Source organism: Triticum aestivum, chromosome 4A (genome assembly GCF_018294505.1).
Source record: "Triticum aestivum cultivar Chinese Spring chromosome 4A, IWGSC CS RefSeq v2.1, whole genome shotgun sequence".
In the NCBI taxonomy this organism is placed as follows: domain Eukaryota; kingdom Viridiplantae; phylum Streptophyta; class Magnoliopsida; order Poales; family Poaceae; genus Triticum; species Triticum aestivum.
The window spans coordinates 661,787,337-661,859,425 of NC_057803.1; the positions used below are offsets into that span (position 1 = coordinate 661,787,337).

At 44.5% G+C, this 72,089-nt stretch overlaps 1 protein-coding gene and 1 long non-coding RNA gene across 10 annotated transcripts; one reads left to right on the top strand and one right to left on the bottom strand.

The window, feature by feature from the left end:
- The first annotated feature begins 33,413 nt into the window (after positions 1-33,413).
- LOC123082963 (homeobox-leucine zipper protein HOX28) lies at positions 33,414-34,780 on the top strand. Its single transcript, XM_044505139.1, has 2 exons — positions 33,414-33,913; positions 34,025-34,780. Exons 1-2 carry the CDS (start codon positions 33,572-33,574, stop codon positions 34,481-34,483), a joined length of 801 nt encoding a protein of 266 aa, XP_044361074.1. The 5' UTR covers positions 33,414-33,571; the 3' UTR covers positions 34,484-34,780.
- Positions 34,781-55,577: 20,797 nt separating this feature from the next.
- LOC123087938 (uncharacterized) lies at positions 55,578-59,630 on the bottom strand. 9 transcript variants are annotated; one of them, XR_006441609.1, is made up of 5 exons: positions 59,226-59,630; positions 58,960-59,132; positions 58,454-58,856; positions 56,580-56,797; positions 55,578-56,018 (listed from the first exon to the last, which is right to left on the bottom strand). It is a non-coding gene; the product is annotated as an uncharacterized lncRNA (long non-coding RNA). The 9 variants fall into 9 exon arrangements; XR_006441603.1 differs by having other exon boundaries at positions 58,454-59,132; XR_006441605.1 differs by having other exon boundaries at positions 58,960-59,630.
- Positions 59,631-72,089: the final 12,459 nt, after the last annotated feature.

The following is a 72,089-nucleotide window of genomic DNA, read 5'->3' on the forward strand; positions in this document are numbered from 1 at the left end:
TTGTTTGGTAACTGGGATGATTCTTTTGACAAGCTATATGCTTGGAAAGCTGAGGTTGAGAAGAGGTCTCCTGGAAGCATAGTTGCGATTGACCACATGGAGTATGATCAGAAAAAATATTTCATACGGATGTTTGTTGGGCTGAAGCCTTTGTGCGATGGATTCTTGGCTGGCTGCAGACCTTACTTGGCGATAGATAGTACTCATTTGACAGGCAAGTACAGAGGTCAATTAGCTACTGCTTGTGCCGTTGATGGGCACAATTGGTTGTATCCTGTAGTCTATGGAGTTATTGACTCAGAAACTACTGAAAGTTGGGTGTGGTTTTTGGAGAAGCTTCGTGACGCTATTGGCTCTCCCCCTGGTCTAGCTATATGTTCAGATGCGGGAAAAGGGATTGACACTGCAATCGAACAGGTCTTTGGGTATGCAGAACATAGAGAATGCATGCGACATTTGGTTGTGAACTTCAAGAAAAAGTTTCATGGTAAAGTTTTTGATGATCATTTGTGGCCGGCTGCTTATTCATGGACTCCTCGAGGGTTTGACTATCACATGGCAGCCATAGAGGAGAAAAAGGCTGCTGCAATAGCATATTTAAACAAGTACCACAGCAGGATATGGTCAAGGAGCAAATATTCAACCTCCTCAAAAGTGGATTATGTGACAAATAATTTGGCCGAGTGTTTCAACAACTGGATCCGCAAGCACAAAGGTCTCATGTTGTTTCAGCTCATGGACAAGATCAGGAGAAAGATTACTGTCAAGTTTGAGAAGAGGAGAAGGGTAGCTAGAAAATTTCAAGGTCGACGTATACTTCCAAGTGTCATGAAGGAGTTAAATGACATAAGCAGGGGGCTGGACATTGAATATGAGAGAATAGATGACATGATTGCAGAGGTGAGTGAGAGTGTTGCACTAGGTGGCAAGCGCCACGTCACTGATCTAGCAAATAGGACATGCACATGCAGGGCATTTCAAGTCTCTGGGAAGCCTTGCAAACATGCAATTAGCTTTATTACTGGAATTAGGGGGGTCACAATAGAAGACTTCGTTGATGATTGTTACAGCGTTGCCAAGTTCGTTGCAGCTTATGCTCCTATTCTTCCTGGTCTAACTGACATGTCTCAATGGCCTAGTGTGAACAAATAATTCTTCTTGAATCCCCCAATCCTTAGGAGGGCCCCTGGGAGGCCAAAGGTGCAGAGGAACAAAAGTGGTGCTGAGAATAGCAAGGGAAAGGGAAAGAAAGGCCATCACCAGTGTCCAATTTGCAAAGCTTATGGACATAGATAGCAAAGCTGCAAAGATGCTGCTCCTGAAGCACTAGAAGCCTATGCAGAAGTAGCAAAGCAAAAAAGGTACTTGCTATATCAATATGAGATTTCTGTTCCACCTTACTCTTGTCTTACTTAAGCTAATATATGAAACTCATGCAGGGACAAAAGAAAGAAAAAACCCATTACAAAAGCTATTTGTACAACATCAGATCAAGCAACTGATGGTACACTACCTCTGCTTCCATGTCCAAGAGAAAATGAAACTGCACTAGCTCTACTTTCATGTCAAAGTGATGCAATTGAAGACGATGTTGCCCAGTCGACATCATCGAAGACTACTAAATCTAGAAGGTATGAAAACTGCACCAAATTTACTTATATTTTGGAGATCTCTATATTCTGTGAGTGTACCATAGTATGTAATCAAAAAAATTGATGCAGATCAAAGGTCATATCTGCTGCGCCTGACGGCCCCGCAATGGGCACTCGAAGCAAGAAGAGAGCTGCACCTAACAGCCAAGCAATGGCCAGTCGAAGCAAAAAAAAGTTGAAACTGTGAAATTCTCTAAAATCTCGCATATTATTTATGTATTGCACCTCCTCATTTGCATGCTATTTTATTTAGAGACTTGCTTGTGTGAACAACATATTTTGGTTGTGGTATTTTGGTTCTGGATGATGTTAACTTGGTACTGATTGTGTAAGATTTAATATGGTGCTTGCTGAATCTCTTCTAAATGGTGTGGATTTTCTTGAGTATTACTCTGTTGCTCGAAATTTTGTATGCTGGAATTGTTAGATAGTCACTATATATTTGCTGGAATGTTGAAAATAGAGGGGGACTGCTGTCAAATTTTTTTCTGGACATGTTTCACAGTTTGCTTATTTGCCATCGAGGGCAGAATAGTCATTTTGGCCACTTACCGGTGTGAGATAACACTAGACTAACTGCTAGTGGTATATAAGCAATAGAATTTGTTCGTGTCTGGTATATAAGCACTGGAGCTTTGTTGGATGGCAAATCAGCCATTGTTGAGATTGTCGATGGTATAGAAGCAATTTTCTCTATTGCAAAATATAGATCTAATAGGAGATGCATCAATAACTTTAAGATCCTCATCATTATTTTCGTGGAAACTAGAAGAACACGCTTTTATAAAGCTATCTTTCTTAGCACGCAATCTAGCGGTTCTTTCCTTGCACTCGTCAATGGAAATTCTCATTACTTTGAGAGACTCATTGATATCATGCTTAGGAGGAGAAGGTCTAAGTTTAAGAGAATCAACATCAAGCGAAAGTCTATCAACGTTCCTAGCCAAATCATCAACTTTGAGCAATTTTTCTTCAAGCAAAGCATTAAAGTTCTTTTGAGAAATCATAAATTCTTTCACGCTATTCTCAATATCACAGGGCATCTTATTAAAATTACCATAAGAACTATTGTAGGAATTTCGATAATTATTAGAGGAATAACTAGGGAATGGTCTAGCGTTAAAATTTCTTCTATAAGCATTGTTTCCAAAACTATTCCTACCAACAAAATTCACATCCATAGATTCATTATTATTCTCAATCAAGGAAGACAAAGGCATATCATTCGGATCAAGAGGAGTATTTTTAGTAGCAAACATCTTCATAAGTTCATCCATCTTTCCACTCAAAACATTGATTTCTTCTATAGCATGCACTTTTTTACTAGAAGATCTTTCAGTGTGCCATTGAGAATAATTAGCCATAATATTATCAAGAAGTTTTGTAGCATCTCCTAATGTGATTTCCATAAAGGTGCCTCCCGCGACCGAATCTAAGAGATTTCTAGAAGCAAAGTTCAAACCGGCATAAAAAATTTGTATGATCATCCATAAATTCAAACCATGAGTAGGGCAATTGCAAAGCATCAATTTCATTATTTCCCAAGATTGGGCAACATGCTCATGATCAAGTTGTTTAAAATTCATAATATCGTTCCTAAGAGTGATGATCTTAGCGGGAGGAAAATACTTAGAGATAAAAGCATCTTTGCACTTGTTCCAAGAATCAATACTATTTTTCGGCAAAGACGAAAACCAAACTTTAGCACGATCTCTAAGTGAAAACAGAAATAACTTCAATTTGGCAATATTGTTATTCGTATCTTTCTTCTTTTGCATATCACATAAATCAACAAAATTGTTTAGATGAGTAGCGGCATCTTCACTAGGAAGGCCGGCGAATTGATCTTTCATAACAAGATTCAGCAAAGCAGTATTGATTTCACAAGACTCAACACCATTAAGAGGAGCAATCGGAGTACTAAGGAAATCATTATTATTGGTATTCGAGAAATCACACAATTTGGTATTATCTTGCGCCATGGCAACAAGTAATCCAACACACGAGCAAACAGAAAAACGGCAAGCAAAGAGAGGAGGAGATTGGGAAAGAGAGGGAGAATAAAACGGCAAGGGTGAAGTGGGGGAGAGGAAAATGAGAGGCGAATGGCAAATAATGTAAATGCGAGGGAGATGGGTTTGTGATGGGTACTTGGTATGTCTTGACTTGAGCGAAGACCTCCCCGGCAACGGCGCCATAAATCCTTCTTGCTACGTCTTGAGCTAGCGTTGGTTTTCCCCGAAGAGGAGAGGGTGATGCAGCAAGTGTAGCGTAAGTATTTCCCTCAGTTTTGAGAACCAAGGTATCAATCCAGTAGGAGGCTCCTCAAAAGTCCCACGCACCTACACAAACAAACTGAGAACTCGCAACCAACGCAATAAAGGGGTTGTCAATCCCTTCACGGCCACTTGTGAAAGTGAGATCTCATAGAGATAGTATGATAAGATAAATATATTTTTGGTATTTTATAATATAGATGCAAAAAGTAAAGATGCAAATAAAAGTAGATTGAAAGCAAATATGATAAGAGATAGACCCGGGGGCCATAGGTTTCACTAGAGGCTTCTCTCGAGATAGCATAAGTATTACGATGGGTGAACAAATTACTATCGAGCAATTGATAGAAAAGCGCATAGTTATGAGATTATCTACGCATGATCATGTATATAGGCATCACGTCCATAGTAGACCGACTCCTGCCTGCATCTACTACTATTACTCCACACATCGACCGACTCCTGCCTGCATCTAGAGTATTAAGTTCATAAGAACAGAGTAACGCATTAAGCAAGATGACATGATGTAGAGGGATAAACTCATGCAATATGATATAAACCCCATCTTGTTATCCTCGATGGCGACAATACAATACGTGTCTTGCAACCCTTTCTGTCACTGGGTAAGAACACTGCAAGATTGAACCCAAAGCTAAACACTTCTCCCATGGCAAGAAAGATCAATCTAGTAGGCCAAACCAAACTGATAATTCAAAGAGACTTGCAAAGAGAACTTAATCATACATAAAAGAATTCAGAGAAGATTCAATTATTATCCATAGATAAATCTGATCATAAACCCGCAATTCATTGGATCTCGACAAACACAGCGCAAAAAGAGATTACATCGAATAGATCTCTACAAGAGAGGGGAGAACATTGTATTGAGATCCAAAAAGAGAGAAGAAGCCATCTAGCTAATAACTATGGACCCGTAGGTCTTTGGTAAACTACTCACAACTCATAGGAGGGGCAAGGATGTTGATGTAGAAGCCCTCCATGGTCGATTTCCCCTCTGGCAGAGTGTCGGCAAAGGCTCCGAGATGGGATCTCACGGATACAGAAGGTTCCGGCGGTGGAAATTGTGTTTCGTGGTGCTCCTGGATGTTTTCGGGGTACGTAGGTATATATAGGAGGAAGAAGTACGTCGGTGGCCACCCTAGGGGCCCACGAGACAGGGGGCGCGGCCCCCTATCTCGTGGGGTCCTCGGGAGCTTCTTGAGTTGCACTCCAAGCTCTCCAGATCTTGTTCGTTCCAAAAATCATGCTCCCGAAGGTTTCATTCCGTTTGGACTTCGTTTGATATTCCTTTTCTTCGAAATACTAAAATAGGCAAAAAAAAAAGCAATATGGGTTGGGCCTCCGGTTAGTAGGTTAGTCCCAAAAATGATATAAATATGTAAAATAAAGCCCATAAACATCCAAAAGGGGTAATATAATAGCATGGAACAATCAAAAATTATAGATACGTTGGAGACGTATCAATGACAAATAGGTTAAGTTTTCAACGGGGAAAAACATACCAATTGAAAGTGCTTAAAATTGAGGAATTTGATTGCAAGATATAGAAGAACTCCCCCTGAAGATGTGCATATGTGAGGAATTTGCTTTTGATAGCAGATGCACATGTAGAGTAATATCATGGATATCTCCCCCTATATCTTGTGATTCATACACGCATTTGATATATCGTATGAAGAATTTGAAATGCATGATGAAATATGGTGGCTGATGTAATTCAGCATGCGTCCATTAACATATATGAGGAAATAGCATGCGTCCATTTACAACTCGATCCAACAAGTACTTCAGAAGAACGAGAGTTGTAAATGGAGGAGCGCCAGCGTTGTTGGGGTCGTTTGTCATTGTAGGGCATGCTGCAGTGTCTCCAAATCTTTAGCTTCGTCCGTGTCGCGTGATGAAGAATGTGAACTAATGACCAGTGGAGGAACTTTGACCTTCTTGACTTTCTCCGACGGTGGCTGAGACCAGTCAAAGTCCTGTTGGAAAGTCCATCTCCTTGAGTTCATCAACAGTGTAGACATGGGAAAGAATAGGCCAGGTGCGGTCGAAGACTTGATGCAGATAATAGTGATTATTCTTCACAGTATTTGAGTAACTGTCAAGTTGTGAAGAATTGCACCAAACTAACACTTGACCCACTTGTGATATCTGTCCACCTTCTGATGAAAACTTAGAAGGAGCTCATGATCAGTCATCACTCACGGAGCTGTTGCCTGAGGATATTGCTTTGAAGCATTTGCAGAAGTGTCATGAGTGGCACAGTCATCATTTGTAGAGTAGGATGCTGCCTTTCGAAATTGTCCATCCAAAGGACGAGTGCCTTCATCAATAACTGCAGCCTTGCCCTTCTCATCAGCTGAGGAAATAGTCCGTTTGAGGACTTCAATCAGGGGAAAATAGCTGAGATGATTATGAAAATCAGCCTTGTAATGAATTGAAGACCTTGATCTGATGAATTTCATGATCTAGGGAGCGTAAGGCTTCAGCTCAAAGGGTGACAAAGCAGCATTGGCCAGAGTCCTAATGAAGAAACAATGATAGTTGATTGGAATACCATGCATGATATTGAAGAGAAGATTCTTCATGATGCGAACAACTTCTTCTTCTTCAGAGTTGTGGCCCTTGATCGGACTGAGGGTTTTGGCCATGATGCAATAGACGGTCCTTGGCACATACAACAATTCCTTGACAAGGAAATTGGTCCTTGGAGCTTGGCCAGCCTTCAAAGGCTTCATCAGCACTTGCATTAGATGATTAGACAATTCAGGTTCTTCATATAACTTTAGTGCTCCTTCAATGGGTGGACTGACTGGGACGGCATGAAGTAATTCAGAAGCCGGAGCTTTGTAATGAGCATTTTCAGTCATCCAGTCCAAAACCCATGAATTTACATCATCAACATTGCCTATCATATGCAAAGTGGCATAGAACTAAAGAATTATCTCTTCATTCCAATCGTAGATGTCTATGCAGAAGTTGAGTAGCCCTGCATCGTTAAGAACACTGAGGACTGGAGTAAAGCATGGTAGTGACTCCATATCCACATGAGGAATTTGCCTGTGGTCAAACACCTTGTCCTTGTCAAATAGCAATGTGGAATAATAGTTCATCTAAGATGTAGTCCAGACGCGCTTGCGGCGAAGGCAAGCAGCGTCATAGGGATTGAAATCGGAGAAGCAATGGCGTTCAACAAATAAATCATTAGCCTTGAGCTTCTCCTTCTTGGGGTGAGGATCTTGTGGCTTGGGCTGAAGATTTGTAGTTGAAGTCTTCACAGCCGTTTGAAACACAGCCTCTGGAGCCTCAGACTGAGGAATCTCAGGAGCAGTTTCTTCTGCTGTCTTCTTTTCAATTCATCAGCACTAGTAGCTAGAATTTCTTCTGGGATGGAGTGAAGTGAAGCTTGACCTTGATCAGAACCTGAGTGAACTACTTCAGTGTGCACTGGGGACTGAGGAATTTGATGCAGATGAGTGGTTAGAGGAGAATTGGGATGATGACTTTCCCAATAATCGCCATTCATCACTGGAGTCGTAGACCTGATGTCCACATCCTCATCTTCAGCTTCAACATCTTCAACACCGGCCTCTTCAGCAGTGAACTGAGGCAGCGGCAATGATACCTGTAGAGGTGAAGGGATAGCATCCACTTCAATTTCTTCATCCAACTGCTCTGACGTAGCAGCACATGGATCTTCTTCATCAATGTCATCAGCTATGACATATTCTTCACCAAAAGGAACAATTTCCTTTGATGGCATGACATTCAGTGGAACAACATCAATTGGATTCTCAAGAGAGCTCGTCAAAGTCTTCGCTTTCTTTGGAACAGAAGACTCTAAGGCATCTGATGCTTTCCTCTTCTTCATAGCTGCCCTTTCTGCAGCCTTGGTTTTCTTCGCTTCTGATGCAGAAGGAAGGAGAGTGCTTTTCATCTGTGAAGATGTTGCTAGGGAGCAGATGAAAGAGGCACAAATTCTTCAGGCACAACTGTGTTAGTTGCCCTGGCAAGTTCAGATTCTTCATGTGCAGCAGTAGATTCTTCGGCTGGCCTGGGTTGTTCATCAGGCGCAACATTGTTGGTTGCCCTGGCAGTTTCATCAAGAGCTAGAATAGAGTCATCAGCCCTGGTACTTTTAGTTTCTTCGGCAGCCTGAGTTTCATTAGCGGTGCTGGCATGTTCTTCAGCGGGCTGAGAAGATGCTTGACCCTAAGGAACTTCTGGTTGCGTTTCAGCAACAATGTTGGGCTTGAGGCCTTTCGCCAGCTTGACAAATCTGACTTTGGCTCCTAGCCAATCAACATGGTACGAGTCAAATTCATCACTGAGAGCTTTAATTTTAGACTGAATTGTCACAAGATCTTCAGTTGACATTTTCAGGACATTTTTCTTCAAATAATGCTCCTTCTTGTATTGAGCTTTCTTCACGGATCTGGCCTTGTCAAACTTCCATTTTTCTTCAGCAATGAAAGCAGTCAACATGTGACTTTGTCCTGGTGTGAGGTTTAGATCAAAAAGAGGCGTGTTAGGATCTTTATGCCAAAGATCGATGAAATCCACGATCTTCTTTGGATCCAGTAGGAGTGGCATAGCACTGCCTTTGGCACTAGCGGCCTGTTGTTGTCTGTCTTTGATGATTTCAGCCAGTTCTTCATCATCAGCTTCGTCTTCAGAAGACGAAACTTCAAAGGCGACCTGCTTCTTGTGAGGACTTGGCCTTGTGCCATGTCCAGTAGTGACCTGTTGTTTCAGCATCTAGGGTTGAGCTGAGGAACTTGCTGAAGCTCCTGAAGCAATTGAAAAACCTATAGTCCTTTGGCACGTGGCAAGGTGCACAGGTGTTGAGGACTTTGTTGGTGCAGCTAAGGGCTTTGCTTGAGCAGGTGGCCCTGAGGGCTTTGAGGAGCTAGGCCGTGAGGGCATTAAGGAGGTGGGCCGTGAGGGCATTGCAGAAGAAGATGGCTTCACAACTAATTTCTTGTTCATAGCCTTCATGGGCTGACTAGGAGAGGCTTCAGCAGCAGCAGCAGTAGAATCTTCATTGAATTTCTTCACTGCCTCTTTTGCTACTTTAGCCAATTTCCTTTGGCGCTTGGCCCATTCCTTCGGAAATTCCTCACCTCTTCTGATGCTAGAGGGATCTGCAACTTGGCCTGGTGCCAATGGAGGTCTTGGGAATGGAGGATTTACTGCGTATTTCTTCATGTACTTGGGAGTGACATGGCCGTATTCCCTCCATTCCCGTGCCGATCTGCGTTCATTCCACTGAATGCGCACTTTGCGCTGATTCTTGTTTTTTCCGCCATGAGTGTCCTCGTCGGGTGTGCAATAATCGGCATAGATATCTTAAGGGATTTCAAAAATAGTGTTAGTCTCAGACCTCTTGCCTCCCTTTTGAGGACACTTTTCTTCAGCCATATTCTTCAGCTGAGGATTTTGAACAATGGATGTCTCTGAAGAGGTATGCAGTTTTTCTTCAAGGAACGCTGCAAATGAGTTAAGTTGATGAGAACCTAGTGATTCAGCAGCAGACATGTGTATATGTGAACAGAGTATAGGTGTGAAGAATTTGGAGAGGTCATATGCGTTCTCAGAAGTGGTTTTTGAAAGAAATCAAGTTTGAGGAATTTGACCAGAGGTGTCATGAGGAATTTCACTAAGATTTCTTGTCTTAGGTTCCAGAGTTGTATAGATTGGAAATCCACACAATTGAGGAATCTTGAAGAAAAACACATCTTAGAGAAATAGATCAAGAACAGATGCAACTGTGGTGTTTAAGGATATGTAAATTGCAGAATAAACATCTTATGAAGATTTTGTGGAAATCATCAGAATCAACAAGGGCAGTAAAATCAAGTTTTATTTACCCTTGACGAAGAACACAACGAACTAAGATATGAACTATGGAAATTCGTCCGTTCAGATCTTCCACGCCCTAACTTGGCAAAGGAAGACAGCTACAGCGGCGGCGGAGGTGAAGATTTCCGCGATCGGCATGAGTACGACAGCGACAAGGTCGAGGCAGCTAAGCTCTTCCTCACCAGCAACGGTGAAGATTAGCGGCGGCGCTAGGTCAAAGAGCTCGAGCCGAGGAGAGACGTCGAGCGGAGTAAATGAGCTGAGGTGAAAGCGGAGGGGTATTTATAATGGAGGTGAAAAACTGTTCGTCCGAAGAATTTGGACGAACGTGCCCCTAACCCTTGCTATTCTAGCGACATGTGTCACTCACGTACAGAGAGGTGGAGATCGTGGGTGAGTACTTTAATTCAGTCGTGGGATGCGGAAGGATTCGAGTGGCAAAAGCCGAAAAATTAGATATGAAAATTTTAAAGTTTTGTTCGCAATTTCTTCAGCTGTCAAGGACACAGTGAAGATTTTGAACGGGTTTCAAATAGAACGCACATGAAGAATTTGTGAACAGACTGGGTTGAGTTTAGCATAGAGGGGAAACGGGTCTAATCATGTTCACTTAGATTAAAAAGCAACTTGAAGAATTAGCTATAAGTGAATGCTGTAGAGGACATGAAAAACTCAAATATATATATAGCAATGAAGAACAGAGTCAGAAAGACTGAGGAAATTGCAAAGTTGAAGAATTTGAAAACTCTGAAGAAATTGTAAAATTCAAATTGAAGATTTTCAACTTTGGTTGGTGGCGTAACCCACCGTATAAGAATGATGATTTCATACACCACGTACAATTGTCATAGGGTTCTGAGAATCAAATTCTTCATTAATTTATTCGCACTTAGAGGGTTAGTCTTCATTGATTGAAGAAAAACGTTACTTCTTGTGTTGCACATCTCAGTCATCAGTTTAGCATAAGTGTTAGGATGTGTGTCTTTTTCAAAGAACATTCGAAGATTCTAAGCTATTTAGCTCACACAGCAACTTGCTAAATCTATTCTCATTCAAGGGCTTTGTGAAGATATCGGCCAGCTGATCTTCAGTATTCGCGTGGTCGATGGAGATGTCGCCCTTCAACACATGGTCACGAAGAAAATGATGACAAATATGGATGTGTTTTGTCTTCGAGTGCTGAACTGGGTTGTGAGCAATCTTGATAGCACTCTCATTGTTGCAGTAGAGTGGCACATTCTTCACATTGATGCCATAGTCCTTGAGGGTTTGCTTCATCCATAGAAATTGAGCACGGCAAGATCCAGCAGCAATGTACTCAGCTTCAGCAGTAAAGAGTGATACGCAGTTCTGCTTCTTCGAGGACCAACATACCAAGGATCGTCCAAGGAAATGACATGTGCCTGATGTTGGCTTTTGATCCACCCGATCACCAACATAGTCGGAGTTAGAATATCCAATGAGATCAAATGAGGAGCCCTTGGGATACCATAATCCAAGTGTTGGAGTGTGAGCTAGATATTGAAGAATATGCTTCACAACCTTATGGTGTGATTCCTTCAGTGTAGCTTGAAATCGGGCACACATGCAAACACTAAGCATAATATCCGGCCTAGATGCACATAGATACAATAAAGAGCCAATCATGGAGCGGTATACCTTTTGATCAAAGTCTTTACCATTTTCATCGGCGCATAGATGGCCATTTGTGGGCATAGGTATTTCGACGCCTTTGCAATCTTGCATGCCAAATTTCCTCAACACATCCTTGAGGTATTTCTCCTGGGATTTGAATATGCCTTTGTGTTGTTGACGAATTTGAAGACCTAAGAAGAATTTCAACTCTCCCATCATGGACATTTGATATTTCTCACTCATCATATAGGAAAATTTGTCACTGTAACGTTGGTTAGTATAGCCAAAGATAATATCATCAACGTATATTTGGCACACAAATAATTCATCATCATATGTTTTGGTGAAAAGAGTTGGGTCAAGTGAATCGGGTTTGAAGCCTTTCTTCATGAGGAATTCCTTCAATGTGTCGTACCACGCCCGAGGTGCTTGCTTGAGGCCATAGAGGGCCTTGTTGAGTCTGTAGACGTGATCTGCAAATTTTGGATCCTCAAAACCTAGTGGTTGAGTAACATATACTTCTTCCTCAAGCTTACCATTGAGGAATGCACTTTTTACATCCATTTGATGTAAGATGACATTATGATGGTTAGCATAAGCAAGCAATATGCGAATAGCCTCAAGTCTAGCAACAGGTGCAAAAGTTTCATCGAAATCAATTCCTTCAACCTGTGTGTAGCCTTGAGCTACAAGACGAGCCTTATTCCTCACCACAAGGCCATTTTCATCTTGTTTGTTGCGGTAGATCCATTTGATGCTGATGATATTATGCTTGCGTGGGTCTGGTCGCTTGACAAGCTCCCACACATTGTTGAGCTCGAATTGATGCAATTCATCTTGCATAGCTTGAATCCACTCAGGTTCTATGAATGCTTCATCAACTTTGGTGGGCTCTGTGATAGAGAGAAACGCAAAATGCCCACAAAAGCTAGACAAATGTGAAGCTTTTCAGCACGTGAGAGGACCTGGTGTGTTGATGTCGCTGATGATTTTCTCAATCTGCACTTCGTTTGCAACGCGAGGATGAGCAGGTTGACGACTTTGTTTTGGCACAACATTTTCTTCAGTGCCATTTTCTTCAGCAGCACCAGTATGATTTTCTTCATGTTCCGAAATGACTTCTTCAGCAGATTCTTTGGTAGGGATGAAATCCTTAGTAGCCTTGAACTTGATGGATTCCTCAGGTGACATTTCATCTAGCATAGGAGGTAGGTGCTCTATTTGCGAGCCATTAGTTTCATCGAACCACACATCTCCAGTTTCAACAACCTTGTGGTGATGGATGTTGAAGACTCTGTAGGTGTGCGAGTCCTTCCCGTACCCAAGCATAAAACCCTCATATGCTTTCGGTGCAAATTTAGAGCTGTGATGAGGATCTCTAATCCAGCATTTAGCACCGAAGACTTTGAAATAACTTACATTGGGTTTCTTATCAGTGAGGAGTTCATATGAGATCTTTTTGAAAGAATTTGTGAAGATATACCCTGTTGATGATGTGGCATGCAGTATCAATAGCATCGGGCCAGAAACGAGGTGGAGTCTTGTATTCATCAAGCATAGTGTGAGCCATCTAAACAAGAGTCTTGTTCTTGCGCTCCATGACGCCATTCTGCTGAGGAGTATAAGGGGCAGATAACTCGTGAATACTACCAAGTTCATCAAGATAGTCGTCAAGACCAGTGTTCTTGAACTCAGTCCCATTATCACTCCTGATATGCTTGATCTTCACACCAAAGTTTGTAGATGCTCTTGAGGAAAATCGTTTGAAGAGTTCCTGCACTTCATATTTTTAAGTGATGATATGCACCCATGTATAACGAGAATAATCATCAACAATGACAAAGCCATATAATGATGTAGCATTAGTGAATGTGGCATAATGAGTAGGGCCAAAGAGATCCATGTGAAGTAATTCAAAGGGACGAGAAGTGGTCATGATAGTCTTAGAGGGATGCTTGGCTTTGGTGATCTTTCCAGCCTCACAAGCCCCACAAAGATGATCTTTGAGGAATTTGACACCCTCGATGCCAATGACATGCTTCTTCTTTGCGAGTGTATGCAAGTTCCTCATCCCAGTATGACCAAGTCGTTGATGCCATAACCAGCCTTCTGAAGCTTTTGCTAGTAGACATGTGGAAGACTTCGAAGACTTTGGAATTGTCAGATTCCATTAGCACAATGCAACAGTATTTGCCAAAGACGACAACCATATCAAGATCACAAAGCATTGAGATAGATATGAGATTGAATCCCAAGGACTCGACAAGCATGACTTTGTCCATGTGTCTATCCTTCGAGATTGCAACCCTACCTAGACCCAATACCTTGCTTTTGCCTTTGTCAGCGTAGGTGATATGCTTCAGATGAGATGGAGATAAAGAAGTGTCCATCAATAGGTTCTTGTCACTGTCCATGTGATTTGTGCAACCACTATCGAGGACCCACTCAGTAGCTTTGGGTAGTTCATCCTGCAGATGAATTAGTGCAACTTACAAACCTATATACTTCATCAGTGAAGAATATGATATCAATTTCATCAACAATAACAGATATAGCAATTATGAGGACGTGAGAAATGAGTAATTCATTTCTTCATGATTAGCTTGAGTCCATTCAAGCATATTCAGGTCTCTAGTAAATTCTTCAGAAGATTTGGTTCGTCTGGAGACCTGACCCTGCATAAGAGATTAGTTATTTTTCTTCACCACCCACAACTGGAGGCGTGGCAAAGAGTTCATCATTCTGCGAGCTCCATAAGAAAATGATGGCATAGAAGCCAGTGCACTTCGTTTCATGGAGGAGGGGTTAGGATAAGCATATGAATAAGCAGAGAAATTCTCTGTGGACTTATGAACATAATGATTTGAAGAATAATGCACATATTCATAGCCTTTAGACTTTCCCTACGAAACAGAAGTGTTAGCACGATGATGTTCATATGAGGATTTGGATCCACGTCAGGAATTTGATCCAGATGAAGAATTTGGTCCATACGAGGACTTGGATCCATATGAAGAATTTGATCCAGGTGAAGAATTTGATCTGGGGTTCCTATTCTTCATAGGTGGTGTCATGATGACATTCACCTGAAGATTTTCAAGGCACCTTTTGGGAACCCAGGTTTTCTTCATAGGGGACCGTTTCTACAGTTAGTACCAACATATCGAGCAAATACCTCACCATTCTGATTTTTGAACACCTTATAGTAGGAGTCAAATGACTCATCTGAGGAATGTGAGGATTCACAGGTAAAGCCTGATAAAGTGCATGGATCTACAGGAGGTCCTTTCGCAGCAACCCATGAGGTTTTGGGATACTGCTCAGGTTTCCAGTAGGTCCCATCAGCATTGAGTTTCCTTTCAAAGACAATACCCTCTTTCCTAGGGCTCCTGTTCAATATCCGCTTTTTAAGCACATCACAAAGAGTTTGATGCCCTTTGAGGCTTTTGTATATGCCTGTCACATACAATTCCTTCAACCCTGCATTATCGTCAGTGATACTTGTGGTATCCTCAGATGAGGAATTTGTGACAACAGAAACAATTGAAGAATTTGCAGCAATAGAAGCATTTGAACATTTAGGTGAAGAATTAGTAGATTAATGCTCAATGCATTTCAGACATGGTGGAATAAATTCTTCCTGGGCAGAACTAATCTGTTGAGCAAGCAATGAATCATTTTCCTTCAGAAGATCCTCATAACCCACTTTTAACTTCTCAAGATCTTGCTTTCTCTAAAGAAATTCATAAGAAACCTTCTCATGAGCAGATAAAAGAGAGTTATGATGACTCTGCAGATTGTCAAACCTAGACTGAAATCTCTGAAGATTATCAGTCAAGGTTTTAGTCCGACTCAATTCCTCACCCAATAGGTCATCAATTTTGTCTAGCATATTTTGAATCTTTTCCGAAGCCTTTTGGTGTTTAATGGCAATAGTAACAAGCTTGGTATAACTAGCTCCAAAGGCATCATCATCATCAGATTCATCATAATCATCACTAGAGTCAGATGAGGCGTAATCAGGTACCTTTGCACCCTTAGCCATGAGGCATGGTACAGATGATGATGATTCTGATTCGAAAATCATCATTTTGAGATATTCCTTGTAATCATCAAACCAGGGTTCATGACGAGTTCGATGACCTTCGTAGACCTTAGAGAGTCGGTCACAGATAAGCTTCGCGTGATTGAGATGCATGATGTTCCTGAACTGATTTTGGGACAAACAGGAGCAGATGATATCCTTCGTAGTGAGGTTAAGTAGTGTGTACTTGCGAATATCATCAGCCTCCGCCATCTTGCATAGATAAGTAAGACCAATCTGAGTGACGGTCCAAAGTTTGCTATTCATGGCCATGAGGCGCTTCTTCATCATGGCCTTCAACTTGGGATACTCATGACCGTCAAAAATGGGGCATGTCACTTTCTTCATTCATGCAGTCGACATAACTAAAACTCCAGGTGATTAAACCAAAATCACATAGAATAAGGGAGTACCTTGCTCTGATACCAATTGAAAGTGTGTTATATCGACTAGAGGGGGTGAATAGGCGATTTTTACAAATTCGTCACTTAGGAATTTCTAGGTGAAGAAATTCCTAAGTAACGACACACTAGCAGCGGAATAAGTACTCAGCTATAAGCATAGCAGAGCAACGACATAGTCATCATGATGAAATGAAAACAAGCACAGAGTACAGATAGCATGAAAACAGGATAAGTAGGTTGAATACTATGAGACTGAATAAATAGGATTGAGGAATTAGAGAAAGTCTTCAGTCAAAGTCTTCAAACAGTAATGATCAGGTTCATCAACACATGAATGAGGAAATGAACGGGTTGAGGAAATGGGACCAGTTGGCTTGGCGAAGATAATGATTTGGTAGACCAGTTCCAACTGCTGTGACAGTTATACATGTGGTTTGAGCGACTGATTATTTAAACTCGAGGACACACAGTCCCAGACACACAGTCCTCACAGTATTCTCTTTGAGCTAAAGTCACACAGACCTCGCCCAATCACTCGTGGTAAGTCTTCAGGTGACTTCCAAACCTTCACAGACTTGGTCACTCGGCAATCCACAATTCTTCTTGGATGCTCAGACCATGACGCCTAACCGTCTGGAGGATGCACAGTCCTCAAAGGTAACAAGCGTCGGTTCCACACAGGAACAATCTCTTCAGTGATGCTCAAGCACTTTGGGTTTGTAGGTGTTTGGGTTGGGTTTTGGGTTTTTCCTCACTTGATAATTTTCGCTCAAAGTCCTTGGAGGATGGGATGCTCTCAATGACAAGTGTCAGTTTCTCTTGGAGCAGCCAACCGGCTAATGGTTGTAGGGGGCGGTTATTTATAGCCTAGGGAGCAGCCCGACATGATAAGACATAAATGCCCTTCAATGATATGACCGTTAGGTAGGTAGATATTTAGGGACAGCTGGCGCGTAGCACAACAACGATCGGATTTGAGGTTCAAATTCCTCAGGGCTATCATGTTCCTCACTGTGTAGGCAATCCGCACTGGCGAATTCTAAACTCCTCAGTCAGAACAAATTCCTCAGAGACCAGAAGATCTTTGTCTCTGTCACTGAAGAAATTGACTGAACTGATATGAGATTTCCAATGGCTTCACTCAAAAGGATTGGGTAGGTGTAGAATTTTGAGATGAGCATCACTTGGAAATCAGTTTCCTTAGTATTACCTCGACCCCCTTTAACAGTACGGTGTTTCCTATGGCACATGAAAGAGAAAAAGAAACTACAAAAACAAAAGTTTTCACGCTTCATAATCCTCACATGAATATCCAAGTCTTCAAGGTCACACCAATTTCTTCACTTTCAAAGTCTTCAGGAGACCAAAGTCTTCGACTGAAGACATTCATTTTTAGGGGTCGACTTTCATCGTAGATATCAAACTTCTCATCGACTTATAGAGCATGTGTACACTCACAAATATATTAGTCCCTTAACCTATAAGTCTTTAATACACCAAAATCACCAAGGGGCACTAGATGCACTTACAGTTGGACAATGCATATTCCGACATATGGAGTAAAAAGATAGCAAAATAAATCTAACATGATTACCTCAAGTGACTCTGCAAATGCACCCAACAAATCCTTCTTAGTCAACATAAAAATATAAAGAGATGAAAATACAAAGAAATAGAAATTTGTACATCAGAATCCTCATCATATCGCCTACAATAAAATTGAGGATGGATGAATTGAATACAAACTTGTGAAATACAGACACTAGGCGACGCGGCCGGAAGGACGTGAGTGACTGAGTGGCCGCAGCTGGGCCGGCAGGTCAAAAGAGGCACACAACATCGGCAAGGTAGCAATGGCGGCAATACGACACACAGCGGAACAAGAATCACAATGATGGTTGTCGGCGGTGAGAACACAAAGCGATCACGATTGATGCAGTCGGGCTGCTGCCAGAAGGTCCCCCATCTGCTCCTGCCTATGAAATGTGCTGATACGGCCAACCACGCATCGCACAACAACTCATCCTCCATAGTCGAGTAGCTCGCCATCCTTCGTCATCTAAAATAGCGTTTGAAAATAAACTCAATGCCATTTGACCGAACACCTGCTGAGCGTGGTGTCCGCCATGAAGGTCGTCGATAGGTGAACAGAATGTACCTAGGTACAAACGGCTCCAAGGTGGACAGTACCGTCGTAAAGACGAGCGGGCGTGTCGGTGCTGGTTGCGGATGTCTGACAATGCCTGTGTGGCGGTCGGAGACGTGGCGGAGGAGGTGAAGGGTGCGGATGCAAAGCAAAGGGGAGAAAGGACGTAGTGGAAGGAATGGGACCGGGAGGGGGAAATGGGTGGGTCTGGGGTGTCCGAGTCTTATATGGTTGTTGTCCGAGAGAAACTTTTATGGTCCAGACGGTGTAGTCCGGATATATGCGGGCGGTTTAAGAGTCGGGATTGAAGATGCCCTTAGCCACGTGCTACTAATTTGGTCGCCAGCAACGACGGCATTTAGCTAGATAGGGACACACCTGACAGTCTGATCAGACAGGAACATGTGATGTGTGTGTGTGAGGTCCGTCGCATGCAGCACACAATGATTCGACGGTTAGTGTTGGTCCTAGTACACTCATCATTTCGACGATGACGAGCTCGCTTGCGAGTTGTGAACTGGATAGATACACAGATCTCCGGACGGATCGATGATCAGACGCACGCGTACTCTCCTGCCCCCCTCTGACCTTTTTTGTCGTCGTTTGTTGCATGCATGATTTCCACCACATGGAAGTAAATTGCACAAAATCACCATTTTAAAGATAAGCTTTGCGAGAACCACTACAATACATTCTTTTTGCGGAAAACACCATGTCTTCGGTAATCTTTTTGCATAAAACATTGATAGGCGGATCGGGCTCAGATAAGTGAGTTTATGACAAAAGGGACGCGTCAATCAGGCTGATGTGGCACCGCTTAACATATCACATATAACGGCAACGCCTGGTAACATTATCATCTCTATGTGGGTCCACCTGTCATTGGATGAAAAAAGAAAAAAAAACGGGTTCATCTTATCTTCAAGCATCTTATCTTCACACAGACTTTGTTATTGCCTCGCCAGGTCCACCATCGATGTTGCCTCGCCCAGGCTCGCCACTGCCGTTGCCTCGCCAAGGCCCGTCGCCGCCATTGCCTCGCCCAGGCCCGCCACCGTCGTTGCCTCGCCTAGGTCGGCCACCGCCGTGGTCTGCATCCCACTAGGCTGGAGCGCCGCCGTGGTCTGCATCCCCCTCGGCACCGGTGCGCACCAAGGTCTGCATCCCCTTGGGCACCGGCGTGCTCGAGCTCGGCGACGGAGTAGATGCTCCCCCCCCCCTCCTGACCAGCCACTGATGCTGGAGCTTGCCGACCGCGGGCCGCCGCACCTTCTCAACATCGGGAACCGCCTCGCCGCCCTCCAGTTCGTCCAGATCCCATCGGGATCGGGTCATCCCCGCCCGGAGACCGCCTCGGTGAACCTACTGCGCCCTGCAACATCTGCACGGCCGCGGTGAGCTGCACCTGCTCGATAAAATGACTAAGTGGTCTAACACAGAGAAGAGAGTGTTTCACTGACAAGCGGGCCCCCTGTCAAGCAAAACGATTCGATGTAATGGTGGGAGAGATTGGTGCCACATCAGCCTGTCCGATGGGTCCCATCTGTCATAATCTCACTTATCTGAGCCCGATCTGCCGATCAGTGCTTTCTGCAAAAAGATTACCAAAGACACGGTGTTTTCTGCAAAAAAAATGTATTATAGTGGTTTTCGCAAACCTTGCCTTCAAAGTGGTGGTTTTCTGCAATTTACTCCATTGTCGGCAACAATGGGTAATTATATGTGGCGGACTACAGATCAGTAGTGATCCAACCATGCATGTATATACTCAATAGATATACGGTAGATGAAAAATATAAATTTAATTTGATTTAGTTTGAATCCAACAAAAAAATTTCTAATTCAAAATATTTCGGTGCCTACCAAATACCGACATTTCACAAATTTGTGAAAATAAATGTAACAATATTTTTATCGAAAGTCAATGGGATTTAAACAAACAATAATTTGTTATTTTGGTTGAAACCATCCCAAGTTTATGGTAAGAAATATTTTGGTACCAGTATATATTTCTGTTTTCCAGAAAATTTCGGTGAAAATATGAACCTTGTTTGGTAATTGTACGATATCTATAAAATATTTGTGAGTGGAATTTAGGGGGTTAGACTCGGTGAAACATAGTGAGGATATTTATATGGCACTAAAAAGAGATTTTGAAGCTTTGGTCACCTTTTTGTTGGGAAATATTATCTGGCGTATGTCAGCCAAGAGACAAGAACCAGCGAACGCCCTTTCTATGGTCCGATCTGATGGCACGAAACTTGGCGCGAATCGGGTGCCAGGTCAGCTCTCCAGAGTCGTTTGCTATTTCAACTATGTTGGCGAACATACCTTTTTTAATTTCTTCAAAAAAATGGGCAACCATGAGGACTCAGGGCCTGTTCGGAGGGCCTCCGCTCCACGAGGCCGCTCCCGGAGTCGACGGGAGTTGTAGTTAAAAAGTACGGAGCGAGAGAAACGGTACTCTGCAGATTCTAAAATACTGCGGAGCGGGTGGACTACCGAACGACCCCTCAAACTCGCGCTCATAGGGGAGCACCATGCCCATGACCACTTGGCTGAAGCGGGATTCGTGAACAATTGTGCACAAACATATTTATGTACCTATATTTGAAAAAGAAAATTGTTTTTTATTTGAACAAAAAATCTGTATGTCCCGATTTTTTTTCATTTTGTAAAGAAGAAAAATTTCTAGAGGCGTTATTTTTTCTAAACTCACCATGTGGATTTCTATTATACTTAACATGGCATTTTTTTTATTTAAAACCATGGCATTTTTTATTTAAAACCATGACATTTTTTGCTTTCTCACATGGCACTTTATGTAAAGACCAAGACATTTTAATAATTAATAACACGGCATTTTTTATTAATAAGAGGATGCCAATTTTATTACTAAGAGCATGCCATTTTTATTTTCAGTGGTATGGTAGTTTTTTATTACTAAGCGCATTATATTTTTATTATTGAGAGGATGACATTTTTACTGTTGAGAGTAAGGGTTCGATTCCCAGGCGCTCCTTTTTTAGCTTTCTTTATTTTACCACGATGGTATCACCTTTTCATGGCAATTATTTCTACAAAAAATTAACATGGCAGTTGTTATTTATTATTATTTAAGAGATGGCAATTTTTATTATTAAGATATGACATTTTTATATTTGAAGAGATGATATTTTCTTATTATTAAGAGATGAAAAATTTATATTTTCTAAGATGACATTTTTATTATTATTAAGAAATGTTATATTCAAAATTAAGAGATGGCATTTTTATTAGTAAGATATGTCATTTTATTATTAAAAGATGTCATTTTTTCATTAAGAGATGGACTTTTTATATTTTAAGAGATGTCATTTTTTAAGTTTAGCATGGAATTTTTATGGGATGGCAGTTTTTAAAGTTCAACATGGCATTTTTACAAGATGGCAGTTTTTAAAGTTTAGCATGGCAATTTTATAGTTTTCAAGATAACTCGCTCTTTTTTCTATCATACTCGTTGTAAATCTAGAAATTAGAGCAATGTCATCTTTTATAAAATAGCATGGCATTTTGCATAATTTAGATCAGGGGGGTTTTTTATTGTACAAGATGGCAGTTTTATTTATCTGATACTGCTTTTATTTTCATTTTTTACGTACATCGTGGCAAATCTAATTTTTACCTTTTTTGTGTACAAAAAAATTGTAATTGGGCCTAAAGGCCTGGGGAAGCTAAAGGTGGCCTCTCTGGGCTGGTTCGCTGGCTCTATAGCGAACGAAACATCAAAATCAAAAATTGAGGAGTACTCATTGCAGAGATCACTTCCACCTTCCCAGGTTGCGACAAGGGGCGCGCTGCATGTGCGTCACTTCTCGCAACCTGAGGGATTCCTTTTTTTCTAGATTCGTTTATTCAAAACGTTTTATCTTTTAAACTGTGCGTCCAAATCTCGAACCGTTTTCACCATTGGATTCCTCGCGTCGAGATCTTCAAAATTAGATCTTATATTGATAGATTTTGACAAACTCTTTTTACGAAAAAACCGGATGAAAAAACCGAACCGTGCCTCCCGGAAGCAAATCTGTAACTCTCACGGAATAAAAAACCAGAAAACGTGTTTTTTATCCGTTTTCGAGAGGCATGGCCGTGACTCTCGCAAAAGCACAATTGTACCTCTCGCGTAAGCAAAACTGTGACTCTTGCGGAAGAAAAAAAACAGAAATATATATTTTTTTTCGTTTCCGAGAGGCACTGCCGTGACTCTCGCGGAAGGAAAAAACAGAAAAATATTTTTTTTCGTTTCCGAGAGGCACTGCCGTGACTCTTGCGAAAGCAAAACCGTGCCTCTCGCGGAAGTAAAATCGTGACTCACTTGAAAGGGGAAAAAAGAAAACGCGTTTTTTCTCGCATTTTTTTTTGAATATTTTTGTCCAAATGTAAGGAAGACCGGTGAAAAACCGAAACGTCAAAAAAACCCGGAAAAAACCCGTTTAAAAAGCCGAAAACGCGTGTGGAAAAATAAAAAATTTAAATTCGGAGGGAGCGCCCAGAGTGCGACACGTGACGAGCGGCTAAGAGCGCGTCAAGTGACGTTGATCGTTGTGAGGTTTCCGAAGGAGCGTTCGTTGACTAGTTGCTCCCACGAAACATTCGCTTGTCAATCAAGCAACCAGCGAGATATTAGGGTCCTTTCTGTTTATTGGTGTCTCAGCCGATATATTCATTCTACTCACCTTTTATTTTATTTTATTTTTATATTCGTTGCGATTACACCTTTTTTGGGGGCACTACACTTTGTCTGTGCGATCACTCTTTTTTTATCCTGTAAATGACAGTCTGTTTAACAGCAAATTTTGTTTGTGTAACCGCACTTTAATGGCGAGTCACGAAAGGTCACATGCGCCCTAGACACTCCATTACTCAACAACTAAGAACAATCAGGCATGATTAGTTTCAACGCGTATAGGAGGAACCAAGCCGTGCAAATTCAAAAAAAACCTACCCAGCTGTCTCTCCCATACCATGTTACCTCTACCAGTTTCGTGATGGAACCTCTGCAACTGAAAGGAGGCTTAGTCACAGCCCTGATCTACCCCAGAAGCACCATGGTAAAGCTGTAATCATGCGATGCAACAGCTTGCGTAGAGATTATGGTACTATTAATCCCCACTTGTTAGTACATTGATTGTACTATCATGTGCTTAATTATTCTACACGAACCGCGCGATTTCTCTTGCGTGTATGGTGCCAACTTAATCTGATCTCATCTTGGAACCTGAACAAGCAGGCTGGACCGACCGCGCGAAGCTGGCATGTCGGCGACCGAGCCGCACCACATCACATGCTCCCACTCCCAGAGCCGTACGTGCGGCACAGTCACCGTCGGATTAAACTACCCGAGCCCCCAGCCCACACATGAGCAAGCAAATGATTGCCCCAATGGCCCCGCCGTGGAACCAAACCAGAAACCACCACCTCCCTCCGGCCGCCTGATCTTTATCGCGTCGCTGTACGTAGGGGCTGCTGGCCGGAGCCACATCTGGCTAGCTTTTCTGCACCCTAGATCTGGCTAGCTAACTTCATGTCATAGAAAACAATATCAGAGGATTGAGATACAATAATACAAATTCCTCGACCAACTGCAAACTAATCAGCGGTCAAATCAAAGTCGTATGTATCATTGCAGAGGGCGCACTGGCCTCTAGCATATTTGCAACTTGCACGTACGGAGAAATGCATGCAATGTTTTGTTGTGTACTCCCTTCGTCCGGAAATACTTGTCATCAAAATGGATAAAAAGAGATGTATCTAGAACTAAAATACATCTACATACATTCTCTTTTATTCATTTTGATGACAAGTATTTCCGGACAGAGGGAGTACATGATCAGCAGTGCTTTGGTGTTTGGAGTTTCATTCATCCTGCCTACACAATCATGGCCACCAAAACGCCATGTGCGGCCTGCAAATGATTCAGTGGTTCGCCAGATAGCTGGCTCAAGCTGATTAATTAAGCTCCCACAGATCAATGGAAGGAAGGAGAGTCCCTGATCGATGATCGAGCTAGTTACAAAGTACAATTAGGCAGCCGTTGCATTAGTAGCACATCACGCATTCATGCATGATTCTAACAACATGCCCTTGTCGATTGGGCTAATAATAATACCAACAGGCAAGTATTAGCCATGGCTAGCTAACTAAGATCTATTACATGCACATTATTATTCGCGTCAGCTAGCTAGTAGATATTTAACGATGATCCAATATGTGCTAACCAACGGTTGCAATTATTCTGTAGAGATGACAATGCATGATTAACGACTAGTTATGGCGTTTGTTCCTGCAACCGTATAGGCTTGTTCAGTTATTATGCATGTTGAACGACCACAAATGTATTCTCTGGGGATATATTGGATTAGATCCTCTAACCGGCCAACGGGTAGGTAGCTAAGCTAGCTGGAGTGGACAGTCACGAGAATCAGACCGTACTACCATGGGAATTAACGACCAATTAACTTCTGTGCGTCCGAGTCACGGCCATGATCATCCATTCGTCCATGTGGATGTTTAACTATCCTCTGTATATGATCATGCGTGTATGACCTGCCTTGCTGTGCTTCGTTTAAAATAGATGTCCCCTAAGCGTTTTAAAATCCGCATAGCTAAATCAAATGAAAAACTATATATATTTTGAATGGAGCATGGTCTTTGCATCAATTTATGCACATAACAATGTATTGTTAATTAATTATTATTAAACAACAAAAAATTGATATGATATGGAAAACATGTTTGCCCCAAATTTGACTAGTTAAAGCAATATTCATGGAAAATAGTTGAAAAAAGTTGAGCAGGTTACGCATCTGAAAAGAAAAAAAAAGAGCGAATGTTTGGGTCTTCGTGAAGTTGTCTCCCTCTCCAGAAACCCTAGCCGCCACCGCTTCACCCACTCCTTGACAGCGAGGCCATGGGTCCCCTCCCACTTCGTATGTCGCTTTGGCGGCAGGAGGGGTTTGGACCACCGATCTACATTGCAACGTTGTAGTTAGGCCACTTAGGTTATAGTTTTGATCCACGTCGGCTACGCTATGGCGGCGATAGCAACGTCATGCAGATAAGGAATAAGCTTTCCTCGACTCCTGATCCACCTCATCGTTTGCAGTCCTGTCAGTGGCGGTAGAGGAGGTCGGGGGATACTCTTGTTGCTGATCTTTTGGGATGGTCAATCTAATTGTGTCTTCGAGTTATGCAGGTGGTTTTCAAAGGCCTCTTTCGGCAGAGTGGACGGTGTGCTTCGTTTCTTGGTTCTCTAGCTCCTTCCCCAATCGACGACATTTAGATATCTTCAATGCCAAGTAGATTATGGGGTTAGGTCTCCCGAGATTTGTCTCGCTATATTTTGGGTAGTTGTCTATCTGTCTTCTCTGTGAAATCAATATGTTTTCCCGATCATTGTTGGAGCGCCTTCTAGCTCAGACGGGTGACTTCCGACCATCTACCTCAATAATGTGTCCTCGTCTCTGATGGTGTTTAAGAGGTCTACATGGGGCATTGAGTTTCGCTCATGATGCGCCGCCGCCAAGTGCAAGAGGAAGAGATTCTCTAAGGACATGTGTGCAATATTTTTTATAAGGATGGTCTTGTAAGGGTTCATTGACTCTAATATATGGCCTTTGTTATTAAAATACATTTTCTCCCGTTTGAGTACCATTGGTTTTGGTTCCATGGGTGACCCGCTTGAAGGTGGTGGTATGTTTGCCCTACATCCACAATGGCCAAAATTAATTTACAAGGCCCCGATGGCGAAAGGCAGAGAATGAGAAGATTATATGTTTGTGGGGACTATGGATTATGTTCCTTGCATAGTGACTCATATCCCATATAACTCTTCCAAAGACTGTAGGGAAGTGGTAGTGCCAGCTCTAAAATCATTGTTCATTCTTCCCTAGTGTAGTGTGTGAAATGAAGAAGAAGAAGAACGAGGACCGGGGGGGGGGGGGGGGATAATCCGTCGCCTTGACCGCGCCAAGTAGGAGCCCACTATGCATTCGAGTGTTCCTTCCTTCTCCACGTAGAGTATGTGCCGACTAAACTTGACATGAGCAACCTGTTGGGGAACGTAGCATGCAATTTCAAAAAAATTCTTACGCTCATGCAAGATCTATACAGGAGATGCATAGCAACGAGAGGGGGAGAGTGTGTCCACGTACCCTCGTAGACCGAAAGCGGAAGCGTTAGGTTAACGCGGTTGATGTAGTCGAACATCTTCACGATCCAACCGATCCAAGTACTGAACGTACAACACCTCGGTGTTCAGCACACGTTCGGTTCGATGACGTCCCTCGAACTCTGGATCCAATAGAGGGTCGAGGGAGAGTTTCGTCAGCACGACGGCGTGGTGACGGTGCTGGTGATGTGATCCACGCAGGCTTCGCCTAAGCATTCCGACGCTATGACCGGAGAACAATTGGGGTGCCCCATGCCCACGTATTGATGTGCCTTTGGGGTGCCCCATGCCCACATATATAAAGGAGGGGGAGAGTGTCCCGCGGCCAGGAGGGGCGCGCCATGGGGGTCCTACTTGGACTCCTAGTCCAAGTAGGATTCGCCCCCCCTTTTTTCCTTTCTCCACCGGAGGGAAAAGGAAGGAAAGGGAGAGGGAAAGGGAAGGGGGCGCCGCCCCCTCCTCCTTGTCCTATTCGGACTCCCTGGGAGGGGCGCGCAGCCACCCCCGCGGGCTTCCCTCTCTCTCCCTTAGGCCCATGTTGTCCCAAAACTTTCCCGGGGGGTTCTGGTAACCCCTCGATACTCCAGAAAAATATCCGAAACACTCGGAACCATTCCGATGTCCGAATATAACCTTCCAATATATGAATCTTTACCTCTCGACCATTTCGAGACTCCTCGTCATGTCCGTGATCTCATTCGGGACTGCGAACAAACTTTGGTCACCAAAACACATAACTCATAATACAAATCGTCATCGAACGTTAAGCGTGCGGACCCTACGGGTTCGAGAACTATGTAGACATGATTGAGACACATCTCCGATCAATAAGCAATAGCGGAACCTGGATGCTCATATTGGCTCCTACATATTCTACGAAGATCTTTATCGGTCAAACCGCACAGAAACATACGTTGTTCCCTTTGTCATCGGTATGTTAGTTGCCCGAGATTCGATCGTCGGTATCTTCATACCTAGTTCAATCTCGTTAACGGCAAGTCTCTTTACTCGTTTCGTAATGCATCATCCCGTAACTAACTCATAAGTAACATTGCTTGCAAGGCTTACAGTGATGAACATTACCGAGAGGGCCCACAGATACCTCTCTGATACACGGAGTGACAAATCCTAATCTCGATCTATGCCAACCCAACAAACACCTTCGGAGACACCTGTAGAGCATCTTTATAATCACCCATTTACGTTGTGACGTTTGATAGCACATAAGGTGTTCCTCCGGTATCTGGGAGTTGCATAATCTCATAGTCAGAGGAACATGTATAAGTCATGAAGAAAGCAATAGCAATAAAACTTAATGATCATTATGCTAAGCTAACAGATGGGTCTTGTCCATCACATCATTCTCTAATAATGTGATCCCGTTCATCAAATGACAACACATGTCTATGGTCAGGAAACATAACCATCTTTGATTAACGAGCTAGTCAAGTAGAGGCATACTAGGGACAATATATTTTATCTATGTATTCATACATGTACTAAGTTTTCGGTTAATAGAATTCTAGCATGAATAATAAACATTTATCATGATATAAGGAAATATAAACAACAAATTTATTATTGCCTCTAGGGCATATTTCCTTCACGACCCCGTCACACAAGCCAGAGTCCAGACCAGGTTTGGGCCTTGATTTCTCCTCGAAACTAAACCCAAAAGCCAAAAACAAGACGAGCAAATCTTTCCTTTCAAAAAATGGTGTAATGCTAAGGGAACTGCTATGTATCGCTGTTAGTGAGCAAAACCAAGCGCTCTCTAACTAGCGATCGTAATCAAGGCCGCCCATTACTAGCTAGCTAGAGCAAGTGATCATTTCTACCAATTCCTTCTGACGGGTATTTATTTTCGCCAGATATATTTTATGTTAGAAAATGACCATATTTTTTTAGAAATATTAATGAATCTAAAAAAGTGACAAATTACAAACAATATTCGCGAATTTGGAAAATGTTTTTCAATTCAATTTTTTTAGTAAGATTATTAAGAAAATACTCACAAATAATAAAAAATATTTTTTGAATTAACAATAAAATCACAACTTTGAAAAATGTACCGACCAATGTTTGTAATTTAAAAAAATTAATGAATTCAAATACATATTAAAACTCAAAATTGGCATGAATACAAAAATATTCATGAATTAAAAACGAGGATGAAAAAGCGTAGAAGGAAAAGGGATTTTTTGGAACAAATATAAAAAGAAAAGAAAGAGAAAAACATCGGCCAGAAGCGCCCGAAACCAATAGATGCTTCCCTAGAGCTTTAATATTGTTCGGGATATTTTTTGAATTTGCAAACATGCTCAAAATTGTCCGTTAATATTCCCTAGCGTTTACACACGAAAGAACTCGGCCAATAGCTCCCAAAACCAATAAAAGCTAGCAGCGAGGGATACATACATATCAACAGCGGTATCACTTAATTATTTTAACTCGAAATAGTCGTTTAATATTGGTAGTTAAATACCAGCAGTTTCTGGGCCTTGGGCTTGTCTTTACATTCATGTCGGGTTTTGAACAGCCTGGTACGGGCCAGCAGGCTGATCGCAGAAGGCCGACCGGCGGAAGCCACTAGCAACAAGCGCCGGGCCGACGGGCGCACGTGTGTGGGACGTGGCCGTACGCGCGGCCGCGCTGGCGTGCCTCGGGATTCCCCGGCTCCGCCACATGCGCGCGCGTGCCATACTGCTCCTGCATTCTCCATCGTTGGCCTCTTCGTCCCCAGGAATTATTCAGATCAGAGGAAGCAGGCAGGGCAGGGCCGGTGCAGCAATGATTAGTGGGAAATGGCATGTCCTCGGCTGGCTTAGATCAAAACTCCTGTACCACTGGCCCTCCCTGTCCTTCCTCTGCCTGCTTCCCATCACGTTCCTCCATCCACCCCTTCCTGTTTGATTGATTAGTTTGTTAGTTGCTGCTAGTGCTAGATCTGGACTACTGTTCGCTGCAAGTCTAACCTTTTTTTATGCCCTTTCATATGTCTTTCAAATAGCCTATGCATAGGTCCAAGTTTGTGAGAATTTTGTTAGCTAAGTGATAGTATAGTAAGCTTTTGCCTGTCTCAGAAAAAGAGTAAACTTTTGCCAGCATTGTAAGTACGCCAGGATTGAATTTTGCTGTAACAGCGGTATAATCTGGCTAATTTCGGCAATGGTCTATAGTGTGATGTGTGTGTGTGTGTGTGTGTGTGTGTGTGTGTGTGTGTGTGTGTGTGTGTGTGTGTGTGTGTGTGTGTGTGTGTGTGTGTGTAACAGCGGTATAAAGATTCCCCAAAATAATAAAAATTATAATCAGGTCCAGGGACCACAAAGCGGCGAGTGCAAGCACCGGAGCAAGATGAGGCCACCCTACTGCCAGCACCCATCCTGTCGGAATAAATTTGTTGAAATGCACAGTCTAGAAATCGCCGTTCTAAGACTCCAAAGGCCAAGCGCACCAGAGGAGAAGTGTGGATCAGAAGAGCCATATCCTCTAGCATACCAACTAAAACGATGGCTGGTCTAATCCTGACGAATCCATTAGAGATTGAACACCAATCGAAACAAAACAGATTCTCCGAAGACCAACACCGGCCAAGTCTAAAACTATTTTCCAGAGACACACCTCCACAAGCCCTCTACCGGCGCTAGGCACCCACCGATTCTAGATAGGATGGGGAGGACAATATTCTCACTCAGATACACCGCCGCCGCCTCGCGCCAACCCAACCAAGACACCGAAACTACCTAAAGCAAGGACGGTGTTCTTACCACCGGCACCAGGGTAGTGCGCACGCGCGCATGTGTGTGTGTGGTGGTGGGGGGGGGGGGGGGGGGCGGCCGCACCTCCAAGACTTAATGGCCACCGGAAGCGTGGCAGACCGCCGAGAGGGTGGAAACCCTAATATCTGGTGAGTCACCTAAGTGACGTACGTTCGGAGTACGATGTCGGGTTAATATAGCCGTTTTGTGTGTTTAGATACTACTGAAATTCAAAAGCAGAATAATTGGCACATGAAGCATATATTCGGATGTGATTCCTCCAGAAAATGCAGGAAGAGAAACATTTGATACCTCATTACAAAATGAATAAAAAAGCTACCAGTATATTCTGGCTTGCACGTACGGACTACATCCGCAACGACTAATTAGCTACGGAGCACTACCGATTGAACCAGCAGAATCATCATCTAATCGCCAGCACAGGGACGGCATTGATCATCAGCGGCTAGCCTTTGGGTAGCTAGGGACACGCTAGACAGTCTGACGGGCCAGGAGCCATGTGATGTGTCTGCGAGGCCGATCCCATATGTGCAGGTGCAGCACACAATGATTCGACGGTTAGTCTTGGTCCTAGTCCGCTCATCATTTCGACGATGATGAGATCGCTCGCCATTTCTGAGCTGGTAATTAGATATACAGATCTCGGATCGATCGGATGGATGACGATGATCACGCGCACGCGTACTCTCCTGCCTGCCTGCCTGCCTGCCTGCCTGCCTGCCTTTAGTTGTTTGTTGCGTGCATGATTTGCACCACATGCCATTGTCGGGAAATTATATATATGTGGTCGACTACTGATCCAAGTACCCAACCACATCTATACTTGATCGATACGGTGGTTCTGTACAGACTGATCTAAGGCTGATTTTTCTTTTCTTTTTTCCAACTAGAGTGACAAGTAACAGAACTAACAAGAATTACTTTCAGGTCCATAAACCATCTAGCGACGACCACAAGCATGGAGCTGAGTCGAAGGCGCGACGCCGTCATCACACATCTCCCATAGGTCCAGCCAAATATCTTGATGGCTCATTTTTGTTGTATGGCATGCATATAAAGTTTGGTCTCACGTTATTAATGGAGAAGAGGTGACACCACAGTATGCAAGGGGTTTTCTCTCACACGTCTCACATATAAGAGAACACAAGACCACAATGTGCGCTCGTTTGTCTGTCACACCATGCGACGGGTGCATTTTGTTTTGTCTCCTTTTTTTTGAACACATGCATTGTGTTTTGTCAATGCTCAGAACCAAGTGGAGGGTACGCATGTCATTATGTCAGTTCAGATTAAATTAGTTCAGAATTTTAACAATATGTCGACACAAAAAACTGATGCCAAGATTTATTTTTCCTTAATTCGACTAGTTAGAATAACTTTTAAGAAAAAGGATGAAAACTAATAATATTTTTATAGAACAATTATGAGCGAACAATATATTACATTGACATAAAATGGTAATCTATTGAAACACTAGATTTACAATTTTTTTGACATATAATGTTATAGAAAAATAATTAGAAAATGATACAATAATATTAGCAAAATATTATTGAAGATAATAAAAATTTAGAAAAATAAAAATATAGAAGATGAACAACTGTGTTGGCCGTGCATGAAATACGGTTCTAGATTTAACAACCACTTCTACAACCATTTTTTTCCTTAAGGAAGATTGTAACTGAACTAAATGGAATGTCAGCTGGGAAAAACCAACAAATGACCAAATTTCCTTAGAACAATCATGAACATTGTCTTCCCTTGAAAAAATATACTATGTTCTCAGAAACAGGAAATATTTTTAAACACTTTTTAATTGAATTTACTAAAAATATGAAAAATACTAACATTAAAGAAAAATATAAAATGGAATTATGAAAATATGAAAATATCTATGAAAAGTTGCATAGTATTAGACTTTTAGGATAAAATTCATAGAAGATGACCTCTTCCCTTTGTGGTTCATAGCGTTAAAGGCCTAGATTTAATAGTTTCTTTGACAACTAACTTTCTACCTTTTTCTATTAGGGGAGATTGATTCGACAATTTTTTGTCAACCCAACTCATTAGAATAAAAGTTTGGAAAAATAATTGTGTCTTGTGGTTGGTTACTTAAGGGGCTAGGAGAGTGGTAGATTTAACTTCTTCTACAAGTTTTTTTTCCTTGGGGGGGTTTCTTAAAGAGAATTTATTTTTTGAGTTGTTGATTTTTTTTAATATATGTATCCGCTTATTCCAAGCGCTTAGACAGAATTTTTAATGAAGTTTGGAAATATGGAGAAAAGTATGATATTTTAAAGAACAAACATTGACATTACCTTAATTGAAATCCATTTAAATACTTTTTTAGTCGAATGTCAAAATAAACAAAAAAATCTCGGAAAATGTTTTTAAAAACATGAAACTTCTAAGGATATAAATTCCACTTGTATTTTTATTCGAAATTTGTAATCACTTATGTTTTTTTTTGTTGTTTATCTAAGGGGTTAGATTTAACCGTTTCTTCTACGACCAAGTTTCTGATTTAACATTTAAACATGCTTGAAATCAGAAAGTTGACGAGATGAACAATTGTGGCCGGTTGGCCAAGATTTGGTTGCGCCTTGTAAATCCAAATTTCTTTGTTTTTCTTCTTTCCCAGCGAAGTCTTTTCAGTTGGAGACGACGTTTCCATCTACGTGACGTCCGTGGTGATTTCGTCAATCTCCAGATTTGCCGACACGGTTTCCCGAAAGTGCTCATAGGAGTGTGATACGCGTCTGTGCGTTTATACAGGTAGCTGTTTCTGTGTGCATGCGAGCGTGTATGTTTCAGTAAGAGATTGCATTACGATAAGTTGTTCACAATAAGGCATGATTAGTTCCGATGCTTAAGCAGAAGCAAGGCGTGCAGAAACCCTTACCCGGCTGTCTCTCTCCCACTAAAAGGCTCCAACCCATGTTACCACCTCTGCTAATCTCCTGACAGAACCTCTGGAAAGAGGCCTAATCACGTCCTTGATCTCCTCCAGAAGCACTATGGTAATGCTGCAATCATGCGACGATGCAACAGCTTGCATCTTGATTATGTTACTATTAATCCCCACTTGTACGCACACTGATTGTACTATCATGAGCGTAATTATTTTACACGAGCCGGTGCGATTTCTCTTGCTCACATGACCCTAACGTAATGCAATCTCACCTGGGAACCTGGAGCAGCCAGCGATTTAGGCAGTTGATTACTCCGGCAGTGCATCCCCAGTGCCTTGTCAAGGGTCAAGGGCCGCCATGGAAACTCGCCACAGGATCTCCAAAGGAGATCCACCCCACGCGCACCAGCTCATCATTGTCGCCCGCCCCCTCCCATCATCCCCGGTTAACCATCGCTCCGATCCCCCTATTTATACCCGCGCACCTGCGCATCATTTGCTCATCACCACCGCCGGCGAGCTCTCTCCTTCCTCTCGACCTTCCTAGTTCCTACACACGGACAGACAGAGCTCAGCTAGTTAGTTCAATATAATGGCGCCTCAGAGCCTGGATCTTGGCCTGAGCCTTGGCCTGGGCCTCGTTTCCCGGCCCTCACAGCCGAGCTTCTGGTACTCCGGCGGCAATGTGGCGGCGGACCAAGAAGTGGGCCCGACTCCGACCGCGGCGGCGGTGGAGGAGAGGAGGTGTTCGCCAGGCAGCCCGGCCTCGAGCGGCAGCGGCAGCGGGCTGAAGCGCGGCGCCGAGAGGTCCGCCGGCAGCGGCGACGAGGACCAGGACGACGACGGCGGCAACGCGCGCAAGAAGCTCCGGCTGTCCAAGGACCAGGCGGCCGTCCTCGAGGAGTGCTTCAAGACGCACCACACCCTCACTCCGGTACGTGTCTCGCCTCATTGCACGCAACGCAACGCGGTCGATCACACCACATGGATGATTCTTGGAGATCGAGGATGGGGAAAATGACATGGATTTCTTTTGTGTTTGCAGAAGCAGAAGCTGGCGCTGGCCAACAGCCTCGGGCTGCGCCCGCGGCAGGTGGAGGTGTGGTTCCAGAACCGTCGGGCCCGCACCAAGCTGAAGCAGACGGAGGTGGACTGCGAGTACATGAAGCGCTGGTGCGAGCAGCTCGCCGAGCAGAACCGCCGCCTCGAGAAGGAGGTGGCCGAGCTCAGGGCGCTCAAGGCCGCACCGCCGGCGCATAACGGCGCCGCGGCGGGGCCCCTCACCACCCTAACCATGTGCCTCTCCTGCAAGCGCGTCGCGTCGACGTCGTCTGCCTCGGCGTGCACCGTGCCCAGCTTCTCCGCCAATGCCGGCATCGGCATGCCAATGCCATCGCCCGTGGCGCAGCCCGAACACCGGCAGTTCTTCTGCGGGTTCCGAGACACCGGAGCGGCGTACGGCGGCCCCGCCGGGCTAACGAAGGTGGTCAAGGCGGCCAGATAGAACGAGCAATCTCTGTGACGCCACCGTGCTCAGCATGCCAAGCAAGCTAACAAAAAAAATGGCGGCATTGTCACGACTCACAAATTTAAGCAAGTGTAGCAGAAAGTTTAATCCTTTCCCTTCTCTGTCTCTGAGGGAAATTCAAGTTAATTAGTTTTAACAATCTAGGATCGGTCAATCGACGAGTTCCAGCGGGGATGAATGTATCCATGTGAAAAGTTGATGAAATAACATTAGAAACTAATTCGTACCAACATGTTGAGTAAAAGTACACCAACATGTTGAGTAAATTTCCAATTTCCTTCCCTGTCTTGCATAGTTGTTGCAGTGGGCAGCGTCGATCGAGGGTTGGTGTATTATTACTAGTGCTTGGCTTGGTTTGTCTGATGTATCAACAACATGTTGAGTGATTTTCTAATTTTCTACCCTGTCCTGCATAGATGTTGCCGCGTAGAGATCAGGAGTTGGTGTATTATTACTTGACTTGGGTTTTTCTGGAGTATCATCTACTCAATTTTGAGCTGCCCGACAAGTTGCATCTTAAAGGTGACTTCTGCTTTAGTTTGGCCATCTAGCAAAAGAAGTCATGCTATTAGTATACCATTTCACTTGCCTATCTTACGGGCAAATTTTCCAAGTCCAAGTAACATGTTAGGTGCATGGTCTCCTCATGTTGGTTGTTCAGGTATTTCATCTTGTCGTTTCTATCTGTTTGAGCTTTTATATTGGCCTCCGGAGTTGCAACCGGAAGATCCACATATCCCGACCTTAAAAAAAAGCTCACATGAGTCACAAGGTCGAACCAACGTGATCTAGAGGTCGCCAAAGGACCAAAATGCAAAGGAAAGCCGTCGCCGCCGCTCACCGACAAACGTTGAGGACACTGACCTCACCAGCATCAGAGGCTGGCAAAGATCTACGCCAACAAGCAATCAGCATTCTCGTAGATGACATCGTCGAGATTGGGAGGCTTGAGGAATATGGTCAGATTGGTGCGTAGCCACCAAACAAATTGTCACCGTCTAACTCTACTTATAGCCGGAAGCAGGGAAAATAGACCTACATAGGGTATATCATGATCTCCCCGCACTCCCACTCTGACAGAACCAATGGAGGAGGGGAATGGCTTATCAGTAGAGGAGAATTGGCGGCATGGTAGGAACGCTCGGAAAATCGCCTCTATAGAGTTTGATGAGGAGATAGATATATTTTTTCTTGCAATCCATTTACAAATTCCTATGGTGCTTGAGGTGTAGGTTTACTAGAACCAGTTGAGGTGAGTGGTCTTAAAGAACTCTTTGTGTTGTAGGAGTGCAGGGGAATTCTCATAAGAAAAGAATGATTTCAAAGGGATTTGAGTTTTCCTTACACATCCAGAATAGCCAAGTATAACTGGTGACTAACATGATTGTGCCGACAATGATTAAAAAATAGCAAGCTTTAATCTGTGCCTAGCTTGGTTGTTGAAGAACCTCCTCGTCTGTGTGATGTCATGAGATGGTTAGTGCGGATGTGGTCACTATTGTAGTTTGCATATTGCAGATCTGATCACTTTAGGTTTTATTTTCTTTTTTTACTCGCATATGCATAGTTATGGTCTTATATGACTTTGATATTTAACGATGTATTTTTTTGTGTGCCTGCATTGGTGTTGACTATGTGCATCTTAACTCTGCAAAGGCCAGATGTGTACCCATTGTGTTTATATCTTTCCAATGCTCCATTTTGAGCCAATAAAGTTCACCATTTGTCGTAAAAAAAGTATCCACACCTAGGGCGATGACGGCGGCGCGCCTTCAGCTTGCTTCAATGCTTATAGTTGTCACTATGTGTTCTACGATTTTTGATCTAATTTTTATTATTTCTGATGCTCGTTGTACTGTCATGATTGGAGATGAATGGATCAAAAGTTTCTCGCAAAAAAAAGCTTGTAATTCCACTATTTCAAATTAATTGAATTCTTATTTTTGTCAAAATAGGGTTAGTAACAGAAAAAGGCAATACCCGCATCTAGAATATAAAAGATATTTGACAATGAATTTGATATTGATATAATGCGGCCATCAGAAAGCACACGACGACAGGCTGAAGTGCACGAACGCACGAGCGTGACTGACGAATCAGATGCCAGCCGGGGGCGCGACCGCACGAGCACACACATGCAACGTCGACGACGAAAGTGCCCGGAAAACGACGATTAAAGGGCGTCATTGAACGGCGCCTAGATACAAAACTACTACTAGTAGTGGTATATTGATTGATACTAATTTCTTCCACTAGTGGTCGCTAGAGTGGTTGACATGCAAGTTCTGCGACTTCGTTCACCTACTTGTAAACTCTGGAAGTTGCTTATAGGGCACTAGGGCTAGAAAAAGTTTGGGATAAGGAAATAAAGACTGCCTATTTATCTGGTACCGGAAGCGAAAAACGGCGTCACTCGATCTCAAACCGTTAGATCACCATTTGACGGCCGTGATCGGGTGTCCACTGTTCATCTGCAGTCCTCCTTTGTCCTTCCTGGGCACAACCTCCCCCCCCCCCCCCCTTCAGCCCTCAACAGGTGTAGGCCGGATTATTGCCTGCTCCTGTCCACATGACCGACATCTTATGGTTCGTCATTATCTGCATATGGTCTTTTTATGGTCTTTTTCTTTCTAGCCGCTCATTTTGTGTGGGCCTTCAGTTATGTTAAACAGTGAGAAATAAAAAAAATGAATCTGTTCTATAGCAAGAATAATTAATCGTTGTTGTTTCAAGGTTAATCCATTTATTGGTTTTGTTCGGAAGCAAAGATATCTGTGGAGGCCAGTTCGTTATAAATCAAGAAAGGACACTTTTAGGTCGCATGCACATTCCTTTATGCGCGAGAAAGTAAGAAACAGAAAGAGCAGCTAGCCACGAGATGCCCAGCTAGGACGACGATCATGGTTCATGGAGGAGGAGCAATATAGAAACACCAGTGGGGGTGTGCTTTGTCCGGTGGAATGTTTGACCGGCCGGCCGGCCGGGATCGTCGGGAAAGCCCGCTCCCGTGGCCGGGCGGGCGCTGACCGGGCTGCACGTGCGGTCGACATGCCCGCGCTGGCACCGCACCGCCGCGCGGCGCGCCTCGGGATTCCGCGCCACGCTGCCACATGCTCGCGAATTCCTGCGCGCGTACGTGCGCCCCCGCCTGCCCTGCCAGCGTAGCCAGGGAGCTTCCTTCTTCCCTTTGTAAGACAATAACTTTTGGGAACCAGCACAACCCTCTAGGGGTGGCTTATCTCATTATATATAATGGTTCTGTTATAATACGTACATAGGTACAGAAGCTATACATAGTCTAACACCCTCCCTCAATCTTAGCCACTTTCTAAAGAACTGAGAAGAGTAAGATTGCGCCTACCAGCCTCAAACTGTGGCAGTGGTAAAGGCTTAGTGAAGATGTCTGCAAGTTGATCCTTAGATGAGATAAACTTGATCTGGAGTTGCTTCTGTGATACACGTTCCCGTACAAAGTGATAGTCAACTTCAATGTGTTTCGTTCGGGCATGAAATACTGGATTTGCAGAAAGGTATGTAGCACCGATGTTATCACACCAAAGAATAGGAGGCTGTGGTTGAGACAAACCCAACTCCTGAAGCAAAGACTGCACCCAAATAATCTCTGCAGTAGCATTAGCCACAGCCTTGTACTCAGCTTCAGTACTGCTACGTGACACAGTAGCCTGTTTCCGAGCACTCCAGGCGATCAAATTAGGGCCAAAGAATACTGCATAACCCCCCGTGGATCGCCTGTCATCTGGGCTACCAGCCCAATCTGCATCAGAGAAGGCCGAAAGGACCCGAGAGGAAGTCGGCCGAATATGCATACCAAATGTCAGGGTGAACTGAACATAACGAAGAATGCGTTTAACAGCAGCCCAATGAGTATCTCTGGGAGCCTGAAGATACTGACAAACCCTGTTAACAGCATAAGAGATATCTGGTCTCGTGATCGTCAAGTACTGAAGTCCACCAACAATGCTCCTGTACTCTGTGGCATCCGTAGGAGACAAAAGCTCACCATCAACAGCTGTTATCTTGTCAGTAGACGACATGGGTGTGGTGGTCGGTTTGCACTTCAGCATGCCCGCTCTTTGTAACAACTCCAAGGAGTACTTCTTCTGCGTAAGGACAAGACCAGTAGCACGAGAAGTGACCTCAACTCCAAGAAAGTAGTGAAGCTTCCCAAGATCTTTGACCGCAAAATCAGCACCAAGAGAGCAGACAAGAGCATCAGCAGCATACTGAGAAGAGCTGACAAGGATAATATCATCGACATATACCAAAAGATACATAGTGACTTCTGGCTTCTGTAGAAGAAATAATGAAGTGTCAGCAGTGGACGGCACAAACCCATGAGCACGAAGGGCAGAGGCAAGGCGGGCATGCCAGGCACGAGGAGCTTGCTTCAAACCATATAGTGCTTTGGAGAGACGACAGATATAGTCAGGACGATCAGGATCAGAGAAACCAGGCGGCTGTTTCATATAAACCTCTTCCTCCAAAAAAACCATGTAGAAAAGCATTCTGCACATCAAGTTGACGAAGTGACCAACCACGAGAAACAGCAATGGAGAGAAGAAGCCGAATAGTGGTAGGCTTGACGACAGGACTGAAGGTGTCCTCATAGTCAAGACCATGGCGCTGCCGAAAACCGCGAGCAACAAGTCGCGCTTTGTAACGCTCAATAGATCCATCCGAATGCTTCTTCACTTTGAATACCCATTTTGAGTCAATAATATTTACCCGTGGTGGTGGAGGAACGAGAGTCCATGTCTTGTTACGAAGGAGAGCATGAAACTCCTGCTCCATAGCCTCTCGCCAATGTGGAATGCGCAGGGCAGCCTGATATGAGCGAGGCTCAGAAGATGGATCCGCAACAGCAGCAGCCAAACAAGCAGCCAACCAAGCAACCGTACCATCCTTATGTTCCTTAGGTTTGAAAATGCCACTGCGACTGCGTGTATGTGGTCGGGACACAGGAACCACCGAGGTCGACGGAGCAGCCTGCAACGGGCTGGAGGACGGCGACGTTGACGAGTCAGCCGGTGACGAGGAGCCAGACACAGTAGCCTCGGGCTCGGTCGGCGAAGAAGGTCGGCCGACCGGCGAAACCGGCAGAGCAGACGAAGCAGCTGGCGACGCCGGCGTCACAGACCGGGCCGATGGCGAGCCCGGCATAGTGGGCCGTGGCGCGGCCGATGTCGCGGGCCGATCCGCGGATGAAGGCGACGTGAGGACAGCGTCGCGGACCCGAGCTGCAGGCGAAGTCGGCGTGACGGGCCGAGCCGCGGGCGAAGACGGCGTGACAGGCCGAGCCGCTGAAGACTCGGCGGCCGCTGGCGAAGAGGGCCGAGCCGCTGGAGACTCGGCGGTCGCTGGCGTAACGGACCGAGCAGTGGAGATGCTCGGCGCGACGGGCTCTTCGGGTGACCATGCATGGGCACGCAAATCGATGCCATGCAACATAGGGCGATCAACGTGCCCATCAGAAGGCGGTGATGATGATGGTGAATCCTCCAAAAGCTCCAAACGAGCCCCACGTCCGGTTCCTGCACCATGGTTAGGTAACAGCAAAGGAGAGTATGCAACATCATCAAATTGGTCAGAAGCAACAGAGGATGAATGCAGAGATGGTGGTTCGACAGTGGACACAGGAAGTTTGGCAAAGGGAAAAACATGCTCATCAAACACGACGTCCCGAGATATATAGACACGATTAGTGGGAACATGAAGACATTTATAACCTTTATGAAGAGAGCTATAGCCAAGAAAAACACACTTCTTAGAACGAAACTCAAGCTTGCGCTTATTATATGGACGAAGATGCGGCCAACAAGCACACCCAAATACCTTGAAAAAGGTATAATCAGGTTGTTCATTAAGGAGAACCTCAATGGGAGTCTTCATGTTTAAAACACGAGTGGGAGTACGGTTGATGAGAAAGCATGCAGTGGTGAAAGCATCACTCCAAAACCGAAACGAAACAGATGCATGGGCCAAAAGAGTAAGACCAACTTCAACAATATGACGATGCTTACGTTCGACTGAACCATTCTGCTGATGTGTATGTGGACATGCTAAACGATGAGCTATCCCAAGCGACTGAAAGAAGGAGTTGAGGTTGCGATACTCGCCCCCCCAGTCCGACTGGACATGAACAATTTTGTGCTTGAGAAGACGTTCAACATGTTTTTGAAACTGAACAAAAATATCAAACACATCAGATTTGCGTTTAATAAGGTAAAGCCAGGTAAAGCGACTATAAGCATCAACTAAACTGATATAGTAATTATGACCACTCACAGAAGTCTGAGCAGGACCCCATACATCTGAAAACACAAGTTCTAAAGGATGTTTCACCTCACGACTGGACTCCGAAAAAGGAAGTTGATGACTCTTCCCCAGCTGACAAGCATCACACACTGCTACATCTTTATTACTAGACAAACTAGGAAGCTCATGACGACGCAAAAAATGACGGACAATAGGTGTGGCCGGGTGACCAAGACGAGCATGCCACTGTGACGGAGAGACCCGAACTCCACTGAAAACACGGGCGACGCCAGGATGCTCCAGACGGTAGAGGCCCTGGCACAACCGCCCACTAAGAAGAATGTCCCTCGTGCCCCGATCCTTAATAAAAAGATCAAAAGGGTGAAATTCACAAAGCACATTATTATCACGTGTGAGTTTAGGAACTGAAAGAAGATTACGGGTCACAGATGGAACTCGAAGAACATTGCGAAGCTGAAGACTCCTATTGACATGTCTAGTGAGAAGAGATGCTTGACCAATATGAGAGATGTGCATACCTGCTCCATTGGCGGTGTGGATCTTGTCGGAGCCATGATAGGGTTCACGAGTGTGAAGCTTCCCCATCTCGCTGGTCAGATGCTCTGTCGCCCCAGAGTCCATGTACCAGTGTGGATCGATGGAGTAGGACTGAGTGTGTCCCTGTTGCTTCTGCGGCGAGGGACGATCAGCCATGGCGACCTGACGGGCATTGTTGTGTGTATCTTTGTCGTCATTGCCAAGACCAAGGAAGGTTCGCTGGAAGCGCTTATGACACTTGGAGGCCCAGTGCCCATCGCGGCCACAAAGCTGGCACACACGTGGACCACCAGCCCCCGGTAAGGTCGCAGTAGGTGGGGGGGCCGAGGCGGGCGACGGTGGCAGCCCCAAGGGAGACCGGGGTGATGAAGAAGAGCGGCCACCCTTGGTGGCGGCGTTGCGGGTATTAGAGTTTAGAAGCGGAAGCGATCGTAACCTAGCGTGATACCATGTAACCAGCACAACCCTCTAGGGGTGGCTTATCTCATTATATATAATGGTTCTGTTACAATACGTACATAGGTACAGAAGCTATACATAGTCTAACACCCTTCGCCGCCGGTGGTGGCTTCGTCGTGTTCTCGCGCGGGCGCGGCGACCGAGGACGAAGGGTGCGCGCGCGCCACTGGCATTAGCATAGTCCGCGCGTTGTCGCCTGCTTTGCTAGCCGCTTAATCTAATCTGGTCTAGTCGATCGCCCATAATTACGTGCGCAAGTGCACGTCGCCGGTCAGCTACGGACCCGGATTTCATGCGCTTCCTTCCTTGTTTAACCGGGGCTAGAGATTGCATGGTCTGCTTAGACTGCCGTGCCTACGGAATACTCATATGCATGGCAGCTGGCCGTTCTTTTAGGGGGATAGAAGAGGAGATCTGTTCAAATACTCCTCCTACCTACGTACATGCATCACAATATGGCAGCTTGCCATGTTGCATGCATGCATGCCAAGCACAGCCAGTCGACCCAGGCAAGTGAAAGTAGCAACCAAACAAATGCATCACACGAGCACGGATGCAGGCAGCTTCCTCGCTCTTTCTTCCCAGCTGCACGTACGCAATTATTGAGATGATAATCTATACAAACAAGCGCGCGTACGTACGTATTGGAAATAACACTCGATCTTCGATCGGGAATGGGGGAGGGACGCATGGGAAGAGATGATTACCGGCCACCATGGATCACATGCAGCAGGAGAAGAGGAGAGGAGAGATCGGTCGGCCGGTTGGACCGATGCAGCCCACGGAAAGGCGTGTAACCAACCGCACGGCACGCCATAGTAAAAAGCCAACTTGGTCCATGGGGCAGGCGAGCGCACACACATGCACGGCCGGTGTCTTTGACAGCACGGCCATGTCGGCCAAAATCAATGTGAGCAGCTACCGGCACAAGAGATAAGCTTATTACTCCATTTGTCGTACTAGTGTCGAAAACCCTTTTGTATTATGAGACAGAGGGAGTATTACGCAGGGTTCGTCATCTGTGGTATTACCGACGGTGAACAAGTGGACCTGCTTCAAGAACACCATGTCACACACGGAGAAGTTATATATGCGTGGCACCTATGACTCGTCCTTTTTGCAACAAGAACAAGGTATATTCTTTTTCCTCTCTTTTTTGCAGGAAAAGGAACTTTCATTAATTAAACGAGATGATTACATTCAGACTTGACTATTCTAGCTATCTCATCAGGGGAGTTTCGAAGCCAACAAGCTGTTCGTTCTTGCGCCTGTCCCATACAAGCAAGGGTGTGGCTAGCTACTCCCTCCTTCCATCTATATAGGGCCTAATGCGTTTTTCGAGGCTAACTTTGACCAAATGTTAGAGCAATAATATATGACATGCAACTTGCGCAAAGCACATCATCAAATTCGTATGTGAAAGGAGCTTTCAATGATATAATTTTCACATTATGCATGTCATGTAGTATTAATTTTATCAATAGTCAAAGGCGGTCTTGAAAAACGCATTAGGCCTTATATAGATGGAATGAGGGAGTAGCAGCATTAGCATGCCGCCCGAGAGCCCTCTGAAGAATGTCTTGGGGCTACATTGACAGATCAGTTAGCATGAATATCTCCAAGAAATCGTTTATGTAGATAAAAGTTGAAACATTAACCGCATTTTCCACGCGCTCGTGCATGCATTGGTCCAAACGATCCAAAGCGGAACGATTCGGTGGTACCGTCAGCGTCCAATAATTCATCCATCGGTTGCGAGCGAGATCTGCGATCGATGGATGGACACATCTGGTCCGGGGAGGCTGGCTGGCCGGTGTGCGCAACTGTACAACGAACGGCTCCATGCATGCATGCATGCTCAATCCGTCGCAACGGAAAGCTAACCAACGCCGAGCTAGCTGGCCGTCACGTTGCATGCTGGGCACCTGGCCTAGCTAGCTACTGTACTACACTGGCTAGCCCCACTGGCCATTGCTAGCTGCTGCTGCTATTAATCGTACTCCTACCACTGGCTAGTTCATGGTTCGTACGTACATTTCACACGTTCGTACGCACCGGCCTCCAATTATACCACCCAACCAACTTTTATTCTTCAGAATAAAGGCACTCACTGCAGCAGCGTACTGTAGATAGATAGATAGATGGTGCAGTGCGTGGTATTCCCCTTTCGTGGCCAGGTGGGTACGGTTCGGGCAATGTATATTTGCCACTTTCGCAATGTACTAGTCCTACGAGTAGCAGTAATAATCAATTTCCTACTTGTCGACCATGTCTGCCAGCTTGGGCTAGAGAACGTTTAATTCTCACCGACCAGGATAGAATTTTTTCCTTTTTTTTAGCAATTTCCGCGCTTAGGGCATCTCCAACGGCAATGGCAAATTTTCTCCCGCATCCGTCCGTGAACAGGAGAACCAGTCTACGAACACGGATGTGGAAGGACGTCATCTAACCGTAGCCGCATACATTTCAAACCGCATTTTGACTAACCACACCAAATTGGTGCAAAGCGGCCGATATTCATCAAAGTTCGGATAGAAAATAGCACGAATCTTCCATACATATACCATGCAAATTAAGTCTGGTACAACAATGTCTCTAATTCGACAAGATCCCGGATGTCAAACAAGTTTTTCATGAAGGGATCATGTCGTTCCACACATACTCGCCCTACAGTTTCATTCAACAGTGTGCGCACGTAAATGGCCGTCCCTTTGTCCTGTGGTACACCACGGAAGCACGTGCGGACTACATATAATGTGTAGACCAACATTGAGTGAATGATTCAATCAACAAGTTGAACAAGAGGAAGTAAAACTTATGATCTCGTCCTCTGCCACGTGCAATGGTCACCTTGCCTCGAGCTGACGAACCGTATTGCAAACTTGATGATGCTGACTTGGATAGTAGGACAACGACCTTACGTTGCGTGGTTGAATGATGTACATATCGTAGGGCATAACGTGCTTTCGTGCGTGAAACTTTTCATGCACTTGCTCACAGAAGGGCTCCCCTCTACTCCTGCCTATGAAATCCGCGGATACGACCAACCACGCATCGCACAACAACTCGTCCTCCATGGTCGAGTAATTCCCATCCTAAAAAAACGACATAGCGTTCAAAAATAAGCTCAATGGCATTTGACCGAACTCCTGACGGGCGTGATGTCCGCCATGGAGGTCGTCGATAGGCGGCGAAGTGTACCTGGGTACAAACGACTCAAGGGTGGGAAGCTTGGTCGTAGGCGCGTCGCTGCTGGTTGCGGACGTCCGACAATGGCTCTGTGGCGGCCGGAGACGTACAACAGCGACGACGGAGGTGAAGGGTGTGGATGCAAAGTAAGGGAGAGAAGGCGGGGTGAAAGGAAATGGGACCAGGAGGGGGGATTGGGTGGGCCGGGGGTGTCGGAGTCGTATGTTTCGGGTGTCCGGACTCCCGTAAACCTCCCCCCTCTTTGTCTCCAATTTACGGGAGAAATCGTGTCCAGACAATCCCGCGGATCGATGCAGGTCGGCGTTGGATGGCTTCCGCTGTCTAAACAGCAGGGTCCGGACGATTTGCGGGTCCGCTTTGGAGATGCCCTTAGAAGTAGGAAGTGATTGACCATTTCTCAAAAAAGAGAACAAAAAAAAAGTTTAACCAGCGACAGCCAATGATTTTTCCTTGGCAGTGGTAGCGGCCAATGATGAAGTAACCGTCCACCCGAGCTGTGTGTGTCCGGTCCGTCCAACCGAAGAAGAAGAACCGATGGATCGACGGGTCGGGTCCAGTGGTCCATGGATCCATCACAGCCAAAACCAATAATAATCAATCATAAGCTTGGTAGGAGTCTGAGGCAAATGTTCCCAAAAAAAAAGGAGTCTGAGGCAAAAGGCAGCCGCACCAGTGGCGTGAGGCGAATGATTAGGGCGACCGATGCGCACGACCGCCCCCGCGTCCACGAGGCCGGCACATGGCCAGTCCCCGCCAGCCTCGTACATCGGGGCCCGACGGTCGCCCCCCGGCCCTGTCATTGGCCGCACGTGAGGGACAGCTGCTACCCAGTGAGGTGGGGTGGGTCTGGGCCCAGTGTGTGCTGCTGCTGTTCCTGCAGGATGTGTTGTGTATGCATGGGATAGGATGAAACTGCACCAATCAGATCAACCAGATCAGATCCGAAGCAGACCAGATCAACCAGGAGTACACGCACTGCACCGGGGTTAGATGTAGATGTAGATAGATCCATCCACGGTCCTGTCAGCTATTCTCCATATGCATGCACTGCCGTACCAGCACTAGTACGCTTTTACGTACTATTTTTCACCACCGCTACTCACCACATACAGCATTTGGGAGTAAAATTCATGTGGTTATAGTACTCCCTCAGTCTGAAAATACTTGTCATCAAAATTGATAAAAAGGGAATGTACTTGTCATCAAAATAGATAAAAAGAGGATGTACTATGTATTTTCGGACGGAGGTAGTACAATTTTACTTGTTTTCAGAGAGAAAAAAATAAAACGAAACCACACATAACTGTTGTACTACAGCAGGCATTCCCTTGTTGTGCGTATAAATAATGCAATACTCCGGAAATTGTTTTGTGCGAGCATTTCCTGTTTTGAATTAAAGGTGGCATAAAGTACATTATTATAGTACTAGTACGTATGTGGTGGCTTGTAAGGGCATCTTCAGCCGCGCCCCCAACAGGCCCTCTCCAGGTGATTTTGCCGCGCCGGCGCCAAAAAAAGGCTCCAGTCGCGTCCCCAGAAGCCCGTTTTTCGCCGGCTCGGGCCAAAACTGGTGCCGCCGGACCCAGGCCGAACCCGGCGCCCTGGGGGGCGCTTGGGGAGCCGACACAAGCGAAAAAGGCGCGTGGGCCCGCCCTGGAGGCGACCCGAGGGCCTTTTCCCGCCGTTTCTTGACGCTTTTCCCTCGCATCTCTCCCCCTCGCTCGCCTTCCTCCCGCCATTCTCTCCCTTTCTCCCGCCAAACCCCCACCCGCTCGCCGCGAAGAAGTACGCCATGCCGCCGATGAAGTACGCCATGTCGCGTGCGGCGGCAACCGCGACTGGCGCCGTGGCCCAGCCGAAGCAGAGGAAGCCGAGGGCGCCGCCATCGAAGCCACCGGGCCTGTCGAACGCCGAGTGGAGGGTGGAAGTTCAGCGGCGCGAAGCAGTCACCGCCGACAGGCGGAACAGGGCCATAGCCAAGAAGGCCCGCGACAACACGGCGCGCGTGGCGGCGTCTTCCTCATCGGTCGACTAGGCGGGGATGAATCCACCCGTCGTCAGCCACGCCCAGTACGCGCCCTGGGGACAGCAAGGCGCCGGATCTTCATGGGGTTCATCGTCGCCCGGCTACGCCGACGGCGACGCGCACGGTGGGTTCAACCCTAACGTGACCTTTCCTCATGGTCACCCCGCTACGCGCACGCCCTCGCCCGCCTTCGTCGGCGTGCAGTACCCTCCATACAACTACTCGCCGCCCGCCGCCTACGCGTCCACACCGACGCCCCATCTCTACCGCGGACCGCTACCCTTCTCGCACCTCGGCGACGCCGACGACACGGGAGCCGACATGGATGACATCATCGCGATAGGATCGACCACGGCCGCCGCGTCTCCCAGGTTCGCCACCCAGGACGAGGTAGTGGACCTCAGCGGCGACATGGAGGCCGAGCTCGGCTACGTCTACGGCGACGACGCGCAGGAACCCGAGGAGGAGGAGGACGAGGAGGAGGAGGAGGAGGAGGAGCCGGCTCCTGTTCCGATGAAGGGGCACCAGAAGAAGAAGAAGCGGGCGGCTAGGTCAGGCGAACCGCGCATCAAGTGGACGTCCAAGGAGGCGACGACAACGTCGACGACGCCGACGACGCCCACGACCACACGGACGCCAAGCCGGAACGACGCCTCTACATCGCCGCCCAGCAGTGCCGAAGCCGCGCCGACGCAGCCCAGCACCGAAGCAGCTCCGACATCGACGAGCCCGCGCACGCCGACTCCGCCAACGCCTGGAGCCGACCCCACCAAGTGAATCGTTGCGAACTTGCGGCGGCGGCGCTCTGTTTTTTGTAACGCCAGACTACGTCCGATCGCCGGATTTGCGGCGTCTTTTGAGAGCGGGAACGACCAAGTTTAAATTTCCCGCATCCTGGGACCGGCGCGTGGGGGCGTGACTGGGAGCTAGGTCGCCCCCAGGGGCCGAACTAGCACCGACACGCCCCAGGCCGCTCTATTTAGGCGCCCTGGGGGGGCGAACGGCTGGAGATGCCCTAAGAGGATTGGATTACTTACTAAGAAAAGAAAAGATGGGGAATGGCCCTTGGGGATATGTATGAATCTCCTCCTTTCACAGCTCGCTCATCTGATGGAGACGGTGCCGGCTGAATGAATCACGGAGCCAATTATTGGCACGCACCTGATACTCTACCTTACTACTAGTATACTACTAGTATAACTTTCTTTAATTCCCCCGGTATCAAATAAGCATGATTACAAATTCTCAGTGTTTCCGGTGTAAAAGAATCTCTCAGCTCTCAACCTACCATTTCTTAGCGATATTATTAATCAACTAACACAACATATATGTACTCATTTGTTAGTTTGTGGAATGGTGCTCATCTTTCCTTGATTGATTAGCCACTCTATCATCACCTACTACTTGTGTGATAAATACAATAATAGTCCAAGTGCATGAGTGCTGCTCACTCAGCTAGCATATGCATATGCAATGGAACCAGCTAGGGTCAGCAATAGCTAATAATTTGGGGATAAAAGAAGCGCCCACTTGAGCCGACAACAACATCCAGGGGGCTTGATCGCCACCCTACACCATTATTCAAACACCCCATCTCCTCTTCCTCTTTGATGATGCAGCTTTCAGTACAAGATTGCCCATGTCCTCCCTGTCATGCCAAGATACATAAACAACATGGGGCCTATCATTGCACCCATGCGTACCAGTTCCCTCCATTTGCACTGCATAATAACGGAAATAAACGGCCAAAAGCTAATGCTAATGCTAACTTATAGGTATATGTACGGGACTTTGAATTAAATTAAGATAAGCTTCAACTGTAAGTTTTCGTGGCGCCGGAGATGCCGGACATTGTGGGAGCTCACCAGAGCGCGTTCATACAAGGGAGGTGCCTCCATGACAACTACATGCTTGTGCAAAGCACTGTCAGATGGCTACAATTGGCCAAAAGGCCCGCGCTTATGCTAAAGCTCGACATAACTAAGGCATTCGACACCGTGGATTGGGCATTTTTACTGGAGGTCTTAAGGCACCTAGGCTTTGGAGACAAATGGATCGCATGGGTCGCCGGGTTGCTAGCATCATCCTCCACTCGGGTGTTGCTCAACGGCGTGCCTGGAGAGGTTATATACAACAAATGTGGATTCCGGCAGGGAGACCCATTGTCTCCACTTCTCTTCGTCATGGTTATGAGCTATCTGCATGCCCTACTCAACCACGCCACGGATTCAGGTGTCCTCGCGCCGCTCGCACCGACAGGCCTTCGGAATCACACCTCGATCTTCGCAGATGACGTGGTAACATTCATCGAGCCGGAGGCCCAAAGTATACGGGCATGCAGACTTCTATTGCAAGATTTTGGGATGGCATCAGGACTACGCACAAATTTAGCCAAGTGTTCCGCGCACCCGATTAGGTGCACTGATGAGCAAATCAGCATGGTTACTGCTGATATGGGTTGCCAAGTGCTGGGATGGCCTTGTAGATACCTTGGCTTGCCGTTGGGACTACGGAAGATCACGGCGATTCAACTGCAATATTTGGTGGATAAGATGGCTGACAGACTACCCGCTTGGCAAGCGAGACTACTGTATCGTGCAGGACGACTGGAGCTGGTGAAGACCACCCTGGCATCTATGCCAATTCACGCCATGATGGCGTTGGACCTTCCAGTTTAAGACAATTGAAGCTGCCAACAAAATTTGTAGAGGGTTTCTATGGAAGGGTCGACGCAACGTACACGGAGGGCACTGTTTGGTGGCCTGGGACAAAGTCTGTTCGCCCAAGGAATACGGTGGGCTGGGAGTGCCCAACTTGCGCCTTCTCAATACTTCGCTGAGAGCGAGATGGTCGTGGCTGGCACGGACGGATACGACCAGACCATGGGCAGAATTTAATCTCCAAGTCTCATCGGACTCGCTAGCCATCTACAGAGCAGCCACGAAATGCATCTTGGGGGATGGAGCCACGGTACTATTCTGGACGGATTGGTGGCTCCAGGAGGGACGCATACATGACATCATGCCAAACCTATTCAGTGTCGTCAAGAAGAGCGCAACCAAGGTCAGAACAGTGAGAGAAGTGATGTCTGGGAAATGGTGGCGTGACGTGTCACCCAACATGGACGCCCAAGGCATACAAGAATTTCTGAGATTGGTTGATCGAGTTCGGTTTGTCAAACTTGCAGAAGGGATCGATGACAAGATTGTCTGGACATGGGAAGATAATGGCTTGTTCTCCGCCCGAACAGCCTATCGTGCTCACTTTGCCGCAAGAATTGAGGCGGCAGGGGCCATGGAAATATGGAAGTCTAGAGCACCGACAACTTGCAAGTTCTTTTCATGGCTAGCGGCAAAGAGAAGATGCCGGACGTCAGACAGATTACAGAGACGTCTACTGCCTCACCCAGCGGCGTGCCCGTTCTGCAACCAGGAGCCAGAAACGATTGATCACCTACTCCTTGGATGTGTTCTCGCTCGGCAAGTTTGGGTTGTCATCATGGGTAACCGGGGAAAGCCTCACTGTACACCTGCACCGGAGGCTGAACTCGTGGGATGGTGGACCTCCCTCAACATCCAGAAGAACAAAAGAAAAGAAACATGGACGGTGATCACCCTAGTGGCTTGGTCCCTGTGGAAAAACAGGAATGACATCGTGTTCAATGGAGCTTCACCTTCCGTGAATGAGGTTCTGCGACAGATCGAAGCGGAGGGACAAAACTGGGCGATAGCGAGTAGTCAGCATGCGGTCTCAGGCTAGTGCAGCCGGGGTTGTTTGGTTGTTGTAACGTTGTAATAACTCGCCATCTTGGCATCTTCTATCTTTGATCTCGATACGTCTGCTTGACGTATCCTTGACAAAAAAGTTTTCGTGACCGCAACCTTTACAGATTGCTTCACAAGTTTTGGAGTGCCCAATGCAACAGTTTCTTCATTAAAGTCAAGGTTAAAAGGAGCTTTCATCATAACTCTACAAAGATAGACATCGGTTGCTTGAAAAAAAAAACGGGCTTAAAGTTAAAGCTTGGCCGGCCATATGCAACTAACCAGCTCCAGGGAGAATTCCCTAAAAAAAACTAGCTGCAGGGAGACTAGCATTTTCAGGTAGTACGGACAAAAGTCCCAATTAACGATTAAGTTCTCTAATCTTATTACTCCCTCCGTTTCTTTTTAGTCTGCATATAATGTTTGGTCAAAGTCAAGCTTTGCATAGTTTGACCAACTTTATACTAAAAAATATCAACATTCACAATATGAAATCAACATTTCAGATGCACCATGAAATGTATTTTTCATATTCTATAGTTTAAATATTGTAGATGTTCATATTTTTTAATATAAATTTGGTCAAACTTTGTGTAGTTTGACTTTGACCAAAATTTATATGCAGAGTAAAAAGAAAAGAAGGGAGTACTATATACCAGTTTGCTTTTTTTCTGTGGGGTATATATAGACCACTTTGCTTTACTGTGCATTCTCGTAATAAACAACTTAACCTGCAGCTTAAAAGAATGTTCGTTGCTGTCAAAAGAAGAAAAGAGGAAAGCGTTGTTCGTTCTTCAGAACCTCCACAAATATATCCGCAATTTTCTCTCCTAGCATAGCATATATCCCAAAACTTTATGAATATACTAGTAGAGGAGAAAATGTCATGTGTCCATAAGAAATACAGTAATTTATAGTGAGATACAAAACGCTCAACTGATAGCAGGATGCAATCATTTGGTGCGTGAGGCCAAAAGTGCAAGGTCCCACGTTTCCAAGGCAGAGTAGTGAGTGAGCGGAGGAACAAGAAGGGCAACCACTATAGTGGAGTATGGACTGGGAGGCAGGGCATGCATGGCCCATCCAATAATTCCTCCAACGTGGGTGTGGTAGGTCAAGAGTAATTGAGTGAGTTGGATCCGAGAGATCAGACAGACAGATACTCTAGCATGCTGATCGGACTCATGGAGTGGAAAAGGCATCCTCTGAATAGGCCGGAAATTAGCCAAATGCTTCGTAAATGTCTGCCAACTTTGGTAATTAGTAGCAGGCATCTTCGCGCATCACCGACCATCAACCTACATCATTTGAATTACCACACCTTATTGCGGTTCATTAGAAGTGTACATTTACAGAATATTAGTGGCAATATTTTGAAGTTGACCACGTTAATATTTCAGAAAAGCAGGCTGTGCAATTTATTTTCCCTTTTTCTTTTCCATACACAGTAATTTAAGTACCGCGGTGGAGTGATTGGCGTCCCCCAATGATTGCGATGAGGTTGTGGGTGGTGTCAGGTAAAGTGCCGGCAAAGCGAGGCGCACGGCCGGGCCGGTGGGCCAGCCCTGTCCTAATTTTCCACCTTCTCAATTTACAGGTGGGCCCCGCCCCAGGGGCTCTCTCTCTCTCTCTCTCTCGGTGCGCTGGAAATCGTCATGGGCCTTCGCTTTCTTTTGTTTTCCTCCCCGATCGACGAGTGAGCACCCTGCCCCTCAAAAATTAAAAAAAACGAGCGAGTATCCCGCTCGGCTCGGTCGGTCGCCATGAGCCGCCGATCAGCCGGCTCCATCGGCGCACTCGGTTGGCCCAGTTGGCTCTTTTTCATATCATGTGCCTCCGTTTTACAAAAAATATCAAATTATTTAGTCTTTTTTCCCCTTAGACTAGAACGAATTAGCTAGTTTTTTTAACATCAGTACAGACACAAACTCTCATATACACACATACACTAACCCCTATGAACACACACCCTACCCAATGAGCACCTCCGAAAGACTAAGCTACGTATCATCTTAGATTTACGAAGTCTCCGTAGGCACCTCGTCGTCAACGGAAACGTCTCCTCCCACTGAATGCACATCGCTGGAAATTCTAAAATAAATCCATGGATAAACGCGAGCACCAGGATTTGAACCATAGTGGGCTGGGGATACCACAATCCCTCTTACCACGGTTGGTTCACAACGAATTAGCTAGTTACTGGGAGCACTAACTGTACAACTCAATCATATAGTTCGGGATCTTCTGGCTTGAATTTCGGGTCATTTTTTCTTATTTTCTTTTACTAATGCTACCAAATGTATTTATATTGTGTCCTTTGCACCTACGTTTGCTGCATCTATGATCACGGTCGGAGGCAGGTTGTTATCGCTATCCGTCTATCCCTACGAAAACCGCAGGATTCAGGCATGGATGTATGCATAAACCCGGACAGCTGGTTGCTAAGCTATATACAATCAACACAATTAGACTACTCTACTACTTAATTAATTAATAAACTAGCAAAAGGGCCCGTGCGTTGCAACGGGAGAAAAAAAAATCATAACTCCAATAGACATGATCACATTATGTTGCATCATCGAGATACAATATAGCTCTCAATTTCGTGAAATTATGAACATTTTTTTAAACTCGCGAACATTTTTAAATTGACAAGCACTTTTACAAATTCTTGAACATTTTCTAAAATCAAGAACATTTTTTGAATTCATTAACATTTTAAACTATTTGCAAACTTTTTCTCTGTGATGGACATGCTCACAACCACACGCAGTCTTCCCATCGATCCCAACCTAGCGCGGCCCCCGAGCTTACTTGCCCCGCTCCGGCGCCTCTGCTAGTTCCCTTCCCCACCTCTTCTCATTTCTTCCTCGTCCTTTCCGTTGACCTCACTGGCTCCCCCGACTCTACTTCCCTACCGCCGGGGTCCCTAAAGCGAGCAGGCACTCCCGTCGTTGCCGACGTCCTCAACAACCTCTGCTTGGCCATGGCAAAGCGTCTTCGCACACCGACGACCACCTTCATGTGGCCCCTCTTACATCCATGCTCGAGCGCGCACCCGACGCCACCCCAGCCACGCATGCCTCAACCGCCTCCAGCGTGCTGGCTATTACCGCCCCAAGGCTCTCTCCGACGAGCTCAACGTCACCTACCTCTTCGCGACCTCTCCGCGTCATGTGCTCTGCTGCCACGCTTCGCGTCAGGCCCAATCTGTCCGCGTGTTCCCGCACCTCGCCTGCACGCCCCGCAACCGCCGTCGGCCGCTCGTCTCGTGCGTAGCGCCACACAGCTCCTGTTAAAAAGTCGGGAGAGAAGAAAGAAAAACAAACCAAGGCGAAAAGTTTTTAACTTAAAACAGTACTGCGGGGTAATTACCCAGAACTGCATGGTCTTTTCTATAAAAATGCTGACAGTGAACGGGCAGAAGCAATCGATACTTTATTAGTAGGTATATATATATAAATATAGATATAGATAGCAAATATGCCCGTGCGTTACAACAAAAGAGAACAAAGTTTATTCCATGTTTTGGCTTATGGACATAAGAGAAGTCTTTAGCATGTAATTTTCCCCATGAATCAGATCTTTGATTATTTTTTTGTTATCCAAGATTCCCACTGTAGTCTCGGCCACATGCATGATCCTCTTTTGTTGGTGCCTCCTCGCCGACCTTGGCGCGCTTGAGGGCACACCCGAGGCCAGAACGGAGGATCGATGGCAGGCTCAGCCTGAAACGCTTGGAGCGCCATGGAGGAAATGGTCATGGAACGATCGGATTGGGGTGACATGTTTTTCCTTTTCTACTGTTATATGTGGGCACGTGGGCTCGGGAGTCTTTTGTTGGTTGTCGGGACTTTTTCATCGGCTCGTTTGCGTGGGTGGGTCAGTTTCCCCGATTTTCATTTCTACTGTTTTTCCATGCGGGATCTTAGGTGAGACATCGAAAACCATGCACACGCAAGGCGAGGGCTGTGACGGACGGATAGTTAAAAATCCTACTATATAACACAAAAATCTCAGCTGTCAATCACATCCGTCAATCTTAGGCTTGTATAATACTCAGAAAAGTGAAATGAAAGACAATATTGTGCAAGTATACACGGAGCATCCCTCGGAATGAATCACGACCTTGAGTACAAATTCGAATGCTGATTTGTACAATCCATTATTTAAAAGCATTAGATCAAATCATCACCACAATAACTTTGGTGCATTATGAATTTTGGATTGTGCCACAAACATTCACAACAACCACGGGGATGATCTATTTTGCAGGAGCTAATTCTTCAGATTGTAGAGTTCTGCACACACTCATCTAGAGAACTTGGCTGTGTGCAGGCAAACATTCAGAAAGCACATATTGTTCTCCTGCACAAATTAATACAACTTCAGATGCATCAAGATCATGTTTTTTAGAACTGTGTATGTGAGCTCTGTGCAAAATATATTAGACGGGAAATGTTTTACACGCGGAGTTCGACACGATCCAGCCAGGGGAGAAATTAACTAATTTAACACACACGGATGGCACAGCTAGGCTGCATGGTTCCCTTCAAGAATTGATTGCAAAGTGATGGGAAGGAGTGGCAATAGTCAAAGCTTCCTTCGAAAGTAAAAGTTTGCCCACACAGTGAATGGTTTGGCAACATATTGGCTTGGAACCTCTTGGTTCAGAAGAAAAGAAATGGTGTTCTAGAAAGGTAAACTTTGAAACATCCAATGAGCCTCTTTGCCAGATGGTTAAATACATGCGTACATGTCTATTACAGATAGAATATTATAAGAAACATCCAGTGAGCATCTTTGCCAGATGATTAAACACATGAACATTTCAATTACACATACAATAGAATACAGTGGTTATTTATCTAAAGTAGTAGCTGACAAACATTACATGCGCGCTGAAGGTGTATATGTCACAGCACCGCAACAGAACACACTGAAATGTTAGTAGCAGAATCCCGTGCATCCATATTTTGCGGAGGCGGCGAGGTGCTCGTCCATGGCTAGCCGTTGATGTCATCCAGTGCATAACTGCATCCACGGCAAGTCGTTCCGACGACCATGACAACAACATCCTTTTCTCCTTCCCTGATTTCTGTCGGGCCATCATCGGTGGACGGTAAGAAGGATCAAGATATTCACGGCCTACCTGCAGAACTTGAGGTCATGGCCGAAAGTGCTTGCAGGGAACCGGCAAAGCATGCATATTATAGACCTGGGAACACAAAATCCATAACTTAGTTCTTATAGCATGTAAAATTTCTTTGCTTGGTTGTAGCTTTGACCAAATCACCAGAAGAATGGGCACCAGATTGCAGCGTGAGTGCAGATTAGCATTTATTTTAAGTGCCACTATGTTGGCCTTTGAAGGTATGGTTTATTCGGATTTCATAGAAATTCTACAGAAAAAAATTGTACTCCCTCCTTCCATCTATATAGGGCCTAATGCGTTTTTCGAGGCTAACTTTGACCAAATATTAGAGAAATAATATATAACATGCAACTTACACAAAGCACACCGTTAAATTCGTGTGTGAAAGGAGCTTTCAATGATATAATTTTCACATTGTGCATGTCATGTACTATTAATCTTGTCAATAGTCAAAGGCGGTCTTAAAAACGCATTAGGCCCTATATAGATGGAAGGAGGGAGTATATCTTAAATCCCATTGTTATACCTAAAAAAAATCTCAGTGTAATGAAAATATATGCATCTAGGAACATGCAGCGTCCCTTTGGAATAGTCATTAGAGGCTAAGTGTATCTGTCGACATACTGCGAGTTACCAGTTTCCGACAGTGTGGAGGAAGCTGAAGCCCGGATAGCCCTAGTTTGGCTGCTCTGGCAAAAGTTTCCAGAGGACCTGTGGAGCTTGAGATGGATTGGAAAACAGTGACTGAATATCTGAACTCAGATGTGCCCACTGTTGCTCCCTGCTATGGAGTGACCCAAGATATAAAGGCGGCCCTGTATTGCTTTCCTTCGTTCAAAGTTCTGAAGGATTATGTCATTCAAATAGCAGGTGAGGGAAACACATCAATAATATATAGGCAGCAGAAACATATAGATGAACTATAGCTCTATATCAAAACCACAGCTTTCCGACATACAACATGGTAGGCACAGAATGAGATGAGCAAGGAAGCTTGGTACAAATACACAAATGCAGTTTCTAACCTTACTGTAATAATGAACATATTGATTAATGTGTAATTAAGTAGGAGCATAGTTGTGCAGTTCATTTCTGTTCTGAGGGCTAATGCTCATTTCTAGAGGAAAATAATCTCAGATTTCTAACTGAACTATAATCCCATGTAGGTATGGTTGTAGAACAAAGAACATATTACACATCGATGTAATCCCTTCTTCCTCACAGAACTAAATAAAAGAAGACACATGAGTAAAATTGTAATAACTGGATAAAAGAACACACATGACTAATTTAAATTATGAATTGGACAGAAACGTTTTCATGGTTGCCTAGCAAATGAAAATAGCATCTTATCATATATTGGGTCTTTAACATAATCAAATACATGGCCAGAGTGTTCCTGAGATTGGTGGTTTTTGAACTCTGTTCCTTGACAACATGGCCCCTGCTTGCTTACTGATGGATCAGATAGACAACCAAGTCCTAAGTTTTATTACTTTCCCTTTGCAATTTAATATATGCAGCAGGACACTGTGGTACTACAATTTTCATTAAAGTAGCTACAAAAGGCCCCTAGTCAACATATTAACATCATGGGAAATGTTTCTGATTTCCTGAAACGTTACAGTGTGGCAAACAATTCTGAATTGTAGTTGCCTGAAACTGACATGTTTCTGTGAACATCTCAAACCTGGTGGACTTGATGCCTAAGATATTTTCAACACGAATTGGTACATTTTCTTTTGTAAACTCAGGTTCAAAACTACCGCTTCTTAACAGAGTTTTCTGTACTTGTTCACTGCCAAATTATTCAGTATATTGTCAACTGAAAATAGGCTGAACATCTGTGATTGCTGCCTGCAGTCAGTTTTCCTTAAGAAAGAAGAAATGATATGGAATTTTAGTCTACTGAGCTTTCTTCTTCATGAAAATGAGGCATCTTTGAGAAAAAAAATTAGCAATAGCATTCATCATCTAGTAGGGATGAATGACACGGGTGCCTTTAATATTCTTGCGGAATTTCTATGATGATTTCAGTACAGTTTCAGATTCTAGAAAGTATGAACGAGACAAAACTTTAAATATTTAATGTTTATGACTTTTTTGTTTGATGAAAGCAGTAGAAAATATATTCTATATACGTGGGAACAGGTCCAGAACGAGGCCCGTAAGAAACTATTTCAGCCAAGCAACCAACCAGACTATGACACTATTAGAAGAGTCTAAGCAATCACACATGTAACTCCAGGAATTAGAAAGAATAGTTCATTGAGATGCCCTGCCCAATATCATTGAATAACTAACAAGAAAAAATAAGCTCCTACATTCAGCAATATAAAGCTAGCATAGTTGGCACCCCAAATTGAAGAATCATTCTGCATCCTCGAAACAACAAGTGTTGTGCAGGTCAAATGACCACGCAACAAAACCATGATATGCATCATGTGACAGTAGCATCGTTTAAGAGAAAATACCCTAGCAGGAGATTGAGAGCATACATGCTGATGACCACATCGCTTCGACGGGTATTCATTGGAATCTCAAGTACATCGTACAGTGTAGTATTATCGAGTTCCATCATGTGGTCAGCTGTAAGCTTGCTGATGAAAACAGCCTGGGAGTTTTGAAGTGCTGCTGTAGATTCCTCACAAAGGTCAAACCCAGTTAGCAGTTACTTCTATGCAACCCAGTTTGATGTTACCAAAAGGATCAAAGTAATTCAAGACATGTGAACTAAACCAAGAGGCGGCCGGGAAGAACATGTATGTGGGTACCTACAGATGATCGTCAAGATTAGGTCGGACGAAGGGTGTCCTCACACAATACATGTTTGCTGAGACGCTGACATCCTCATACATCTCTCTTGTTTAAGTTTTCTCTCCTTGTTTGTCTGTTTCTTTGCTAAACAATGTGACAGCAAGTCATCAGGCAGAAATAAAATCATCATTGGTATTAATAAAGAGATTTTGAGAAAGTAAAAATACATCAAATAGGAGAAGCTTACATGCCATCTTGAATTTCCTAGAAACTGAGTGACATCCGATGCATGACCAACATACACCGGAAACAATACAAACCTGGATATTCTGTACACTCTCCTAAGTTGAATCCTGAATTTAGTAAGACAATGGGACAACTCAAGATATAGCAACCTTCAAATCCATTACCCTTCAGTACCTGTACCTCCAAATCCCTCGGTCACTAATAGAACCATGCTGTCGAATGCTTGTGCAGTAAAGTTCAGAGCATATTTGACATCTACAGCTTTACCTGGGGGCGCTCAAGTTGGAGTAGATCTGACGGCAGCGATCGTCGTAGGCGGCGGGAGTCGACCTAGCAGAGGACGTGCGCAGTTGGAGCAGGTAGAGGATGCGCGGCTCCTCGAGGAGGACTCGTTCCGGCCATGGGGATGTGGATCCAGACGGCGGAGCTTGGCAGGGGCGGCAGCGCTGGGAGGTGCAACCGACGGGGAAGGCGAGGGGCGGCCGGATCCGCAGGTGCTGGCGACGAACGAAGGCCGGGTCGGGCGCTCGGGGATCCCGAAGGGAGGAGGGTAGCCGGTGGCGGTGCTCGACGGCGGGGGGTGGCCGGCGGCGCACGGTGAGGCGGGCGGGCAGGAGGTGGGGGCGTGAGGCAGAGTCGTGCGGCTGGCTGGGCTGTTTTTTTTTCTCGCCCGTATACCGGTTCGGCGTGACTTATGATGAGGACCGCGGGTTAATTTCTAAGAAACGGAGGGACTTTTTTGCAAAAATGACAACGACGTACGACCAGAAGCCATCGCTGGTATATTAGTAAGTAGGTAAAGATTTGATTATCTTCTGGCCTAAGAACAACACATACCAATCAATTTGTAATGAGCCACGCAGCTGTAGTTTTGCCAGGGGACATGGACAACCGGCCACCCCAGGAATCCCGACGCGACATCATTGGCGAATTGACCCGTTCCTAGCCCCGAGCAGCCAATCACCACGGGCCACCTCGACACCAGCCTACGTGCGCGGGCATGCATGCATCGATCCATGCAAACTGTTGGTCCTGTCAGCTCTACGTGCGCTAATCGCGCTCCATCTCGGTTGCTTCATGGCGCGGCAGCCCCGCGATTTGTTTGCTTGCGTGTTTCGCTCCTCGGAATCGGCGTCGCCGCGACAGGGCCAGAACCATTCGCTGTTGGCCCTTGGCCAGATCAATAATCATATCGATCGAGTGTAGTAGTATGTGCTTGTGTGATGGCGACCGGTTAGTCGATGGTTTCCCCTACGGAAACTAGAAAAGATGATTAGAACTGGTCATGAGCAAGCAGCTAGATCCAAGGTTTCCGTAGGCGATAACAAAGCAAGTAAACCGTACGTACGTGCGCGGACTAGTTTAGCATTTCGTCGTGTGTCCCAGCATGCGGAATCGGTCCGAATCTTACTTAGGAGGTCCCCTAAAAAAGAGTATTGTTCAGCTCAGGTTTTGTTTCCTGCGAAAAAGAGTGAGTATATTATGGACTCACAGCTGGCCGAGTCTTAATTAATTATTACAGGAAATAATGAATGATTACTAGCTGACGCACCCATTTAGGGTACGGTCTCTCAGAAACATGTAACACTCGAACAATCGTCGCTTGGATATAATAAGAAATGAATATGACAAAGGATATGTCGAGCTGAAACCCTTAAAATAGCCTTTTGTATCTTTAAGGTACATGAATTGTGTACATGAATTGTATCAGAATTCAAATGGAGGTGAATATATGTGACTGTACGAGAAGCCAAAGCGGTTTTCCATGGGTTTTTGCGTCTTGTTAGAGGTGCTACAAAATTATTATGAATTGCGCGATTCCACCATGTTGTTTGGTCCACGTTGCATCAATTTTGAATGTTGGATTTACTTTTTGACGCTGCAGATGAGAACACGTCGTGCAACGCCCCATCAACTTCAACACGACCACCCTACCCGAGACCACATCGCTTCTCTTGCTCCCTCACCGTGCTTGCTTTGAGTGCTGCCACCGCATCCTCGCCGATGCCCATTAGCAGTCGTGCTATGGACTGCCCTTTCCGCCACACATCCTCCTTCAGTGGCCTCCCGCAAGCCCATTTATACCTTCTCACCGCTGTTGTCGACTCCAAGACAAGGGCAACTTTATGTTTACGAGGGCCCCTGGGCGAAGTCACTAGGTCCGTAAGGCTATATATGTACATGTACATATACATATATGTGTCTACACTTTTACATGAAAAGTTTTAAGAGTTATCTTTCAACCATGTTTTTAGTTTGAGATGTCTTATGATAAGAAGATTAAAAGAACAACAAGATGAAACTAGTATGATTACCTCAAATAAGAACAAAACTCAAATGACTTCATATCTCCAAGACCATCGACAATGATGATTTTAGGCAACATTTAAAGTACCCCTTTATGATTCAATAAACTGGTCTGCTCGTCTATGTTTATTTTATTTTCTCAGCACTCAAAAAATACTTTTTAGGCAACATTTAAACACATAATAAAATTGCAAAAGAAAGTAAAAAAATAGAATTGTAATTTTATACTACAACCCTAACAATCTAATATGTTTCAGTGATAAGGACTAAGAAATGAGGATAGATGAATCATGGATGTATCTTACGAGAGGCCGATAGGGTGACTAGCTCGTGCATTGCCAATTGTGGTTTCGGATGCTGCACTGAGGCGGCCGAGGTGCACGACACAAAGACGAGACACCCCCAGCCGTAGTTGGCTAGTGCGAGGCAAGCAGAGGCATTCAGGAAGAGACACCCCCTTGTCTGAATACTGCTCCACCTCATCCGACGCCACCGGGTCATTATTCTAACCCTTTGGAGAACATGATCGCTGTGGCGACATGATTGGCAGCTATCCCGATGGATGGCGACTCTCCGACGGCGGTTGAAACACGAAGAGTCAGAGAACTTCTTCAGAAAGCTTTGGCACAACAGGAGGCATATTCTTATAGTAGAGACATGATTCATTCCACCCCTCGCCCAAGCCAGAGCTGTAGCAGGCACACGGACTCGCCAGCCGTTTCAAGCAACGCCCGACGCCGTGACCAACCGGGCGGGCATGGTCCGACTCATGATGTAGCTCTTAATTTGGTTGATCCGGACAGACTGCGTCAGGAAGCTGAGCGGGCGGTTCAGCAGGCGGCTTGTCAGCCCCTTCCGGTTTATCCGACGACTTCAATTGAGGCAGGTGTGACCTCTACGACTGGGGGCGTACCTTGTTTGGCACCAGCTCCGCGGAATGAGCGTTTGCCCAAGGATTTCAAGGGACCTCGAAAGGTGCCTAATTACATGGCCGACTTACAACTCGGGACATGGATCAAAAGCTACGAGATGGCTATGGAACTACTGGAAGTGAGTGACGCTGCAATGGCCAAGTACTTCACCATGATGCTGAATGGAACGGCCCGTACTTGGTTGAAGGGGCTGCCACCTAATTCCATCGGTTCATGGAACGGCCCGTACTTGGTTGAAGGACCGGTTTATTCAGAACTTTAAAGATACATGCAAGCAGCCCATGTCGATTGTGGACTTGACTAATTGCAAGCAAGCGGAGGGTGAATCCACAACCCATTGGTTACGCCGGGTCAAGGCCATAATACATTCATCTGATAAGATGGACGCCGGCTCTCAGTCTTAAAGTTGAAGAAAAATTGCCGTTTTGAGCCTCTAAAATGAAGCTGGGGCGGCTCAAGCGCGATTGTAATGACATGGGCCAGCTGATGGCGGCTCTAGTCAAGTATCCTGACTCTGATAGTACCAAGGATCCCGAGTCCGACGATGAGAAGACAGGGAAGGGAAAGAAGAACGACAACGCTAAGGGCCCGCAGCATAACCCGACGAATCAAGGGGGCAATAATAAACGTAAGTCTGGTGGTAGCTCGTAGTTTGTGGCTAACACCAATGCGCAGGGCAACAATCAGCGACGAAAGGGGAAGCCGCCTCCTCGGTTTGACGGGTCAGGTCCCACTCTTGAGCAGTTGCTAAATGAGCCCTGTCCAAGGCATGGCACTCGGGAGAAGCCGGCCACTCACCTGTGGAAGGGTTGTACGTTTATGAAGTATTTCAAGAATTCTAACATGTTTGACAACAATCATGGGCCGGGCGGCGGCTCAGGCCCGGGTTATGGAGGTGGCGGCTGATACATCCATTTTGCATCATGCTTTTATATCAATATGTATTGCATTATGGCTGTTATTACACATTATGTCACAATACTTATGGCTATTCTCTCTTATTTTACAAGGTTTATCACGAAGAGGGGGAATGCCGGCAACTGGGATTCTGGCTGGAAAAGGAACAAATATTGGAAACCTATTCTGCACAGCTCCAAAAGTCCCGCAACTCCACGAAAGTTATTTTTGGATTTAATAAGAATTATTGGGCAAAGAAAGTACCGGAGGGGGCCCACACCCTGGCCAGGAGGGTGGGGGCGCGCCCCCCTACTGGGCGCGCCCCCTGTCTCCTGGGCCCCCTGGTGGCCCTCCGGTACCCATCTTCTACTATATGAGGTCTTTCGTCCGGGAAAAAAAATCATAAGCAAGCTTACGAGACGAAACTCTGCCGCCACGAGGCGGAACCTGGGAGGAACCAATCTAGGGCTCCGGTGGAGCTATTCTGCCGGGGAAACTTCCCTCCGGGAGGGGGAAATCATCACCATCATCATCACCAACAACCCTCTCATCGGGAGGGGGTCAATCTCCATCAACATCTTCACCAGCACCATCTCCTCTCCAAACCCTAGTTCATCTCTTGTATCCAATCTTGTATCAAAACCACAAATTGGTACCTGTGGGTTGCTAGTAGTGTTGATTACTCCTTGTAGTTGATGCTAGCTGGTTTATTTGGTGGAAGATCATATGTTCAGATCCTTAATGCATATTAATACCTCTCTGATTATGAACATGAATATGCTTTGTGAGTAGTTACATTTGTTCCTAAGGACATGGGTGAAGTCTTGCTATTAGTTGTCATGTGAATTTGGTATTTGTTTGATATTTTGATGAGATGTATGTTGTCTCTCCTCTAGTGGTGTTATGTGAATGTCGACTACATGACACTTCACCATTATTTGGGCCTATAGGAAGGCATTGGGATGTAATAAGTAGATGATAGGTTGCTAGAGTGACAAAAGCTTAAACCCTAGTTTATGCGTTGCTTCGTAAGGGGCTGATTTGGATCCATATGTTTCATGCTATGGTTAGGTTTACCTTAATACTTCTTTTGTAGTTGTGGATGCTTGCAATAGGGGTTAATCATAAGTAGGATGCTTGTCCAAGTAAGGACAGTACCCAAGCACCGGTCCACCCACATATCAAATTATCAAAGTACCGAACGCGAATCATATGAGCGTGATGAAACTAGCTTGACGATAATTCCCATGTGTCCTCGGGAGAGCTTTTCTCATTATAAGAAATTGTCCAAGCTTGTCCTTTCCTACAAAAAGGATTGGGCCACCTTGCTGTGCCTTATTTACTTTCATTACTTGTTAACCATTGTAAATTATCTTATCACAAAACCGCTTGTCATTACCTACAATTTCAGTGCTTGCAGAGAATATCTTACTGAAAACCGCTTGTCATTTCCTTCTGCTCCTCGTTGGGTTCGACACTCTTACTTATCAAAAGGACTATGATAGATCCCCTATACTTGTGGGTCATCAAGACTCATTTCTGGCGCCGTTGTCGGGGAGTGAAGCGCCTTTGGTGAGTGGAACTTGGTAAGGAAACATTTATATAGTGTGCTGAAATTTTCTGTCACTTGTTACAATGGAAACTAATCCTTTGAGGGGCTTGTTCGGGGTATCTTCGCCCCGACCAGTAGAGCAAAGAGTTGCTCCTCAACCTATTGAACCTACTGAAAATGTTTACTTTGAAATTCCTTCGGGTATGATATAGAAACTACTAGCTAATCCCTTTGCAGGAGATGGAACATTGCATCCCGATTTACACCTTATCTTTGTGGATGAAGTTTGTGGATTATTTAAGCTTGCAGGTATTCCCGATGATGTTGTTAAGAGGAACGTTTTCCCTTTATCTTTGAAGGGATACACATTTACATGGTATAGGCTATGTGATGATACGGGATCTTGGAACTATAAACGATTGAAGTTGGAATTTCACCAGAAGTTCTATCCTATGCATCTTGTTCACCGTGATTGTAATTACATATATAATTTTTGGCCTCGCGAAGGAGAAAGCATCGCTCAAGCTTGGGGGAGGCTAAAGTCATTGTTATATTCATGCCCCAATCATGAGCTCTCAAGAGAAATGATTATTCAAAAAATTTATGCTCGGCTTTCTCTCAATGATCGCACCATGCTCGATACTTCCTGTGTTGGTTCTTATATGCTGAAGACTACTGAATTCAAGTGGGACTTATTGGAAAGAATTAAACGCAACTCTGAAGATTGGGGTTCCGACGATGGTAAGGAGTCAGGTATAACACCTAAGTTTGATTGTGTTAAATCTTCTATGGATACCGATGCTTTTCGTGGATTTAGCGCTAAATATGGACTTGACTGTGAGATAGTAGCTTCTTTCTGTGAATCTTTTGCTGCTCACGTTGATCTCCCTAAGGAGAAGTGGTTTAAATATAATCCTCCCATTGAAGTAAAAGTAGTTGCACCTATTACAGTTGAAGAAAAGACTATCACTTATAACGATCCTATTGTTCCTACTACTTATGTTGAGAAACCACCTTTTCCTGTTAGAATGAAGGATCATGCTAAAGCTTCAACTGTTGTTCGTAAGAGTAATACTAGAACTTATACACCTCCTGAGCAAATTAAAGTTGAACCTAGTATTGCTATGGTTAAAGATCTCTTGGATGATAATATAGATGGGCATGTTATTTACTTCTATGGTGAAACTGCTAATATTGTTAAACCAGATGCTAAAATACATAGACCTGTTGTAGGCATGCTTGTTATTTCTGTTAAAATATGAGATCATTGTTATCATGGCTTATGTGATATGGGTGCTAGTGCTAGTGCAATACCTATTTCCTTATACCAAGAAATTATGCATGATATTGCACCCCTGAGTTAGAAGATATTGATGTTACAATTAAGCTTGCGAATCGAGATACTATCTCACCAGTTGGGATTGTTAGAGATGTTGAAGTCTTTTGTGGGAAAGTTAAATACCTTGCTGATATCCTTGTTCTGGGTTCCCCACAAGATGACTTTTGTCCCATTATATTTGGCAGACCCTTCTTGAATACTGTTAATTTTAAGATAGATTGCGAAAAGGATGTTGTCACGATTGGCCTGGATGATATGACTCATGAGTTTAATTTTGCTAAATTTCGTAGACAACCCCGTGATAAAGAATTTCCTAGTAAAGATGAAATAATTGGTCTTGCTTCTATTGTCGTGCCTCCTACTGATCCGTTAGAACAATATTTCCTAGACCATGAAAATGATATGTTTATGAATGAAAGAAGGGAAATAGATGAAGTATTCCTTCAACAGGTTCCTATTCTGAAACATAATTTGCCTGTTGAAATCCTAGGGGATCCCCCTCCACACAAGGGTGATCCTGTGTTTGAGCTGAAACCATTACCTGATAATCTTAAGTATGCTTATCTAGATGAAAAGAAAATATATCCTGTTATTATTAGTGCTAATCTTTCAGAGCAAGAAGAGGAAAGATTATTGAAAACTCTGAAGAAGCACCGTGCTGCTATTGGATATACTTTGGATGATCTTAAGGGCATTAGTCCCACTCTATGCCAACACAAAATTAAAGTAGAGAAAGATGCCAAACCAGTTAGAGATCCTCAACGACACTTAAATCCTAAGATGAAAGAAGTGGTAAGAAAGGAGATACTAAAGCTCCTTGAGGCAGGTATAATTTATCCCGTTGCTGATAGTGAATGGGTAAGCCCTGTCCATTGTGTCCCTAAAAAGGGAGGTTTACTGTTGTTCCTAATGATAAAAATGAATTGATTCCGCAAAGAATTATTATAGGTTATAGGATGGTAATTGATTTCCGTAAATTAAATAAAGATACTAAGAAAGATCATTACCCTTTACCTTTTATTGATCAAATCCTAGAAAGACTATCCAAACATACACATTTCTGCTTTCTAGATGGTTATTCTGGTTTCTCTCAAATACCTGTGTCAGCGGAGGATCAATCAAAAACTACTTTTACTTGCCCTTTTGGTACTTTTGCTTATAGACGTATGCCTTTTGGTTTATGTAATGCACCTGCTACCTTTCAAAGATGCATGATGGCTATATTCTCTGACTTTTGTGAAAAGATTTGTGAGGTATTCATGGATGACTTTTCCGTTTATGGATCCTCTTTTGATGATTGCTTGAGCAACCTTGATCGAGTTTTGCAGAGATGTGAAGACACTAGTCTCGTCCTGAATTGGAAAAAGTGTCACTTTATGGTTAATGAAGGCATTGTCTTGGGGCATAAAATTTCTGAAATAGGTATTGAAGTTGACAAAGCTAAAGTTGATGCTATTGAAAAGATGCCATGTCCCAAGGACATTAAAGGTATATGAAGTTTCCTTGGTCATGCTGGTTTTTATAGGAGGTTCATTAAGGACTTTTCTAAAATCTCTAGGCCTCTGACTAATTTATTGCAAAAAGATATTCCTTTTGTCTTTGATGATGATTGTGTAGAAGCATTTGAAATACTTAAGAAAGCTTTGATCACTGCACCTATTGTTCAGCCACCTGATTGGAATTTACCTTTTGAGATTATGTGTGATGCTAGTGATTATGCTGTAGGTGTTGTTCTAGGGTAAAGAGTCGATAAGAAACTAAATGTTATTCAATATGCTACTAAGACTCTTGATACTGCCCAGAGAAATTATGCTACTACTGAAAAAGAATTCTTAGCAGTTGTGTTTGATTGTGATAAGTTCAGACCTTACATTGTTGATTCTAAAGTTACTATTCACACTAATCATGCTGCTATTATATATCTTATGAAAAATAAATATGCTAAACCTAGACTTATTAGATGGGTTCTCTTGCTTCAAGAATTTGATTTGCACATTATTGATAGAAAGGGAGTTGAGAACCCCGTTGCAGACAACTTGTCTAGGCTAGAGAATGTTCTTGATGACCCACTACCTATTGTTGATAGCTTTCCTGATGAACACTTAGAGTTCATTAATGCTTCTCGTACTGCTCCATGGTATGCTGATTATGCTAATTACATTGTTGCTAAATTTATACCACCTAATTTCACATACCAGCAAAAGAAAAGGTTCTTTTATGATTTAAGACATTACTTCTGGGATGACCCACACCTTTATAAAGAAGGAGTAGATGGTGTTATTAGACGTTGTGTACCTGAGAATGAACAGGAGCAGATCCCTACGCAAGTGTCACTCTGAACCATATGGAGGACACCACGCAGGAGACAGAACTGCACATAAGGTATTGCAATCCGGTTTTTATTGGCCTACTCTCTTCAAAGATGCTCATAAGTTTGTCTTGTCTTGTAATGAATGTCAAAGAATTGGTAATATTAGTAGACATCAACAAATGCGTATGAATTATTCTCTTGTTATTGAACCATTTGATGTATGGGGCTTTGATTATATGGGACCTTTTCCTGCCTCTAATGGATATACACATATTTTAGTTGCTTTTGATTACGTTACTAAGTGGATAGAAGCTATTCCAACTAGTAGTTCTGATCATAACACCTTTATTAAGATGCTTAAAGAAGTTATTTTTCCGAGGTTTGGAGTCCCTAGATATCTCATGACTAATGGTGGCTCACATTTTATTCATGGTGCTTCCCGTAAAATGCTTGCTAAGTATGATGTTAATCATAGAATTGCGTCTCCTTATCACCCACAGTCTAGTGGTCAAGTAGAGTTGAGTAATAGAGAGCTCAAATTAATTTTGCAAAAGACTGTTAATAGATCTAGAAATAATTGGTCCAAGAAACTTGATGATGCATTATGGGCTTATAGAACTGCATATAAAAATCCTATGGGTCTGTCTCCATATAAGATGGTTTATGGAAAAGCATGCCACTTACCTCTTGAACTTGAACATAAAGCATATTGGGCTATTAAAGAGCTCAACTATGACTTCAAACTTGCCGGTGAGCAGAGGTTATTTGATATTAGCTCACTTGATGAATGGAGAACCCAAGCCTACGAAAATGCCAAGCTGTTTAAAGAAAAAGTTAAAAGATGGCATGACAAAGAATACAAAAGCGTGAGTTTAACGTAGGTGATTATGTGTTGCTATTCAGCTCTCGTTTAAGATTTTTTGCAGGAAAACTTCTCTCTATATGGGAATGTCCTTACGTTATCGAGGAGGTCTATCGTTCTGGTGCCATAAAAATCAACAACTTCGAAGGCACAAGTCCGAGGGTGGTGAACGGTCAAAGAATCAAACATTATATCTCAGGTAACCCTATTAATATTGAAACCGTAACCCCAGAGGAATACATGAGGGACACTTTCCAGAATGTTTCAGACTCCAAAAAGAAATAGGTATGTGGTAAGGTAAGTAAGCCGACTCCAAAACAGTTCTAATGTCAATTTTTCTCTGTTTTGGAATATTTAATATTTTTGGAAAGAAAGAAGTAATCCGGGAAGGAAACAAGGCCTCCACGAGGGTGGAGGCCCCCCCTACTGGGCGCGCCCCTACCTCATGGACACCTCATGTGCCTCTCAAACTCTATTTTCTTGCACATTACGTATTTTGATCGGTAAAAATTCATTATATAATCTCCCGAAGGTTTTGACCACCGTATCATGCAAAAATCTTCTGTCTTTGTTTCGAGTTGTTTTTCTGACATATCTAGAGCACCATGATGTCTCCAAGCGCTCCCAAGGACAACTTTTTCGAGAGGGTTATCAACCCCTATCTTGCGGAGGTGCTGCAACACCCTCAAACCATTGAGATGCATGAGGGGGTGCTGCACATCCGCGATGTGGAGGGACCAAAGTGTACCGGAAGCGTGGAGACAAAGCTCGAGGCCATGGAGCAACAAGTTTTCAAGTGCCAAGGGATGGTGGAGCGTGGACTCAACGCCAACCAGACCATGATCACGGAGTTCACCAACAACCATAAGCTAGATGCCAAGATCATTGGGGAGGCCATCTTCAAGCTTCAAGAGAAAATCGAGCACCTCCAATCGCAGATCTATGACCTGCAAAACCAAAACTGTGATTATGAATATAGATTCAAGAGGATGAGTTTGGCTACAGATTTGAGGATCCCGGAGACTCGATCATCCTTTTATGATGGTGAACCAATGCCTTGGAAGATGGAAGACAAGCCTACATCATCGACAACTCCTACTTCACCACGTCCGAGGACATAATCACATGGGTATGGGCACTCCCCTTGGCAACTGCCAAGCTTGGGGGAGGTGCCCCGGTATCGTATCACCATCACACTCCTATCTTTACCGTTTTATTTAGTTCGATCCTTTTAGTAATATCTTGATCTAGTAGAATAATGTTTTGGTATGAATTAGTTTTGAGTTTTGCTTTGTGATCCCTTTATGTAATCGAGTCCGTGAGCTATCTATAATAAAGATTAGTGTTGAGTCAAGGGCTTTGCTATCTTGCCATGATCCTGAGAAAACAGAAAGAATAAAAAGAATAAAAGAGTTCATATTGATCTCATGGATAGTAATGACTTCACATATAAAGAGTATGAGGCATAAAAGTTGTTGAGAGTTGGCAAACGTAGTTTTGGTCATCGTTGCAATTAATAGGAAGTAATAAGGAAAGAGAGGTTTTCACATATAAATATACTATCTTGGACATCTTTTATAACTGTGGGCACTCATTAAAGTATGACATGCTAAAGAGTTGATGTTGGACAAGGAAGACAATGTAATGGTTTATGTTTTCTCGCATCTTAGTTAAAGTACATTGTCATGGATCTTCCTAACATGTTGAGCTTGCCTTTCCCTCTCATGCTAGCCAAAAATTTCTAGCACCAAGTAGAGATACTACTTGTGCTTCCAAATATCCTTAAACCCAGTTTTGCCATGAGAGTCCACCATATCTACCTATGGATTGAGTAAGATGCTTCAAGTAAGTTGTCATTGGTGCAGGCAATAAAAATTGCTCTCTAAATATGCATAACTTATTAGTGCGGAGAAAATAAGCTTTATACGATCTTGTTATGGAAGCAATAAAAGCGATGGACTGCATAATAAAGGTCCATATACAAGTGGCAATATAAAGTGACGTTCTTTTGCATTAAGATTTTGTGCATCCAACCATAAAAGCACATGACAACCTCTGCTTCCCTCTGTGAAGGGCCTATCTTTTACTTTATGTCTTTTAGTTTATGCAAGAGTCAAGGTGATCTTCACCTTTTCATTTTTTCATTTTATCCTTTGGCAAGCACCTCGTGTTGGAAAGATCCTGATCCACATATCCAAATCAATGTTCGTTAGCATGAACTATTATTGTTGACATTACCCTTGAGGTAAAACGTTGGGAGGAAACACTATAAGCCCCTATCTTTCTCAGTGTCCGATTAAAACTCCATAACCATAAGTATTGCGTGAGTGTCAGCAATTGTAGAAGACTATATGATAGTTGAGTATGTGGACTTGCTGAAAAGCTCTATTCTTGACTCTTTCTGATGTTATGATAAATTGCAATTGCTTCAGTGACTGAGATTATAGTTTGTTAGTTCCCAATGAAGTTTATGTTCCATACTTGACATTGTGAATAGATCGTTACTTGAGCATAAGAAATCACATGACAAAGTCTATATATGTTGTTGTTATAAGAATGATCATGATGCCCTCATGTCCGTATTTTATTTTTATCGACACCTCTATCTCTAAACATGTGGACATATTTTTCGATTTCGGCTTCCGCTTGAGGACAAGCGATGTCTAAGCTTGGGGGAGTTGATACGTCCATTTTGCATCATGCTTTTATATCAATATTTATTGCATTATGGGCTGTTATTACATATTATGTCACAATACTTATGGATATTCTCTCTTATTTTACAAGGTTTATCATGAAGAGGGGGAATTCTGGCAGCTGGGATTCTGGCTGGAAAAGGAGTAAATATTGGAAACCTATTCTGCACAGCTCCAAAAGTCCCGCAACTCCACGAAAGTTATTATTGGATTTAATAAGAATTATTGGGCAAAG

Excerpts from the sequence above, each read along its gene's own strand:
- LOC123082963 (XM_044505139.1), top strand. The coding sequence starts at position 33,572 with ATGGCGCCTCAGAGCCTGGATCTTGGCCTGAGCCTTGGCCTGGGCCTC. Across the intron at positions 33,914-34,024 it reads CGCACCACACCCTCACTCCG|AAGCAGAAGCTGGCGCTGGC; the intron begins GTACGTGTCTCG and ends TTGTGTTTGCAG.